Genomic DNA, 72,089 nt, shown 5'->3' with positions numbered 1-72,089 from the left:
AGAGCGGCAGGTCTGCTGCTCCGCCTCCTGCTTCTTCTCTGTGTGTGCTGCTCTTGTGCTTAGTGTGCTGCTCCACTGCTGCTGCTGCTGTGCTGGCAGGCAGCACAGCAGTGGCCTTTTTGTTAGATCAGAGAGTGGGTGTTGTCTCTCTGAGTGTCCTCCTCTTACTTGCTTGGATAGGAGTGGTGGTAGTAGGTAGGCATTAAGATGGACTGACTAGGTGTTACGTGTTCGGGCGCCCAGAGAGAGGCGCCAAAAAGATGGGGTGGCAATTGTTGGGTTGCTCCTAGTATTATTGGTGAATTTTTGAAGAAAATTTTTTTCCATTGGCTAGAATGGGGGTTTGGGGCTGCCCCAGACCCGCCTCTGTGGGGTGGCAGCACCGCCAAAGTGGGTCCAGGGCCATGGCAAAAATGCCCTCAGTCCCTCCCAGCAATCCCCGTAGAGATAGGAGTGATGGTTCTGTTGTTTTTCTGAGGTGTTCTGAGTGAGTGTGGATTCTGTGATAGCAAATGAGAGTGGATTCATGGTGTCTCATTGGAAATCTCATTAGCTATCATAGAATCTACACTCAGAACACCTCAGAAAAACAACAGAACCGAACCATCACTCCTATCTCTACGGGGATTGCTGGGAGGGACTGAGGGCATTTTTGCCATGGCCCCGGACCCACTTTGGGGGTGCTGCCACCCCACAGAGGTAGGTCTGGGGCAGCCCTAAACCCCCATTCTAGCCAATGGAAAAAAAAAATTCTTCAAAAATTCACCAATAATACTAGGAGCCACCAATTGCCTTGGGATTTTTGGGGTGGAGGACACCCATGGGTGGCTACCACCCACCCCAGCTTTTTTGCCCCTAAGGGCTCCACATTGTGAGTTATGGGCAAAAATTAATTTTTTAAAAAAAAATTGTAAAAAATCAGAGGAAGTTCCAATCGACTTGAAATTTGGGTGGCAGGTAGAACACAATGTCCCCTTCAAAACCAGCCACTTTTTGTGATCCGAACCGGTTCGGTTCGGATCCGAACCGGTTCGAAACCGAACCGGACCGGGGGGGTGGTCCGGCAAAACCAAAACCGAACCACCCCGGTCCGGTCCAGACCCGGTTCGGACCCGAACCGAACCGGGAGAACCGATTTTATGCACATCCCTAGAACAGGTATTTAACTTGGGAGTACTTCTGGACCTAGGCCTCATTCTGGTTTCTCAAGTTGAGGCTATTGGCAGGAGCGCTATCAACTTTGGTTGATACAACAGCTGCATCCATTCTCGAAGATAATGATCTCAGAATTGTGGTGCATTTTCTGGTAACCTTTAGGATTGACTACTGCAATGCACTCTATGTGGGGCTGCCTTTTTATGCAGTTCATAAATTTCAGTTGGTTCAAAATGCAGTGGCTAGATTGCTCTCTGGGGGTGTCTCGGATATACCATATTATGCCTGTTTTAAAGAAATTGCATTGGCTGCCAATAGATTTCCAGGCTAAATACAAAGAGCTGGTAATCTATATATCTATTTCTCTAAGGCGTACCTGTTGCTAATCTCATGTGTGGCAGCTCTCACAAGATTTCATGAGCAAGGGGAGGGGGAGAGGAAGGCGAGCTGCCAGAGAGAGAAAGTGGTGGTCAGGCCAGCCAGCGAGCGGATGGTGAGAGGAAGCTATGGCTAGCATGCCAAGTGGGAAGAGGAAGTGGCCAGCAGGCTGGCCAGCCACTGGGTGGGGAGAACAAACTGGGGCTGAAGGGAGGGGGGAGAATGAACTGAGGCTGAAGGTGGTGGTGGGGAGAATGGCTGAAGAGATGGTGGGAATGGCTGAAGGGATGGTGGGAGAGACAGGGAGAACTAGGGGCCAAGTCAGCTAGTTAACTTTAAAGCACAAAATTGCTTAGGACCGGATTACCTGGGAGAGCACCTCCTTCTGCATGATCCCCACCACACATTAAGATCATTGAAAGAGGTCCATCTCCATATACTGCCAGCTCGTCTGGTGGTGACTCGGGAGTGGGCCTTCTCTGTAGTCACTCCTGGCTATGGAATGTGCTCCCTATAGACATTCATGGTGTAACATCTTTTCCCGACTTCAAATGAGCCCTTAAGACACTTTTTTTTAAAGTCAGGCTTTTAGTAATCTCTGAATGTTTTTAAATTTTTATTGCTGTTTAGATTTTTTTAAATTGCTGTAATTTCTGAATGTTTAAAAATTTTTAATTTGTTTCTGCTGAGCCTTTGGAGTCAGGTGGTGTATTGCATGAATGAATGAATGACGTTTATATGGCAAGGAATGCTGGAAAACAGAGGTTCAGAAAACTGAGATTTCGCTATGAACCTAATGTGACAATTATTCTCTAAACTGGATGAGCTTGCAGTGCATTCAGGTTTGCAGTGCATGAACATGCAAATGTTAAAAATCCCAAGAAGATCCATTTCAGCTGTATGACAAATCTTTCCCACACAACACTGTTGTAGATATATTTCTTCCTGCTTTCTAATATCTCCTAATTATCCCTCCTTCAGTTCCTGACTATAAACTACAGAGAAAATTTGATATTGGTGACAACTATATGCTGTAATACTGGCCTCTGGGCTAAGCTCATCCCTTGTTTAAGAGCCCCTGCAATCTACAACAAACACTCAAGTTAAATTCACAACTGGTGCAAGTCAGAAAGCACTATATACAGTTTGCACTAGTTTATTATCGGTGGGTATGTAAAATGAATTAATTACATCTGAAGGATACAAGAGATGGTTGAAGCAAAACATTATAAAATTTAAGGTGAAAAAATGCTTCACATCAGAAAGTGTGGCTCAGGGGTTTGAGCTATGCTATGTAATTGGAGGAACCATAACTTAGTGGTAAAGTGCATGTTCTGCATACCAAGTCCTCAAATTAACTGCCAGATGGACCAGTGATCTGATTCAGGATGAGGCAGCTTCATACTTTTTTAATCTCCATATCCCCCTGTGAACAGTAGAATTTCCTTCTGTATCACAAATTAGGGATGTGCACAAAACCGGTTCTCCCAGTTCAGTTTGAATTCAAACTGGGTTCAAACCAGGAGGTGGGTCGGTTTTGGTTTTGCTCAAACCACCTCCCAGGTTCTGTTTGAATTTGAACTGTTTTCAACCTGGTTCGAACCTCAAAAAGTAGGTAGGGTGGTAGGCACCCTTGGGTGCAAACTACCACCCAAACCTCAAATCAATTGGACACTCCTATGATTTTCTATGAATTTTTAAAATATTTTCCATTGTTGCCCATAACTCCCTCTGTGGAGTACTTAGGGGCAAAAAGCTGGGGTGGGTGAGGCACCCATGGTTGTACCCCACCCACAAATTCCCAAGGCAATTGGTTGCTCCTAGTATTAATGGTGAATTTTCTTGGGGGGGGATTCCCCATTGGATATAATGGAGATTGGGGGCAGCCCTGAACCCCTCCTCTGTGGGGTGGCAGCACCCAAAAGTGAGTCTGGGGCCATGGCAGAAATGGCCTCAATCCCTCCCAGACATCCCCAGATTGATAAGAGTGATTGGTTGGGGTTTTTAAAAATGATTTTCTAAGGCATTAAAAATAATATCTCATTGGAAAGCATGGAATGTGTGTCACTGGGTGAAAGGTTAAGCCATCAATCCCAATGATACATTATTAGAAAATCATATTTTAAAAAAAACACCACTCCTATCAATCTGGAGATGTCTGGGGGGAATTGAGACCATTTCTGCCATTGCCCCAGACCCACTATTGGGTGCTGCCACCCCACACAGGCGGGGTTCAGGGCTGCCCCAAATCTTCATTATTGTTGGAAATTCTCTGTGGTGAGAGAATCCCTTTCTCAATATAGCAGAGTGCACAGAGGCACAACACAGCAGATTTAGTTAGGCATGCGTATGTACTGAGAGTAAAGTAACTTGGAACCAATTCATAGTTTCAAATCAATATAAAAGGCATTTATTAAGGAACTCCATTCTAGATAGGAAAGTGAGGAGTTAGGATCTCTACTCTATCTATCTAACTGGATGCAGATGGATTCTGCATCCTCTCTGCACATTTGGTGCAGGGAGAGGAACTTGCCATGTTGCAAGGTATGTCATGATGCCTTCTCCCCAGAATTTCTGTGGGAGGTGTGCATCAGCAAGCATGCATCTTACCATGTCCAGTAGAGTCCTGTTCTTTCTTTCTGCGATTCCATTTTGGGACGGGCAGTAAGGTACCGTAGTTTGATGCACGATTCCATGTTCTCTCACGAACTGCTGTGTGGCGTTGGACATATATTCTCCTCCATTGTCTGTGCGTAGGATCTTTGGCTTCCAGCCAAATTTGTTGCTTGCCATCAGCACATATTCTTTTAATTTCTCCAGCATTTGCGATTTTTCCTTTAGTAGAAACACACACGTGTATCGTGAGAAATCATCTGTTATAGTTAGGAAATACTTTTTATTACCTATGGTTGCTGGTAGTGGTCCAGATATGTCGCTGTGGATCAATTCCAAGGGTTTTTCCATCTTCCTTTCACTCTGCTTTGGATATGGCTTGTTTACTGCTTTGAACTTGAGACAAGAAACACAGTTAGTTACAGTGTCACATGGTACAAAATCAATGCCATTAGCTAATCCCTGTTCCTTCATGTTCTGGATTGATTCAAAACTTCTGTGTCCTAGTCGTCTATGCCACAGTTGGGAGCAGTTTTCATGCAGGCACGACTTGGCAAGGTTAACTTCATTAGGTTTAGAATGGGCTGGTCTTTCTCTGTCTGTCTTTGATTGCTCTTCCACATGATAAAGACCTTTGAAATTAGAGCCTACAAGGCAAACTTCTCCATTCTGGGTAACAACACATTGTCCATCTTTAATATACAGTTCACAGCCTTGCCTTTCTAGCTTGGAAATTGAAATCAAGGAGCTTGAGAAGTCAGGGATATACAAAACATCTTTAAGAAAAAATGGCTTAACAGATCCATCCAGCAATTTGCAATACAAAATTCCTTCGCCTTTCTTCTTGGCTTTAATTGTAGTATTATTGCCCAAATAAACAGTCTCTTCAAGAATATCAAACAGTTCAGTATAGAAACTTAGATTTTTAGAGATATGTACAGATGACCCAGAATCCAAAATGAACTTTTCATCACCTTGCATTAGATTAACATTATAATTTCTGTTTAAATATCTTCCTGCATTAAAATTGGAATATCTTTCTGTATTAAAATGATCCACATTTCTTTCAGTAGAATCAGTCCTTCTTGTCTGATTAGAACCCTTTGTTTGATCAAAAGCCTTTGTCTGATTCTTGGGACAGTTCGCCACCCTGTGGCCAAATTCGTTACATAGAAAACATCTAAAGGCATTAGTCCCAGTTGACCTGCTGGTGGTCATGTGACCTCTCCCTCTGGGCTGAGTTTCTTTGGCGGCAACATAATCAGATCTCTTTGTATGTAAATGTGGGGGGCCCATGCGGTTTCCTCTTGCAGCATTCCCTCTCCATCTCGGGTTACGTCTGGAATGATCAATTGTTGCTTTAAGAGCAAAGTTACTTGCCAATTCACTCTCATAGCGTGAGTTCAAAATCTTTCTTCTGTTTGCCTCCGAACACAATGTTTCCACAGCCTTTTCAAAGCTAGATTGGTGTGGGTTTCCAGTTGGCCGATTATACTGCTATAGCTGGGAGGCATGCTCAGGAACAGAGCTTCCAGCCTCTGACTCTCTGAAAATCGTTCTCCTGCCTCTCTAAATTGAAAAAAGAAATCTTCCAAAATTCCCACAAAAGTAGAAAAGCAGTCCCCCTCTTTATATTGGAGATCTTGCATTTTCTTTCGTAAATTAAAGCTGTATGCCCACCCTTTTTTCATATGCAAGGAATCTAGCTTGATTAGCATTTCCTTTGAGGTTCCAAGTTCACAAATAGAATAAAGGTAATTTTTACTCACAGAAGCTGTAATCAAAGCTTGCGCTTGAGCATCTTGGTGCAACCATTTCTCTTTGAGAGTTTTCTCAGCATTTGTGGATCCATCTGGCGGGGGGGGGGGTCTCCTCAATAACGTTTTGGAGTCCTTATGCTTTCAGTGCAATCCTCAGTCGAGTCTTCCATTCCAAATAGTTGTCTGCATCCAGGATAGTAAGCCTGAGTTTTCCCTCTAGGTAAGTGGCCATTCTCACCGGCTCCAAAAGGCAGTTGCTGTAGATTAGCAATTCAAAGTGTCCACGCTAGATCTCAATGGATCTCCTGGAACAAACCTAACTCTCTAGTTGCAGCACACGCAGCTCAAAATACTGGGCTCCCACAACCTGTTGGAAATTCTCTGTGGTGAAAGAATCCCTTTCTCAATATAGCAGAGTGCACAGAGGCACAACACAGCGGATTTAGTTAGGCATGCGTATGTGCTGAGAGTAAAGTAACTTGGAGCCAATTCATAGTTTAAAATCAATATAAAAGGCATTTATTAAGGAACTCCATTCTAGATAGGAAAGTGAGGAGTTAGGATCTCTAATCTATCTATCTAACTGGATGCAGATGGATTCTGCATCCTCTCTGCACATTTGGTGCAGGGAGAGGAACTTGCCATGTTGCAAGGTAGGCGGGCAGGTAGCAAGAGATAGAAGGAGGAAGGAAGTTGAATCCTCTGAGATTAGCAATCTACATTTCAAAGGAATAGCATCAGAGCAGTGGAGAAGTGATGACAAATGTCTTGACCCTCTAGCCCTCTGACTTACTAGTCTGTCCTCCACTGTCTGAGGCAAAGAGACATCGCAAAGTCCTTTAACTTTCCAACAATTATATCCTATGGGAAAATTTTTCTTTCTTTCCAAAATTCACCAGTAATACTAGGGGCACCCATCAATTGCTACCCCAGCTTTTTTGCCCCTATCCAGGCACCCTAACACCACCCAGGTCAGTCCACTTTACCTATCCAAGCATCTAAGATTGGCACCAACCGTAGTGTTGACAATAATCTGAAAAGCCACTGCCTACCAGCACAGCACACACAGAGAGAGAAGAAGCAGACCTGCTTTGCTGCTCCTGCAGGATGGATGCCCAAAAAAACCCACCACCCCAGTGCCTGTCCATTGAGGCCACCACAGACAGAAGCAGACCTGCTCTCACTCTGCTGCTCTCCTCTTGCATCATGGATGCACACACTACAGCTGAAAAAGCCAAGAAGGGGTCCAGGCAGGCCAGGGGACCAATCCAAACAAAACCAAGCACAGACTAGACTAGCTACTACTACTAGCTACTGCTGCACCAACATCACACCACAGCATAGCACACAGCCAGTAGCTGCTGCCCACACAAGCCAACAAGACCTAACTAGATGGCGCACAGCAGTAGTAGCCAACCCGTGTGACGACGCAACTACAGAGCATTGAGCAACACACCTGCTGGTTCACTAGTTCTCTAGTCCAGTGTCTTCTCTTTGTGTATGCAGTGCATGCCTTTTGCCTTGCTTGCTTGCGAAAAGGCATGCCTCTGTGTCTGGTCCACCACATCTTTGCTCTAGGACACAGAGGCCCAAGGCAGGTGGTGGCACCAGTGTGAGTGCATGCATGTTTGTGTTTGTTTGGCCAGGTGTTGTCTGTGCTGCTAGCTAGCTAGGAGAGGGGAAGGGAGGGGGATGTTTCAGAAGGGATTGAAGGGAGAGGAGGTCCAGCTCAGAGTAGGTCGGATGCCACATATATGCACACGTGATGTGTGCTGCGGTGGGAGACCAGTTCTCATCAGCTTGCCAGACCAGGTTGGGGCAGGTGGGTGTGGAGGGGAGGATGGAAGGGTGATGAAGAGGATGGAGGGAAGGATGAGGACGAGGTAGATAGGTGAGGAAGGGAGGGTCAGAGGCGGGAGGGAGAGGAAAAAACATGCAGACACAGACAGATACTACACTACAGCAGCAAGCATCCATCACACACACGGACAGTACTAGCATCCATCCACACAGACACAACAGAAACAGCCTACACACATGGCAGATGGCAGGGCAGGAGGAAGAGGGCACCTGGCCCAAGGGGCACAAAATCAACAAGACACACCAGGAATGAAATGAACAGCAATATCAGCAAACAATAATAACTCTTCAATACTAATACGAAGAAGGAGAAGGAGAAGGAGGTGGAGAAATAATCAAGCAGAACCAGCAGAACAATTTTTTTAAAAAACCCAAAATCCAAGCAAGTGAAGCCAGGCAGCCATGGGGGGGGGGGTTGAGTGGGGGTGAGTGGGGGCAATCTATCTGGGAGGGGGGATGGCAGGAGGAAGGGGCAGCAGGCCCAAGGGGCACAGAGAGAGGGGGTGAGTCATGGGAATCTAGCTGGGAGGGGGATGTGTCAGGTGGAAAGGGCAGCAGGCCCAAGGGGCACAGAGAGGGGGGATGAGTGGGGCGAAATCTGGATGGGAGGGGGATATGGCTGGGCAGGAGTAAGGGGGCACCTGGCACAAGGGGCACAAAATCAACAACAACCACACCAGGAATGAAATGAACAGCAATACCAGCAAACAATAATAACTCAATAATGATGATAATAATAATAATAATAATAATAATAATAATAATAATAATAATAAGAAGAAGAAGAAGAAGAAGAAGAAGAAGAAGAAGAAGAAATCAAGCAGAACCAGCAGCACAGATTTTTTTTTTTTAAAAAAAACCCAAAATCCAAACAAGTGAAGCCAGGCAGCTGCCGGGGGGGGCAGTGGGGGTGAGTGGGGGCAATCTAGCTGGGAGGGGGGCAGGAGTAAGGGGGCAGCAGGCCCAAGGGGCACAGAGAGAGGCGGTGAGTGGGAGGGAATCTGGATGTGAGGGGAAATGGCAGGGCAGGAGGAAGGGGGCACCAGGCAGGCCCAAGGGGCACAAAATCAACAACAACAACAAAAACCCAGGAATGAACAACAGCAATAAACTAAGTACACCAGATCAGAGCAAACAACCTCTTCAATAATAAAAAAAATCAAGCAAAACCAACCCAGCAGCATACAGCAGTGATTTTTTAAAAAAACCAAAATCCAAAGCCACCAGGCAGGCACAGAGGAGGGGGGATCTGGATGGGAGGGGGGATCTGGATGGGAGGAGGAAGGGGACACCAGGCAGGCCCAGAAGGGGAACTCAAAAAACAATAAATAAATCTACACAGCAATAAACAACAAGTAAGAGCAAACAATAATCAATAAAAAATAAACCCAGCAGAACAAAAATCAATCAAATGCAAAGCACAATCAGAGAGGTAGGGGGTTCCAGAGTGCCAGATGGCAGGAGGAGGTCAGGGGGGACCAGGCCGGGCTGCAGGGCCTAGGCCCTGGGTCAGCCAGGGACTGGCCTGGGAAGGATGGGATCCAGGCAGGGATGGGATGGGAGGGAGGCAGGCAGGAGGAACAACAAGAATTAAAAGAACACACTAAACAGAAAACAAAATCAAAGCAAAAGTAAATCAGCAGGAAAAGAGATGAACAAGAAGAGAGGCAGGGTAAAATGAAATCAATGCAGATGGGTGGGGTGGGGTGGGGTGTGTGTGTGTGTAAGGGCCAAGGCCTAGGGCCCTGGCCAAATAATAAAGGAATGAATGAGAGAGAGAGAGAGAGAGAGAGAGAGAGCAATAAGATGGTAACAGAAAGTATAAAAACTAAATCACAGAGGAGGACAGGACACACACAGGGCAGAAATAAGGCAAGAGGGACAAAAGAAAGAGCAGGACAGAGGACACAGTGAAGGACTCTCACACACCTGTAGCTCAAGCTCACAAGAAGAGAGCACACACAGTCCAGATGATCCCACAACTGCAGCCAAAGAGAATTTTCCAGGCCAAAGGCTTGGCTTAAATAGGTTTGAAACTCCCTCCTTGGGGAGCCCCCAACTTTGCACTCCCCCCACCCCGGACAACAGGGTGCCAGCTCACAAACAGTGGCACAGTCAACAGCCTACCAGAGTGCAAGACTCATTCTGGCCAATCAAAGGATCAATAGCCCAGCCAATGCAAAGTCTGCAAAACAGGCTCACAAAATGGAGGCCAGAAGGAGCAAAAGAAAACAATGATACTAAAAATGGAGGACAGACACAGTACATCGAAAAACAGACGCTTGGCACTCCATATAGCTTTTGAACCGGTTCAAATTCATTCGAGCCGGTTTGATTCAAACTGGCTCGAGTTTGGTTCGAAATCGGACCAGAAGAGCAAAACCATAACCCTGTCTGGTCTGAGTTAAAACCTGGCCTCCATTTTGTGAGCCGAGTTCAAACCAGTTTAAACTCGAACTGGTCTGCACATCTCTATCACAAATTTCTTTTGAAACTCCCCTCATCTTCAAATTCTGCTGACCTGAAGAACAATGGCAAAATAAGTTCTTTGGGTGGGGGGGGAGAGACACGAATAGGGGAAATGTGGGGTGGGATGAGTCAGTGGAGGGCTTAGGTCAGCCCTTGTTTAAAACAGCTTTTTCAGAGCTGCTGCTCAAGAAACACCAGTTCAGAGCACCCTTGGACAGTCCCATTGGCGACTATTAGCAGTAGAGTGAACTCCTATATTAAAACTATTACAAACCACAGGCTCTGGAGCAGTGTTCCCTCTAACAGGAAGTCCCAGATGTTGTTGACCACAAATCCATGAATCACCAGCCAAAGGCCATTGCAATTGGGGATGCTGGGAGTTGTAGTGAACAACTTCTGAGAATCCCTATTAAAGGGAACACTGCTCTGGAGCTTTATCCTCATGCACCGATTTTCTTCCCGCCAAACCCCTGGCCATTTTGTTGTTATTTTACTTAACCGGAAAAAGGTTAAGTAAAGTTGTCTTACTTAGCCTGAAAAAAGGGCTCTGAATTACACAAAATCTTGCTCACTTTTTGACATTTCAGTTGATCATGAGAAAGATATTAACAGGGGCAGCCCTTTCATGAGGCATGGTGAGACAGTCACCGCACATGACAGATTATTGTGACACCAGAAGGATGGGAAGATGCCTCCCCACCATCACCATCAGAGCAGAAAATTGAGATTGATCTGACCCTACAATGTTTCCCCAGGGAATGTCTCACACACTCCATGCAAAACTTGCAAGAAGCATGAGGAGAGAAGAGGAAGCTGCAGTTTCCTTCCCTCTTTCCTGCTCGCTAAGCACTTTCCCTTTTTCCTGCTCCTTAAGCACTTTCAAAGCTTGCAAGAGTTGGTTTTGAAAGGGGACTGCCCTCCATCACAATCTAGGGATGTGCAAAAAATGCTAATTCAAACCGGTTCAAATTCGAACCGGTTCAGTTTGAAGGTTCGAACTCAAACCAGACAGGGCATTGAATTGGCAATGCCAGTCCAAGTTTGAACCTAACAGAGAGGCTCTACATATGATCTGTGTGCAGAGCCCAACCGGGCTCTCCCCACACATCAGCAGGCTGAACAGGTGCTGAGCAGGAGCTGGTGTCTAGTCTACCACCCACCCTAGTTTTGTGCCCCTAGGTGCTCTGCATAAGAAATAATGGGTCGGTTCGAGTCTCCATTATACCGTATGGGGAAAATGCAAAACATTGACAAATCTTCAAAAAAATCATTAAAAATCACAGGAGTGTCCAATTGCTTTGGGGTTCAGTGGGTGGTAGGCAACCCTTGGTGCCTACCATCCACCCTGGTTCTGTGCCCCTAGGTGCTCTTCATAGGGAATAATGGGCTGGTTTGAGTCCCCAGTATACACTATGTAGAACCTCTTAGAACTGGTTCGAGTTGGGTTCGAATTCGAACCGAACTGGGGAGGGGTTTTTTTGAGCAAAACCAAAATCGAATCTACCCACCCTGGTTTGAATTTGAACCAAACAGGCCAAGCCAGTTTTGTGCACACCCCAACACACAATCCTGGAGCAAGTCAGCACTTTGTGACTCACCTCAGGCACCACAATACTTTGGGCTGCCCCTGGTAGTTACCTCTTTCCCCCCTTAATGGACCAGCACAGCTACCCTATTATTTTAGTAAATATGCTGTGCTTTTTAAGCACGTCCAGAACTTTAGTTAGATTGCTTGCTGAAAGGACATTTTCCTTTTAAAAAGCCAAGATTTACTTTCCATTAGAACAGGTGTCATTTGCAAGGACAAATCAGAGCCCAGATAAGGCATATTAGAAATTTATTGCACACAGTAGGCCATAGACTATGCTAAACCAAGTGAAGAATTTAACCTTGAAAATTATAAATCCCAGTACGTGTGATATTAATTTATATCCACAAAGTGCAACTGTGTAAAACACTTTTTCTAGACAAAAGATTGATGTTACATGACTTTTGTTTAAGAAAATTCCATACCAGCCTCTCTGGAAAGTTCAAAAGAGTGGAAGTGTGCAGAATCTGTGACCTACCAAAGTGAATGAAGTCTGCCAGAGGTTTGACAATCCTCTTGTTTTGTGCTGTCCCAGACAAGAAGTACCACCCTTATTGAGTCCCTGGTAAACCAGCATACATGACTTGGGTAGCCGTGATCACCTTGGTGGGTCTCAAGTTGGATGGGCTTGAAATAGTCATTTAAAATGTAAGTGAATTAAATTACAGTGTCTTACAAGGATCTCCCATAGGCTGGTTTGTAGGAGTTAGGTTTGGTTTGTGCCAACACTTAGCAATGTATTGAAATTACACATCATGCTATCTATCTATCTATCTATCTATCTATCTATCTATCTATCTATCTATCCATATCCCCCCGCACCATACGTGAACATACAAGGCCTTTAACCACATGTGGTCCATGAGGGGCTTTGCAGTTTGGTGAAAGCTGCCAGCAACACGTGGCAACTAAAGGAGAGCCCAGTTTATGCCAGAAATCTGGGTAATACATACAGGTCTGCATACTGCGTTCTGCACAGGCATCTTCTTCTCCATCTCCACATCTATCTACATAAATATAGGTAAACACACACATGTTTTCTAGTGAATTCAACCTACATTCTGCAAACATAGATGCCTATTTCTAGCTGCTATTGAAAATGCCTGTCAAGTTGAATCAGTATATGAAGAAACAATTGACCTATTCTGACATTATCAGACACAGCAGTACTCATGGATATAGTGTCAAAAAAGGGTCAGAAGCCCCACCCCAGCACTGTCATTCACTCCCTCCAGCCAGCCACTCATTGTTACAGCTCTGTAAAATTGTGTGAAGAGGGAAGTGCCTGAACTGTGATGCCTGAGGCTTCCATAAGTGGCAGTCTCAGGAGATTAAGGCTGCATCTCATGGCAGCATCATAGTTACAGCACTTTCCCCTTCACACAAACAATGCCATAACCGTGACTTGTGAGTGGCTGGCAGTGATAATGCTGATTATAACCTTTAAAGTCCTGAATGGCTTAGGTCTAGGTTACCTGAGGGAACACCTTACTCTACAGGATCCCCACTGCTCACTGAGGTCATCAGGAGGGGTCCGACTTTGGGTGCCACTAGTCCATCTGGAGGCAACCTGGGATAGGGCTTTCTCTGTTGTCGCCCCTAGGTTGTGGAATGCGCTCCCCATGGATAGAAGAGGATTGTCTTTGTTAGAGGCCTTCAACAGAGCTGTAAAGACCCATCTTTTTAGCCTGGCTTTTAAGAATATCTAATTTTATTGTATTGTAGTTTTAATTGTAATTTTAATCTGTTTTAAATTGGTTTTTGATTTTAATTGTTAATTGATTTTAATTGGGGGTTTTAATGTAAACCACCCTGAGCCACCATTGGAAAGGAGGTATATAAATAAAATAATGGATGGATGGATGGATGGATGGATGGATGGATGGATGCAGTTCCTCCCTGCCCACCCACTACCCAATACTCTCCCCACTTGTACCCCTTCCACCACCCTCCCCACCTGTACATGTGAGGAAGAAACATTAGAATGTGTCTAATTGCATGACTGATTTACTGTATCAGCACTGTAAATCAACCAAGCAATCAGGTGGTGGCATCCAAATGTTTTGTCCTCATGTAAATGTGTGAACAGCCAGAGACAGGGTGAACTGCATACACTCACTCCTCTGCCTGTGATGAGCTGATGTATCATCTGCTACTGCATTATATATATGCCAAATTTCAGTCTTTAAGTCATATGGAAATACCCTAATTACTTTGATACCCCCATGAGCAACACACACACACACACACACACACACACCATAAATGTCATCACTAATGATAATGGATTAATGATATTTTGAGCATTTTTAAGATAATTAGAATAATCCACATTAAAATCATAATCACTGCACTGAAACTGATTAAAGTGTTACAATGAAAATATCTATTAATTTTTCTCCAAATGACAACAATTAATGTGATGTTAACTCTAGAAGTATAGATCTCTATTAAAAATGGCAACTTTGCAATGTGCTCCTTTTAGCAGTTAATGTCCCATCATTTTCAATTTAAAAAAAAAGTTAATGAAATAATTTGTTTAAAATGAAGTTAATTTTCTGCAAAGTCAAGTTTGTAAAAACATAACTTTCTCAAAAACTGAAAGAGGTTTACCCCAGAGATTTCCTGGCTTACAGATCTTACTCTGTCTTTGGCAGCTATAAGCAAAAGGCGAGTATCATATCTCAGCTGGGTCATCTCCCATCTCTTTGAACAGTCAGGGTTGGAACTGTTTCCTGACCCAAGACCATTTTCACAGAGAGATTTCCCCTTTTACTATGCCTAATCCCCCCCTGACCACACCTAAACCAACCCACACTATGCCTCTTTGGTCAACAAGTAGGAAGAGATTGAGCAAGCCACTCTCTTTCTCTCTTATATTGCCTGACCCACTAACCCTTGTACAGGATACCCTTGTATATTTATTTTATTATTTACATTTGTATACGGCCCTTGGTCCTGGGACCTGAGAGAGAGAGAGAGAGAGAGAGAGAGAGAGAGAGAGAGAGAGAGAGGTGTGTGTGGGTGTGTGTGTGTGTGTGTGTGTGTGTGTGTGTGTGTGTGTGTGTGAAAAACAATAATAAAAACAGATACTCAAATCAGACAATAGCCATAAAATCAGTCTAAAAGGGCAATCAGTTGTCAGACATTCACTGACCAAGTATGAGTAAAAAAGGCAGTCTTCGTACATTTATGAAGAATTAGGAGGGAGGAGCTAGTATGGATAAACTGAGAACAAGTTTCACAAACCAAGGGAGTCTTGCCCCACATGCATGAACTTCAGGAGGTGTCAGCACGCAGAGCAAGGCCCTCAGCTGATCTAGTCAGATGGCTCAATTCCCTTCCCCTGCACGCTACCTGCGCCACCCAAGAAATGTACCTAAGGGTTGTAAAACACCTGTGAGCCATTTGGTGACCATAAGTTTAGGTATGTTTTAGAGACTAATTGTCATTCTGCAAAATCCTCTGTTGGAGGAGCAACAGGCCTAATCCACACAGATAGATGGTGCTTCTGAAGAGTTTGATGAAGTCACTTCTGCTGCTTATGAAGCAGAGAGGGTGGGGTTTCTAAAACCTTCCCTTCCCCTGGAAGTTCTCTGTGCCAAACAGAAAAAATATACGAGGGTTGAATATGCCACAGGCACATATTTCCAGGTGGCACAGAGTGATTTCGGGTGAAGGGTCTTTGAAATCCCTCCCACACCAATGCAAGCACTGGTGCAGGATTTGTCTGAAATTCTTCAGAAAAACTGATGTTATACCGGTGCTTCCCCCATAGCACTGGTGCTTCCCCCATAGCACTGGTGCTATGTCAGTCTGGATGTCAGACATTGTCCTTATTTTATTATAAGCCTGGAATTCCTCCTAGAACATCTAAGTGGTGGTACCCATTTCTCTTCCTCCCTCAAAATTTACCTTTTATGTGAAGAATTTAGCTTAACTTCTTAGTCTTCAACCCTACATAAAAACTATTGCAAATGCATTTGTGCATATGATTTACCTTTCACCCTTGCCTCTGTTTTCTGCTCTTTCTGTTATCTTCCCTCTGTTGAAATGAAGATCGTAAGCTCCTTGAGGAAGGAATCTGCCTTTTGCTTATGCTACTTTGAAAAGTACTATATACATAAATAGTGCTACCTTATTATTTTTTAAATCTAATAATTCTTTAAAAAAATTAAAGTATGAGAATCAGTTGAACAAAAGACAGATTAACCATGGTAAATTAAAGCAATTCAAAGAATGATGAAAGACAAGGAGGTCATTCACACAATCAAAAACTGTGTTCTGCCTGAGTTTGGGAGCTGTGTGTGCTCCCAATTTTCGGTTGTGTGGAGGCAAAGTAGGAGGAAAACCTGGGAAGAAGTGTTTGTGTGGAAACAAGGATGGAGGAAAACCTGGGTAGAAGTGATAGTGTGGAAGCAAGGTAGGAGAAAAAGCTACCCGGGGAGCTTTCTCTCCTACCTTGCTTCCAAACATTCAAAAATTGGGAGCACACACGAGCAGTGTGGAGAGCCTTACCAGGATCTGCAGGGAGAGCAGGCCCGGTGGTTCTCATTGTGAGAATAGCCTCACAGAGCCTCTTCTCATGAGCAGTAAGAAGGGGTCTGTAGCAGGCTGTGGGGAAGGTGGGTTAGACATACCTTGCCTGTAGATGACAGCTCATCCTGTGCTGAGTGTGCTCCCCGCACACCCAGATGATTCCTCCTGCACCCAAGCAGGTTCCCCCCATGCCCTGGAAATACCATGATGCACTGCACAAGTGCACGGTGCATCATAGGGATCCCTCTCCCCTCCCTGGGCTCCCTGCAGTCTGGCAGCTGCCAAAAAATGGGGTCACGGGATTGCTTCCTCCCTTAACCTCATTTTAAAGGGTAACTAGTTAGGCAGGTTTGCTGCGATGATGCCACTAGGATCGGCCCAATCCTGGCAGTTCACATGCATGTGCAAAACTGGGCTTGGCTTCCTTAGCCCGGTTTTGCACACTCATCTGAATAGTCTCACAGCCTCCAAACCCCAGTAGAACACAGTTTTTGATTGTGTGAATGACCTCAAGCAAGGGCGTAACTATAATAGGGCAAGGAGAGACAGTTGTCTGGGGGCCCACTGCCTTGGCCCCCCCCCCGAGGCAAGTCACATGACTGACTCACCCAGACGCGCACCTGAACTTCCTTCAGTTCCTTCATCATCCAAAATTGATGTGAGTGTTAAGACCTGGAGCTACCAGAACAGCATGTCTTTCTCTAGTACCATTAAATGACTTGCATCATCCACAATTTACAAAACCTTTTAAAAAATAATTTAGGATAATGTTCTATTGTGGCACATAGGAGATAGATAGATAGATAGATAGATAGATAGATAGATAGATAGATAGATAGATAGATAGTCAGTCTCTGGGCCCACTCCAGCCTTGCTATGCCCCTGACCTCAAGATGTTAGATACATAGCAAGTGAAGAGTTAATTGCTTCCCACAGCTCAAGCCATTAGATTTGTTGTTAACAGGAGGTATTCATGATAATTAAACTTAATAATTAAGAAAAACAGAAAAGCCAGGGATGGACTACTGAGCGGGGTTTGTACGGTCTTCTTCTAATTTCTCAGTGATATCTTGCATTTTCTTCACTTGTATGGTGCAAACCTTGGTTAATCACTTATGTATTAAACTGATAAACAGGTATTGATACTGCTAATGTTTTCAGGATATTAATTAAGTCACTGAAACACAAGCAATTGGGGTTGAAAATTAACTGAGCGGACATCAAAAAATATGTGAGCATATGCACATGCACATGCCTTAGAGGGAACACTGGTGTGCATGTGTGTTTCTGAATGGATTGTGTGTACATGTGTGTCACTGGCAGCACAAAAAACTAGGGGTGTGCATAAAACAGGCTGGCCTGATTCGAGTCTGAACCAGACTTGAACTGAGCCGGGCCAGTTCAGTTCTGCCCCCCTCGAAACCCCCCCCCCCGGGTTCAGTTTGGCACAGGGGGGTTCGTGATTTTTTTTTTACATTAAAAAATTGTACCTACCCCTCCAGGGGGCTTCTCCGAGGTCTTGGGGGGTCATGACCCAGGCCATTCAGGGGCCCATTGCGCATGTGCAGCGGCCTCCAAAATGACTGCCATGACAGGCGAAAGGCCCGGAAAGGGCCGAAGACTGCCCAAACTGGGTGATTTAAGCCATAATGGAGGGCAGCAGGGGGAGGAGGAACCTCCAGGGACACCCCCCATGGTCTCGGAAAAGTCCACTGGAAGGGGTAAGTACAAAAAACCACAATTTTTAAAAAAATGAAACCTCCGCCCCCTCCCCGAATGGCCAGGGTTGGGTGGGTGTTGGTCCGATGTCAAACCAGTGTGGATTCAAACCTGTTTGTACATATCTACAAAATACTGGTCACTCTGTCTTCATCAGTAACTTTTAATTACGTCTGTTGATTCTTAATCCTATTTTATCATATACCATGAGCTTGCATGCGTTGGGGGGGAAAGCACAAAATGTGTCCACATAAATGGTCCTTTAGCGTCACAGAAGAGTTTCCAATCACATGGAGAGATTCTTATGCCAGTAGCTGTACACACACAAGCTGTTTGCAGACTCACAGCTGAATGCACGGATGCTGGCAGCAGAAATAGCACAGGAGACTCCATGGGCATGAACATACACACACACACACACACACACACACACACACACACCTTCATTCATTTTAACATGAATAGGACTATGTTTGAATAGCAGGCATGCAAATCATCACAGTTCTACAGTTATCAAGTGATGAAGATGCTACTCTTGAAATGTTACGAGGACAGGTCACTCTTCATTGTGCTTTCTACTATGGATAAATTGGTTTTCAAATAAATAATTATCTGAGATAGCTTCTCAATTTTATCCTGTTGGAACAATCCTCCTCTCCCCATCCAGTGATGTCTCGAATCTAACAGGTGCAAATAATCTTGAAAATAATCTCTGAGAAAGCTTCCTAGAACATGATTGTCTTGCACAAGTGAAAAATAGTGAAAGAGAACAAACGCAAGATATTTGAATCCCGAAAGACTCCACAGAAGTGCCATGTTTTCTTTTTGTTATCTTAATGCAGTCTTCACCAGCCCATATGAATCTGCTGCTAGGGCCCTCAGAGCAGCCACTCAAGCCCTCCTTTCAGTCCCACCATTGACTCAGATTGGGTTGATGGGGATCAAGGATAGGGTCTTTCCACTAGTGGCCCCCCTGCCTTTGGAATGCCCTCTCACCTGAAGCCTCTTCCAGAGGGGCTTCATCATCAGTCTTCCTCTTTGATTTGGGTTTGTTTTTGTTTTGTTTTGTTGTTGTTGTTTTGCTGTAATTGGGTTTCCAGTTTTAAGTAGTTTTTAAAAATCCTGACTGCTATTTTATCTTTTCTGTTGCCATTATCTGCTGCTAGCTTTTATTGCATTTTATCATGTTTTGTTATGTTTTATTGTGTTTTTAATGACCTCTTTTTGTTTTATTCTGATGTGTTGTAAGCAGCCCTGAGCAGCAGTGTGCTAGAGAGGTAGGACAGAAATAGTGTAAATGAATAAATAGAAAGAATATTAACAATTCTCCTTATGTCTAAATGTGTCCAGGGGCGTAACTATAGGGGGGACAGGGGGGGCACGTGCCCCTGGCGCCACCCCGGCGGGTCACGTGGGGGGCGCCAAAAAGTGGCTCCCCCCACCGCCCCCCCCCTGGATCGCCCGCTGAGTGTGGTGGCGGGCATGTGGGCGGCAATTTGACAGCGGGTCACCCGCCGAGTGGCGGCGGTGGCGGGTCGCCCGCCGCGCCGAGTGCGGCGGTGGCTGGTGTGGTGGCTGGCCTGGCAGCGATGGGATGGCCTCCTCAGTGTAGCTGTAGCAGCCGAGTGGCGGCGCGGAGTGCAGGCAGCTACGCCGAGCCTGCCTTCTGGCCCGGCGTCGCTTCTGCGCAGGCATGTTCCCAACTGCGCAGGCGCGCCAGGCGCACATGCACAGAAGCGACGCTGGGCCAGAAGGCAGGCTCGGCGTCGCTGCCTGCACTCCGCGCCGCCGCTTGGCCGCTACAGCTACACTGAGGAGGCCATCCCATCGGCGCCAGGCCAGCCACCACACCAGCCACTGCCGCACTCGGCGTGGCAAGTGACCCCGACCCCCTGCCGCCACTCGGCGGGCAACCCGCCGCCACTTGGCAGGCGACCTGCTGCCGCGGCCCGCCACATCACCGCCGCGGCCCGCCACATCGCCGCCGCATGCCGCCACCAAATTGCCGCCACCGCCGGCAATCTGCTGCCTGGGGGGCGCCGGCGCCAACCCAGGTATGTGAGGGCCGGGGGGGCAGCAGGGGGTGCCATTTCAGGGCGCTTGCCCTGGGCGCCGTTTCCCCCCGATACGCCACTGAATGTGTCATATTTATTTGAACCAAGAAATCACCAGCATTATATAACATATATCCTTCAGGTCTTTTGCCTTATAATGCATAGACTTTGCTGGTAAATGTATTTTCTATTTAGTACTAATGATGCCGGGAGGCTGAGTTCCAATATCGCTTTCTCTTAAGCACTGACAAGTTTCTGTGCATATCCCATGGTCCTCTTCCAAACACACATTAAATCCAGTGAAGAGACATAATGGGATTTGGATCAATCAGCAGTAATGGACTTATGTATAATTCAGTTTATCTGAATTACCTGAGCCTTGTTATGCCATTTAGCAGGACTGTTATTCTACTGACATTTCTCAGCAATCTAATTCAAAGATCAGGAAATTCTGAATGGAAGCATGCATTTTTCTGGAAGAGTGATAAGCAAATGTTATGCCAGGAAAAAAGTATATATGTGGCTTGGTTATAAAATAGTTCTCAAAAAAAATTCTCAAAAAAGAACAAAACTGACAGACAACTGAAAATTCATAAGGGCTCCAAGATAGAAGATTTATAGCAAAGGGGTGTTGCTGCAAGGAACCAAATTTATGTAGCATCAGAAAATTTATTGCAGCAATACTGGAAAGGAATGCTGAAGGTGGAACATTATTCTTTTTAACGCTCAGGAAGGCCTTATATTGCTTCTTTGACAACGCTACCTTATCAGCCAAGGATATGACCTATACTGTTCATAACAATCAACCAGAATGTTTTTAGCAGTAATCCTGATCAAACCAATCTTTTAATCTCCTGTGTTGCTGATTTCTTAATATAACGGTACTTTTGTGAACCAACAAACTAGACTGCAAAACCTGTATCAGAGAATTATAATGGGCAATTCTGAAATTAGCTGCATCATCAGACAGAATACTTTTTTTGAGTTCTTTCATCTGATCCAACTTGAGGATAGCTTCCAGCTTGGAATTTAGTTGGTTTAGCAAGGAACCAAATTTATGTAGCATCAGAAAATTCATTGCAGCAATACTGGAAGGAAATGCTAAAGGTGGAGCAATAAAACACATTGGGAAAGGGAAGGATATAGACTAGAGTTAAAAATAAGCAATGTTCCACAGCCACACAGGTTGTTGATGGCACAGCATTAAGGAGGGTTGGGTCGTACAAGATCTACTGCTTTGGCCAACTAATTTTACATGTAATCCAACCAGTTCTGTTTATAGATTCATGATGAGTAGTCATAAAATAATTCTGTTTCTCAAACTGGAATATATTTGGAGAAAAAGAGATCTCCAATAATTCAAGGTATTATGGAGTACCCATGTACCCATTCCGCCACCCACCATGAGAATGCATGTGCACATATGTACTGCAAATACATATACAAGCCAAATCCCTGCCCTAAAGTGTTTCCAATCTAAATTTCAAGAGTGGAGGGGACAACAGAGGAAGTGTGGAAAGGGAGAGGCAGGGATAACAAACAGGGAAAGAGGAAGAATCAGAAGGACAAGGTGACATGGCACTGATACCAAAAATGCAGTCACAGCTACTTAGGCTTTGTTTCAGTTAGGAGTGAAGAATATGTGGCTAAACCAAAGCCTTCACATAAAAGGTGGATTTGTGGAGGAATCTGAAAAAGAGAAAGAGGTGGCACCATGGAGCTCTTTTTGCAGTGTCCAAGCATCTTTTCTCTGGGCCTTTCACAAACTTGTAACCAGGGCTCCCCCCTCCCTCAAAAAGCCCTGTCTGTTTTGAACAGCTGGGAGATTCATTTGTGTCCTTTTGCTTCTATTAGCTGCCTCTGTTTAAACTCCTTGTACAGTATGTCTGGTAGAATAATTGTAGTTTGTAGCTAGACATAGTGGTATTGCAAGTGTGTACATTAATTACGCACACCCATGACATATGCCATTTAGACACTGCTCCCGTCTCTGGGATCAAGCTGGAGACCAAAAGCCAAACTCATTTTCACATGTGTTCTGGGGCCTGGAAATCTTACCAGCAGTGCTGGCTCCTACTTTTCCCTAATTATGCTGCTGCTTATCCCTCCCTTCAGTCCACTGTCACACTATTGGTTCTCCCTGCCTATATATAGGAAATGCCAGCTAAGGAATTCTAAAACCTTACTTCTTTCTTTCCTAAAAGTTTTATTTTGTTTTATTCTTATCAAATAGAACAGGTATTTAAAAGAGAAACAACAAAATAACTACCAGAGAAGGTCGGCTGCTTCTCTCCCCACCAGCGATAGGTCCTAGAATTTCCAGATGAGTGCCCAAGGTCAGCATCTCACTGTTCAGAAAGTTCTTCTGTTTGACCACTTCTGATGGACTCTATGAGATTTTGCAAGATCTGGACACCCCACATAGATACAGGTAAATAGGGTTGCATGAATGTCCTCACAATGTAAATAAGGAATGTCCTCACAATGTAAATAGGGTTGCATGAATGTCCTCACAAACTATCTACAATTTAGCTTCAATTATTTTTCTCATGCTAATAGGCTTGCAAACAAGCAAATGAGTATATAAGGCACAGCTGCTGCTAAGACCCCATTGTAAGCTAACCCAGGATGTCATGCTGGTCCAATGCTTGTGGTTTGCCATTACTAGCAACAGCCACTATCTTCCAGTGCAGTACAGGGTTGACATGCCAAGTAGGAGTGTGCACGGAACTGTCTGGCTCGGTTCGGTTCGAGGCTGGATTGGCCTCGAACTGAATCGGCCCAGTTCAGTCTGCCCCCCTCATCAATCCCCTGCCTCCGGTCCAGTCCGGTCCTGGACCGGTCTGCGAACTTTTTAAAAAAAAATTTTTTAAAGTCAATTAAGTACCTGTAGCCCCTTTGGGGGGCTTGCTGAAGCTGCGGGGGGGGGGGGTGTTTGTCCAAGCAGGTTCCCTCTCCCTCCACCAGCCTTCATCATCAATGCCGTGGCTGGGTAAGTAATGCCTTTTCAGCCCTTTCGGGCCTCTGTAAGATCAAGCAGCCGCCATTTTGGCGGCTGCCGTGCATGCGCAAATGCCCTCTGGCAGCCGCTTGATCTTATGAAGGCCAAAAGGGCCGAAAAGGCATTACTTACCCAGCCGCGGCGGTGATGACAAAGGCCGGCGGGGGAGAGGGAACTTGTGCGGATCTCCCTGCGGCTTCAGCAAGGCCCCCCGAAGGGGCTATAGGTACTTAATTGACTTTTTAAAAATAAAATAAAAATTAAGTTTGAGGACCTGCCAGACCGGACCCGGCGGTCTGATTCCGGTCTGACAGAAACAGGGGTGGTGGTTCAGTTTGACCACGAACCCCCGGACCGCTGGACTGAACCGCCGGACCACCGGACTGGTCCGCACATTCCTAATGCCAAGCTGTTTCAGCCACAAAATTGAACCTAGAATGAACATAAGTCACCCCGCATTGATTTCTTCAGAGAGGCATAAGGGCTGTCACCCAGGCAGCAGAAGGCCCCCTCCCTCAGGGGCCCAAGGACATCCTCCCCCACCCTTGTTCATTTGTAGCTATGCCCCTGGCTCTGTACCTAACTGCCCCATCTGGCAAGTCAAGCAGGGTTACAAGTTCCCAAGAACTAGAGTGACTCCAATCATTCAAGCTGGGACTTCCTGTTCAGGAACTTTAGAACAGGGTAAAGCATCTTCTCCCCACTTCCATTCTTGGGCCTTGCATTCTGGGAGAAAGCCCCTGCATAAGGTACAGCAAGGGAACTTGGGTCTACTTGCTTAGGAGAGCAGAGAGCCTTTTGCTCAGCCCCAACACAGCATCCTTCCAGTGGCTGTTGCCATCTGCCTTATGTTTCTTTTTAGATTGTGAGACCTTTGGGGAAAGGAGGCCATCTTATTTATGTATTTATTTTTCTATGTAAACTGCTTTGAGAACTTTGGTTGAAGAGTGGTATATATATATTCTTAAGAACATAAGAACAGCCCTTCTGGACAGCGCAAGAGCCATCTAGTTCAGCATCCGGTTTCACACAGTGGCCCATCAGATGCCACTGGGAGCTGGCCTTGTGGTAGCAAGCATGACTTGTCTCCTTAGCTAAGCAGGGTCCGCCCTGGTTGCATTTGAATGGGAGACCACATGTGAGCACTGTAAGATATTCCCCGCAGGGGATGGAGCCACTCTGGAAAGAGCAGAAGGTTTCAAGTTCCCTCCCTGGCTTCTCCAAGATTGGGCTGAGAGAGATTCCTGCCTGCAACCTTGGAGAAGCCATTGCCAGTCTGTGAAGACAATACTGAGCTAGATAGACCAATGGTCTGACTCAGTATATGGCAGCTTCCTATGTTCCTATGAGGGTATGCCTTACTAGTAGTAGTAGTAAGTAGTAGTAGTAGTAGGTTGCTCACTTGGTAGTCCTTTTTTTCTGGAACTGTCACACTTTGGTTGTCATGTTTTATGGATGATCCTGATAACACTGTTGACATATCATTATATTTTAGTACTTTTTAGTTTTTACTAGACCTAATCTGTGGTAATATTTTTGCAATGAAACCCAACTGTCGCACCAAGATAGAGAAGCAAAGTGCGATTGAAAGTTTTCAGGGCATCTGTGCCTTTAATCAAAAGCTTTCTACTTCCAGGTTCAGCCCATTTTTTGAGTTCCTGTTGAGCAGAACTGAAGGATTCATGATGAATTTTCCCTGATTAGCTCTCCAATAGCCTCTCTTCATTGGCCTTTATTGACAGTTTCTGTTCCTGTGAGGGACAGAATTTTAATAATTGATTTAATTATTGATTTCTTCCTATTATTACTCTCTTTGCATTTGTATAGTGCTATTTTGCTATATAAAAATAAAATAAAAATGAGGAAGAAAACCGTAGCTATAGCACTGTGCTAAGTGCTGCCTGGGACCACTATTTTAATCTCATTTCCAGCTAATTTTGGAATAGCAATGCCTCTCAGCACTAAAGGGCTGCAGTGTGGACACAAGGCTGTGCAACTATCTATGTCAGGAAGTTAAAAAAAAAATAGAATGCCAGAATTACTTAAAAGGAGAAAGCTGAAAGTAAATTAGCCCTCTGATTCCTTTATAAACTAAAGGCAAGCAAGAACTTTTCATATTTTCACCACCATATTTTTGACTTTATGTTTCAAGGAAGGAAAGAAGGGGTTATTTTCTTTTGCATGTGACTTTTAGTTTTTAAAAAGAATCTGCATTTCCATCCATGCCTGCATTTTAAAGCTCTCCTGCTTTAAGTTCTCATGTGGCTAGAGGTCCCCCTTCCCCTTTCTTCTATATCTGCTCATGGCTCAGAGGATTAGGGCTTTATTTATTTATTTAGCTCCCATAAACGAAGATGTTGCTTGCTGATCCTCTCTTTCTAAAAAAAATTATTAGTGTATAAAGAATTGGATACTGCCCCCCCCTTCTTTAATTGGTTGTTAAAAGGTCAGACTCTGCAGCTGCTGGCTTTTGCCCCCCACCCCACCCCCACCCCTGCCTTCTCCACCAGAGACACAGTGGTGTAAACACACAACCACAACCTAGTCGTAAAAGTGATTCATGGAGGAGCAAATTAGCCTACTTTACACTACTTAGCCTAATTGAACCTATGGGGTCTAGAATGAACAATTCTAAAGGCTTACTGTGACTTTAATGAAGTCCTTTTAGCTGTTGCAAAAGCTAAACTGGCTCCTGTGTAAGACAAGCAGGGCAAACATGGGCATCTGCAGGAGGTAAGGGGGCCAGTAGCCCAGCCCCCCCCCCGCCTAGATTTGTGTGTGTGCATGTGCGTTGCACAAAGTATAAACTGTGTGTATATACACATAATTTCCCCACCCCACCCCATCGAAGAATTCCTACAGGTGCACATGATGGCACAACTCTCTAGCTCTGTCCCCATGCCTCTAGTAAAGACTGCCAAAGGAAGGCCAAAATTGTCCAGGCCAGGGCAAACTTGATGGGTTTTTCAGGGGCTCCTGGTTGTTTATCCTTTTAGAGATAAGGTTGACTACTTACTTAAGGGTTTTGAAGGGGGCTGCAAAAGCTAAAGGTTACCCTTAGCCTAACTAATGCCATTTTGCTTCTGTGAAATATTGCTATCAGGGAATAAAAGATAGAGAGCTGAATTGGGAAAGGGGACTTTTGTGTGCTGCGGTTTCAGGGCTAGAAACCACAAATAGAAGGGGATTTTTGTCACAGGAGGTATTTTAGTACTGAAACCACAAACAGGTGGTTCGCCAAACAGATGCTTACAAAATGCTTAAGCTTTGAAACCGCAAGAAGGAGGGAGACGGAAAGTTAGGGGACTTCCCCATGAGGTGTGTGTATGATAATATCTGGACAAACAACTTGTTTGAAATAGCCAATAGCCTTGCTTTGCAAGAAGGGGAGCTGGGTGGGCTTATTTGTTTGTCAAAAAGTATAAGAAGTGTTTGCAACTGCTTGTAAGGTGTGTCATCTCTCTCTTGGCATTGAGGTGGACACCCGGTAGCTTTGCTGGGCCGAATAAAGATACTGAAATATCTCCTTTCTGGCTTCTTATTAATTGGCTTATTAACAATAGGAGTCCAGAGTCACTACCCTACCAGGCTAGCTGGTAGGCCTTTGGCCTTCCCTGGAATTTGACCTCAACAGTTTCACTGATGGTTTTTGAATTCTCTGCCAGTTGCCACAGCACAGCAGCATGTATGGGCCAATAACTTTTGCTCGGTTGTTGGCATGGAGGAGGTGGTCAGGCTGTAGATTTATAAGGAGCTGGCCTTGGGGCCCTTCAGGGACCTGCCCCTTCCCATTTTACACATATTCCCTTTGGGTGTTGTCTCTAAGAAGACCCCAGGTGAGTTCCATTTTATATATCACCTGTCTTTCCCCAAAGGGTCTTCTATTAATGATGGGATACTGACCGAGCTTTGCTCAGTGTGGTATACATCATTTGAAGAGGATGTGTGCATTGTTTGCTCTTAGGGTCTGGCTGCTCTCCTGGCCAAATGCAACAAGAGTCAGTATTTTTCCTTCTGCCTGTCCACCTCCTTGATTTCAATTTGTTAGGGTTTGCTTCTACTTCTTCTTCTTCTTCTTCTTCTTTTTCTTCTTCTTCTTCTTCTTCTTCAATTTTTATTAGATTTTACAATAACTTTTACATTCAATTACATTCATTTCCTAACTCTGCACATAAATACATGTTGACTTCCAGCTCACCTATTTGCACGGTTCACAATAACTATACATGTAAGCCACTGCTATAATAGTTCAAAATATACAAACTGCATTCGATATTACTCGATTTTACCTAACCCAACCTGCTGCTACTATATTTCAAACCCTGCTGAAAAGTCCATATTGGAAAAATAATTATTTAAATAAAGCAAAAAAAGTTCCCAATCTTATTTAAAGCATTCAAAATTATCATCTCTTATAAGGGTTGTAAGCTTTACATTCTCTGCATATTCAAAAAATTTTTATCAGCCAGTCTTCTTTCGATGGCATTTTAGTGTCAGTCTTTCCACTTTTGCACATAAACTATCCTGGCCACTGTTTGCTTTTGAGGGAATCTATTATATTGTTCATGCCCTTCCAGTGGGTTTTTCAGTGTCTTGTTTGGCCTTTGAGGCATTCAGGTCTATGCTGGAATAGGCTCTTAGGAGAAAGACTGGGCTTCAGACCACTGCCCACTGCTTAGATGGCTTTCTCTTTGTTGGTTCATGCCATTCTGACCACTATGCCTATCTCTTGAACCATTTTCAGCAGGTTTGCAGGGACCTCAGTATTCCATTGGCTGCTGAAAAGATGGAGGGTCCCACTACTAAACTCACGTTTAGGTATCGAATTGAACACATTTCAAGGCTATTCCTGGGTCCCTATCGATAAACTTAATATGCTGCATCAAAAAATTAAGGAATGTCTGTCTTCTTCTGAAGTCACCTTGTCGCAGTTGCAGGTAGTTCTGGGGCACCTTAACTTTGCATGCATAGTAGTCGCCCTGGGGTGGGCCTTCCTAGTTCGCCTGTGCAACACTATGGTGGGCTTGATAGAGCCTCATCACAGGTTGTGAGTGTCTGCTTCCATGCGAGTGGACTTTAAGATGTGGTTTACATTTTTTGATACCTTCAATGGTGTGTCCTTCTGGCATCAAGAGCACCTACTAGAGGTGAGCCTGCAGGTGCATTCTGATCTGGCCAGAGGCCTTGGCTTCAGAGTGTACTTCCAGGACTGCTGGTGTGCCCAGTGATGGCCAGAGGAATGGGTGGCTTTGGGTATCATTTGAGTTCTTCTCCACTGTAGTGGCAGTCCACATTTGGGCTGATGTATTTAAGGATTCAGTGGTCAAATTCTGGTGCGATGATTAGGCCATGGTTTATGTTATTAATTCACAGTCTTCATGGTCAGCTAGGGCTATGATCCTTGTCAGGGCCTTTGTGTTGCCATGTATGGGCCACAACATTTCGTTTTTGGCCAGGCATGTGCCAGGCCTCCAAATTGTCACAGCAGATGCTCTTTTGCATTTCCAGGATGAGCATTTCTGCCCACTAGCTCCCTTTGCCAGATGGGACCCAGAGCAGATGCCACATTGGCTGTGGAACCTTGGCAGTTAGAGGCTCAGAGGAGTCTTTGGGCTTCCTTGGCTCCCAGCACCAGAGCCTCTTATTCTAAGGAGTATAAGGTCTTTCATATGTTCTGCACTCAGAAGGGTTTGCCTGTTAGTCCACTCCCCACTAAGCAGTATTTAATTAATCTGTATTCAATGGGCCTGGTGGCTGTCTGGCACCTTGTCGGGCCACATTTAAGCTTTGGCCTTTCACTCCAAGGCTCAGGGTTTTGCAGATCAGGCAAAATCCTGGCAAGGAGGATAGGGCTTAACAAAAGATTAAGAGATGTAGAGAGGTTTGGGTGGGGCATCTATACCGCACCCCCATATTTTATTTTCCTGCACTGAATTGTTCAGGGGTTATAGAGTTCATCTATCTCCTCTGGGGTCAGATATATTATGGGTGATTTTTGAAAGGGATTGGCAGTGTTTTTGTAGGGTTGGTGGGTGACCAGAGGGCCAAGCTAGGCTAACTCGCTGCCGTGGCAGCTACATTGTAAATTTGTGTTTCAAGTTTTATTGATGAGCATCTTAGGGTACATGTTTGACATCAAGAAGAATCCTTGTAAGTCCCTGGACTCTGTACAGCGCGGAGAGCTGTGGTAAGGTAGGACACAGACGCTGTACAGTACTGAGCGCTGGTAAGGTACTGTACGGTTCTTCTAATCTGCTGAAACACCACCAGCTCAAAATGCTGTATAGCTTGTTGCTGGTGGAGCAGAGGCAGTTATCTGGCCTTAGGTAATCTAAGGACAGCATCAGCTCTAGGCAGGATGCTGTCTGGAGCCAGGGTGTTTTCACCCTTGGTGTTATAAGTCAGGCTTGCCCACAGTGGAGAGTCTTTAGCGATGGCACTATAGTGGGTGGAGAGTCAATCCCCTTTTGAATCTTCTTTCAATCAATAATGTTGTGGACCTGTGAAGGAATAGTTGTCTATCCCACTGCTTTGCTACCACATGTGGAGGATCTGCCCTGCTGCTAACATGAGACACAGATCTCCCCACACATTACAAGTTTAACTGCTGCCAACAAGTAGCCCTTTGTGCTCTAGGCTGAGTCTACCACAACAGCCTTCTGTTTCAAAAACAAACTTTGGTAAGGTGGTAAGGCTGATAGGCCTGGGATAGAGTAAACAGAAGCTACAATTTTCCTTCATTGAACTCCAGGCTTCTATTTCTGACCTAGAGCAATAGTACTGAAGCTTTGGATGAGTGAAGGCGGGAGTGGAGGGGAGATCTCTATTGTTTATTCTGTCAAGAGAATTCCCAGCTGCAATTCTAGGGAAAATAGATGTATATAATTTCACAGGGGGATAATTTCACAAGGGGATGTGAATAATTTCACAGTATGAAGGAGTAGTCTATTTCATATCTTGTCAAATGAATGGCTGTCTGTCCGGCTACACGTCCCTGTCTCCTTTACCCAGCCTGGCTAGGCTTATCAGGTCGGGCCTCAGAGTAGGGCCAGGGAGAGGGTTGAGCATCGCCCTGTGCCTCCTTCATCCCAGGCTGCTTGCTCCTTGTGTCTGCCCCTCTCCGGGCGGCCCCGGACACTCCACCAGCCCACCTCTCATCCCCAGCCAGCTCCTTATATGCCTGCTCACAGGCTATGCATCTCCTGCCCCCAATTATGGAGCCAACGCCCCTCTTTATTACCTGTAATTGACTACACTATTCAGCTGTTGCCAATGCCTCTCCCCCTTCTTCCTCCTCCTGCTCAGACCCCCTCCCTTCAGGAGGCATGCTGCTGATGTTATTCTTGCACACCTCCCCTTCAGCCTTACCAGGGCTCTGCTCCTTCTCCAGTGGAGCTGAGTTCCTGCCCATTGGCAGTCTTTCCTCTGTCTCTCCCCGGCTGCCACCTGTCGCTGTCGCCTTGGGCCCTCTCACCACTCCATCCTCAGAGGTAAGGACAGCCAGCCTAGCTGGACACTGTCCTTTGTGGCTTTACCTGATGATTCCACACATTTCTTTAAAGTGATCCCTATATGATCAAACTTTGAGGTCTTCATGTTTCTTTTGTTTCTTTCTCAAAGTATGGACAAAATCCAGCCAAAGTTGACCTTACTAAGCACGCTTAGGACATGAGCACTTCACTCAAGCATATATGTTAAACTACCTTGCATTGAAATCTACAGCTCTGACATGCAATTAACCAAGGCTGGGGCCATATTCTATCCTCTATAATAAAGAGCTTGGTTGTAATCCCGTGTCCCTGCCCGTGTCTTTCTCGGGCGTTCTGGGCATGCGCGGAGCGCATGCTCAGAGCGCCCGAGAAAGATACGGCTGCAGGGACACGGGTGGCCATGTTGGCTCCCGGAGGGAGCAGGGAAAAGGGAGAAGGGAGCAGGGAAAAACGGGGCAGGGAAAGGCGGCGGCGGCAGGACCGGCCTGACCGCGGGGGGGGGGGGACGGCGGACCGGCCTGACCGCAGGGGGGGAACGGCAGCAGGACCGTCCCCGATGCAGAAACAGCCGCGGGGAGAGAAGAGGCGGCGGCGGGTCTTGCCCAGCCGCCGAAAAAAGAAGGGAGAGGAAGAAGCCGGCCAAGGCGGTGGCAGAGCCGCCACGGCCGCTGGACGTGGTGAGGAGGCAGTGGGGGAAGCAGAAAAGGGGAGGCTGGCGGTGGCGGGGGGCCCTTGCCCGGCCGGGGAGACCGGCCGCGGCATGGAGACTGACAGCGGCGGGAGGGGGAATGGCGGTGCGGGGCCCAGAGCACACAACTCCCCTAGCGCCCGTTATTTTAACGGGCCTGAAAAAACTAGTTTTTAAATAAAGACTTAGTTGCACAAAACAAGGCTGCACTGTACCTTTAAAAGCTCGCAAACAATTTTAAAAGCTCTTGAATGTTTTCATTGAAAAATACAATACCGGTTTTAAATGTTTGATGCAATGTGGGGTGTGTTTTTGTTTGTTTGTTTGTTTGTTTGTTTGTTTGTTTGTTTGTTTGTTTTTAAAGGAACATGATTCACAGGTGGAACAGCATGATGTGGACAGTGATCTCTGGCAGATATCTCATCCCTCCTATATAGATATAGATATCACTCCTATGTGCTCCTACACAAGGCAATTTCTGTAGAAGTGAGTGATCTAGTGTTTTGGCATTCTAACAGGCTCATGATCCTGGAATTCAGTGGCAGTTCATGGTCTCTTGAGGAACCAGTCTGCCTGTACTGCAAGTGACTGTCAGGAGTTATCCAGTATTTGCAAAACATGTGAGAAACCTCCCTGAGTACAAGCCAGGTATCTTTTTATTATTGTTTCTCTGGGAACAGCAAATCTGTAGTCCGGTTATGAACCTGGGTCATTTCAAATGACAACTTATTCCTTTATTTCCATCACAGTGAGGAGGCAGAGTGAAAATTATAGAGCATACAAGTCACCATGACAACAGAAAGAATCTGCAGCATCTGAGTTTGATGCTTTGCCTTTTGAAGCTTTTTTTTAAGAATCCCAAGATTCTTTTTAGCATGTGGACATCTCCTAAAACCGTTCTGAATTTTAGTTTAATGAAATATTACTACTCTTCTTTGTATCCCATTCTTCCTCCAAGGAGTTCAGGAAGAGGTAAATGGTTCTCTCTCCCTTCTCTGTTATCTCAGTTAGGCTGAGATATAGTGACTAGGCCAGTCAGCTAGTGAACTTCCTGGCTAGTGGGAATTTGAACCTAGGTCTCCCCAGTCCTAGTCTGATGTGCTAACCCCTTCACCATCTCTTCTGTGTTTAATGTGCATTTCAAAAACTCTTCTCCTTATCTCATTTAATGATTCACATTTAATTGTATTAAATGTTTAATTAACTGTTTATTAAATGTTTAATTTTATAAGCATGCATCTTGGTGTCATGGCCTTTAGTATATCCAAGAAAAGAGCAATAAGTTATCTTGTCTTCAATTGCAAGGCAGATGAAGAAGAGAACCTGAATCCCTGATGAATCTAAGTTGGGAAAAGCCTTTCATTGTGATTTATGCATAATCATACTTAATTCTGTTTCTTTAGACATACAAAGACATAGTCATTGTAGCTCAAGAACAGGTCCCTGCCCCAAAAGCTTCACAATCTGATTGTGATTTAATTTAATCTCATTATGGATGAATCTAAATGAGGCCAGAATTACCAATAAGAACAAGAAGAACAGTCTTGCTGGAGCAAGGGTCCATCTAATCCCGGAACCAGTATCCAACAGTGGTTAGCCAGCTGTCCCTGGGAATTTCATTAGCAGGAAATGGATATTCACCCCTTGTTCTCTGAATCTGGTATATACTGACCCTGCAGAGGTAAGTTCCATTCAGCTATCATGGCTAACAGTGATTGGTAGACCTGGGGCCAGCAGAAGGTTTACTAGTTAGGCATGATCCTAATGTCTGTCTACAGTAGCAGAGAGTGGTGTCTCATAGCCTTTATGTGCCTAAGGCAGGGTGCCAAATACCACCCCTATTGTGTGCCCCCCCTTTAAAAAGCAGGGGGCAGAAGGGCACCTTGCCACTTTGCTGGTGTCCTAATAATCTGCTGCCTGAGGCGATAGGCTCACCTCACCACATGGAAGGGCTACCTCTGCTAGCAGATTTAACATATTGGAGCAAGACCCCTGTTCAAGTCTATTCCTGGTGTATGTGAATAAGCAAAGCATACTACTTGTATGCAGGAATTCTGCATTAAGGTTTTAGTTAAGGTCTGGTTACAGTTGCCACCAGCTTGTCTGGTGGCGACTCAGGACCAGGCTTTCTCTGTGGCTGCCCCAGGGCTTTGGAATATGCTCCCTGCTGAAATAAGAGCATCTCCTTCTCTGTGTGTTTTCAGGAAGACCCTCAAGGCTCTCCTGTTCTTGCAAGCTTTTAATTAGAATTAATTTTAATAATTTTAATAATGTTATGTTGTTTTTATTGTGTTTTATGTATTTTAATCTATGATTTTTAAATATTAAAATTTGTACACTGCCCAGAGATGTACATATGAGGCAGTATAAAAACATGATGAATGAATGAATGAATGAATAGTTAAAATGTATGGCAATATCTTTAAGGGCACTTCCTTTATGTGAGTAAAGAGGGCATTCACCCAGGGTACTTGCCTGATCCGATATTATAAATGCTTCTGGATCAGCCTTTCTCAGTTGTCATGGTGTTTACATGGCTGCTGGATAACAAACTATGCATGTAAAAACTCTGTTCCCTGCCTTCTCTCCGCCCCCCCCCCACCTGTAGGGTTTTCCCTCAGACCTTGGCCCCCGTGGCTCCTGCTTCTCACCATGCTTCTTTCTGTAAAGCTGCATAGGATACAGATTCACAACACGATATATTTCCCCCCTGGAGAATATTCATTTCCCCCAAGAATCCTAACAGTCAAGTGAATTAGGGAGGGATCAATAAGAAGAAGTATTGTTTCTAGGACATACTGAGGCTCTACACACAATCCATGCATAGAGCCTAACCAGGCTCAATGGGGAGAGCGGGCTCACCCCACAGACGAGCAGGGAGTTCGCCCTGGGCGGCCAGATCGGCCACCCACACGACTACCGGCGCCATCACGGAGCCAGTAAGGGTGGTGGGGATCAGGGTCTGCCCATCTCCCAGAAGTCCCAGGATGCCCCATGCAAGTGTGCGGTGCATTCTGGGGAGACCCCCAAGGTGGGGAGACTTGTTGGAGCTTCCCGGTTGGGGATCTCTTCATGAGTCACTGTGGCACAGAGCCACACTGTGGCAACTCACAATCGCCAAAATGGGGTTAGCAGAGCGCTCTCACGACCGCTCAAAAGCAGGCTGGACTCCCTTAGCCCGCTTTCGAGCAGTCATGTGAATAGCCTCAGTAATTGATAAGCAGTGTTTTCCACACACACACCCATTACACTGAGCATAACTTCGGCTGAGCCAATGACTGTGCCTTCATAATGGGTTTCCTACTAAGACAATTGATGTTGCATTGACCAGTTGTTTCAAATAATACATGATTGTACCATTTATTAATATTTTTAATTGTAATTGTAGGTCAATCTCTTTCTAATACAGTATTCTCACAACTAAATTTCTGAAATGGTAATAGAATATGAATGAAATATTAATGAACCATCCAAACAACATCTTTTAAAATGTCACCATGTCTCACGAGATGGTGTATCACACATCCCTGTTTTTGTTGTGCTCACTTTTTAAAAAATCTAGTTCATTTCAGAAAAGCAGAGTTCAAAGCCTGCAAAAACAAGAAGCCCTGGTTTAATAAACAACTCTTTGAACCTTCCTCGCTGAGATGGAACACATTTCTAGAACAGCTACAAAGCACTGTTGTTCCAACTATTTCATACACTTGACTTGAGCAAAATGTTCAGTTTTGAAAATCAATAATGAGCTTGAACAAACTCAAACAGATGAGTGTGTTCCAGCAGTACTGTCTCAGAGAACTCTGTGGATGCTTATGAGTTTCATAATGTACTTCCTGGATTATGTAGTTGGTATCCCATTTATAATCCCAGTAGATTGGTCCTTAGCTCTTGATCACATTATACAGGATGCAAGTTGAAATCCCAGCTCAGCCAAAGGCTTAATATGTGGCCTTTGGCAAGGCAAAATCTCTCAGCCTCAATTATCCATTTATACTATATGAGGATAATAGTGGCCTACATCACAAGGGTTGCCAGGATAAATGAGAAAAGGAAATATTCACCCTGTTCTGATATATACACCAGCAAAGAGCCCATCAGCACAATGACCTCCAATAAAAGTCCTTCTTCTCTGCCTTCTTCATTCTTGTAACCTGCTGCTTGCCATTTGTTCTCAATGCCTGTCCCATTTTTCTGATCATTGGCTAATCTGCTCTGATGTCACAAATAAATTTGCAAGCAAAGTTCATGGTGCTATTCTATTTTTGGTGCCATTCGTGATAATTAGCTTAGCTGTTCTGATGTCACAGGAGGGCTGGTGTGTCTTGCACTAGGCAGCTGAGTGCTAACGGGGACTTTGGTGAACTTAGACCTTGAACTCATCACTAGACTCCTTTGGAAATAAAAATGCATATCATGTGTGCACAAGCTCAAATGGAGTTAACATTTGAGAAATAAACCAGTGTAAAGGGGAAACAATCAATTTTCCTCCTTTACTTTTCAAATTCATGGATATTCCCCCTTATTTGACATTTGACTCCAAGGCCACATTCGCAGGTAACCAGAGGTCCCTTTACCTCCGGTTTCACAAACCATACATCTGAATGTGGGCAAACACAGTTAAAGCTAAAAGTAGTTTTGCAGTTTCCCTCCTCAAACTCTATTTTATACTTTTGTTTTTTTCTTGGATTCACCACCATTAACTCCATTCTGCGGCACCCGTGTTAAGTCCAAATACTGGCACTGCAGTTCCCGCCTTAAGTAACCAGAGTTAAGGGAGGAAGCTCTTCCCTCACTCCAGTGCTATTAGCTGCCGGGTCAGTCCTTCATTACAGAAGAAAGCCCAGTAGCCAGCTTGCCCTCCTTTCTGCAGTCAGCGAGACTGGAGCTAGGTCGTTCTCCATTTTGTCTGCATGCAGACGGGAGAGCAGGAAGCAGAACTGTAGTTCCATGTTATGTCCCCCAAAGGCAGCCCAAGTGTTAGTTGCAGGCACAGGAGTTGGTAGCAATTTTGTATTTATATTTGGACTAAGCTGAAAAAGAAAGTATTTCCTTAAAAACGCTCCCCTTTTGGCAATTTCAGGATGTGGCTTCAAACAGAAACAAAAATGCAGACATTGCCCTCATTCTGAATGGCCTTCATAATGTAATATGACCAAAACTGATTTCTATTTGACATTGATGCAAAACCAATTCAGAGTGAAGACAAGAGGCACTGTCCTCATTCTGAATTGGTTGCATGGTGTCTTCTAGCTAATCAGATCTGGCCTATATGGCCCTGTATGATAAGCCACCTGGGGACCATTTGTAAGTGGCTTTGACCACTTTGGAAGAATAGCAGCATATAAATATAATTAATAAAAACTATGGAATTGTTCAGATATTACAAAAATGGTTTCTTAAGTACATGGAAGGGAAGTAAAATCAAACCCACTGTTCTTGCACATTCAGCATAACTTCTGGAAGAAACTATGCTCAAATGGGGCCCTGCTTTTTGTTGAAGTGTGCAGAAAACTGGTTTGCCTGGTTTGGTTCGAGTCCAAACCAGACTCGAACTGAACTGGGCATGTTTGGTTTTGTAGCACCAAAAACCACCACCCCGAACCAGCTCAAATTCAAAAATTCAAGCTAGCTTGGGGGTTCTATTTTTTTTTAATTACCTCACCACTGTGGGTCCGGCAGCCTCGGGGGGTGCTGGTGCAGCCATGGTGGGGTGTCTCTGCAGTCTCCCTCTCCCCTTGCTGGACCAGAAATTGTCACCAATTTCACTCCGCACACACTCCCTCTTGGTCCCTCTATCAAACAGCAACAAAAAAGGTTCCTCGCCTGTGATTGGTTGGAGAAAAACCGAGAGCAAGCTGTAGAAACGCACACAGGAAAAGACTGCAGGGATTGTGGAGACAAGCTGACCCCATGTGGACTGTCCCATTTAATCCCTGAATTGTGGTAGCAAGCATGACTTGTCCCCTTAGCTAAGCAGGGCCCACCCTGGTTGCATATGAATGGGAGACTTGATGTGTGAGCACTGCAAGATATCCCCTCAGGGGATGAAGCCGCTCTGGGAAGAGCAGAAGGTTCCAAGTTCCCTCCCTGGCTTCTCCAAGATAGGGCTGAGAGAGATTACTGCCTGCAGCCTTGGAGAAGCTGCTGCCAGTCTGTGAAGACAATACTGAGCTAGATAGACCAATGGTCAGACTTAGTATATGGCAGTTTCCTATGTTCCTAAACATTTGTGAATCTGCTGCGAAGCAGACTCGCTCTTCAGATACCCCGGGGCATAAAGGCATGTGTGAATAACTCCTGGGTAATGCTGGGAGATACTCCTGCCTGAAACCTTGGAGAGCTGCTGCCAGGCAGTGTAGACAATACTGAGCTAGATGGACAAATGGTCTACGCAATATAAGGCAGCATCCTAGGTTTCTATATCCTTTCTTTTATCCCTCTGTTTCTTCCACTCAGACTTTCTTCTGGTTCATTTTTCTGCCCAATGTCTGTTCTGCCCCCTTTCTCCTGCTTCCTTTGGCTATCTTGCCCCTTTTGTGAGCCATCTCAGCATACCGAATTGATCTGCCTCTCGCTGTCTCTCCTGTACTCCCTTGCTGTCTATAGGCCCTGTGTGATTATTCTATCCTTTCATTTAAGCTGAACTGTTTCTTATTGCTAGCTCATTCACTCTTAGATATTAGCACGTTCAAGTACATTCCATTACAGCACAACAGCTCTTTCAGTTGCTGGGAAGCTCATGGGCACCAAGCAACAGCCACAGGCTTAGGATCTTATAGTGATGTACAAAACATTTCAAGCTTGAAACATTTCAAGCTTGAAATGGGCCATTTTGAGTGTTTCAAACTTGAAACAAAACACTCTTAAAATAAAAGGCCTTTTTCAAGCTCAAAAGGAATGATCCCATTTCGATTCAAAACATTTTGAGTATTTTGAGCACCATTTTGGCAGGCTGTTTTTCCCATGCTCATTGGTTTCTGATTGACTTGTAATCTCCTTGCTTCTTGGTTGGCTTGTTAGCATCCAAATCAAGTGTTGTCATGGGCAACTGTGCCTGCATTGGCTGGGGGAGGGGGAGGGAGGGGAACACTTTTGGAGGGAATTTCAGATTCAGAATGTATTCAATGGGACTGGGAGACAGAGAGAGGGAGTCCTTATACCTCTCTTGAAGAGGAGAATACATCAGGACAGGAGGAAGGGAGGTTTGAGTTTGTTGTTTTCTTTTCTCAACACTGATTATAATATGCTTGCTGTGTTATTGCTGCTATAGCTATCTGGTTTTGCTGGATCTCATATTGACAAAGGGTGAACTTGGGTACCTACCTGCCTTGAGTTGTGGTTTATTTTGTTTGTGAGATAGTGTTGTGGTGAGAAATGGACAGTGGTGTGTGTGTGTAATATTTCTTGGCGATTGCTGTGATGAGCTCCATGTTTGGCCTTGAGACTAACTTGTGCTTCACTCACTGCAATCTTCATTGCAAAGTGTACTCAATCAAAATGTGGCTGAAGCTGCTCTAGTTCAGCGTATGGCTATGCTTGCAGCTAAGGGTGCTGCTGAGCAGCTGTTCCATAAGGAGTCCTAATTGTGTGTGAGAGAGCACCTTGTGCCAATGACGTTACTGCAGCACAGCCACTGTGGCTGGCAGTGGATTCTGAGTCAGTTATTCTTTTTTTGGTCCATTGTTGGACTGTGTTTGAAATGTGTGTTCTATATTGGGAGGGGTAGATTCCCCTTTATTGTTTGCTTCTGTTCTACAATGTTTTTGATTGCAAAATATGTGCATTCTGCTTGTTCCAGCCATAGGGAATAATGAAGAACTCAAAACACCCCATTGTTCCTCATGGGTAGCTCCTAGGGACACCAAAGTAGGTTGTCTGGTTGTCTGGTAGGGCATAATGGGCGCTACCTATCACCCAACCCACAAAGGAAATGGGCAATTTTAAACAAATGTTTAACCTTTCCCCCAATCCCCATAGGATCCTATGGGGTTTTGGGAGGGGGGAGTTAAAACAATTTTTTTAAATTCACCAGCTTGCCCATTTCTTTTGTGAGTTGGGTGGTAGGTAATATCCATCACACCGTACTACCCTACCCATTCAGGTGTCCCTAGGACCTACCAATGGGGTGATTAGAGTTCCCCATTGTTCCCTATGTCTGGAACACTTGGAACGTTTTGACTCTGCCGGCTCCGCCACTGTTTTGTTGAAACATTTCAAGCCTGAAGTGCTTTGTTTCGAGCTTGAAACAGAATGCAAAATCCATTTCATGCACACCTCTAGGATCTTATATAAACAAGATAAGATTAGGATCTTATATAAACAAGATATTTATTTAAACAAATTTAAAAATTATGCAAAGCAGTTGCCTGGCTTCATGAGCTTTCTCTCCATGCATGTCCGTGTGCATGTATATATGTTTATGTATACCACTAAGAAATATAATGAAATAGAGAGAGCTTTATCAGAGACCTATTTTGATATGTCCATTTCTTTTTTATGCTTTCATTAAAACCAGCTTTTTAAAAAAACTTGGGTGCAATGAAAACAGAGGGATATGGAGTGAAATTCAGCTTTCTCTGGAACTTTTTTATCTTCATTCATTTGATTCATCCTCTTTAGTTATTAATTTCCTAATTTTCTCTGATTTTGCCAAGTTCAGTAGTACCGAAAGCAAAGGTCGGATTATGCTGAATTGAACTGAAGAGACCATGGCAACTCACAGATAAGTAGCAAGGAAGGGAAGCAGCAAAAAGCTTCAGCCTCTTTAACAAGGCTTGCTGCAATCCACATTGAACTGACCTGGGCTACGGTATAATGTGATCAGAGCTCTGCAGTTATTTATGCTGAGTTTCTCCTGCACATTAGTCATCATCCATATTCCATCTACAGCCACTCTTCTTCACTGGTTCAAGTGCTTTTATTCATCACTTGAGGGCATTGTTGGCTGATCTTAGAGAGTGTGGTGGGGCCTAGCAAAAGGCAACCTCTTGGGTTTTTAGTTTTATTTATTATGCATTTCTTGTTTTGATTAAATTTCTATTCCATGTTTTTTCTTCAGAAAGAGACTTAACATAAACTGTAAAAGATCAACACAGAAAATTCAAGTGCAGCCTAAATCACTATAAACACACATTAAAAATCAAATTCACAAAACTTTAAATCACAGTAGGTTATTTAAATGAGAGAACCAGCATAGTGTAGTGGTTGGAATGTTGGATTAGGACTAGGAAGACCTGAGTTCGAATCCCCATTCAACCATGAAACTCACTGGGTGACTCTGGGCCAGCCTACTTCACAGGGTTGTTGTGAAGATAAACATAACCATGTACACCACTCTGAGCTCCTCAGAAGAAAAGCGGATATGTAAAAATTAAAAAAAAAATATGTAAAAATTAAAATAAAATAAATAAAAATTGATCATAAGTCATTATGATGGTAAAAAGTCATTGTGTCTGGAGGTAATGAGAGTTGTAGTCCAACAACATCTGGGGACCCAAGGTTAAGAATCCCTGTTCTAGAGGAATACTGGGAAGGCCTCTCATAAGGCTTTGTGGTAATAGAATTCCATGACCACTATGCAAGGTCCTAACCTTTTTGGGCTTTCTAGGCTGCATCCACCACCCTGAATAATGAATTCAGCATGAGTTGATTCCGCGTGCACTAAAAGAATATCTATCCCTACTTTAAAAAGACTATTTGGCCATTCACACAATCAAAAACTAGGTAGGACAAGTATCCTACCCAGGTTTGGGAGCAGGGATGTAGGGAGACTCCCAGCAGCCTGGAGACAAAGTTGTTTTGGGGGCTCCCTGTGCACCCTAGTGCCGAAGCCACACCACCTACTTTCCAGCCCCTGTGCCGACAGTGGGTGAGAGGGCTTCTCAGCACTCTGGCTTCTCTCCGGCTGGTGCGTGGGCCTCCCCATTCCCTTGCTGGCATGCTGGCTTCTCTTGTGCCTGCGTGTGGGCCTCCCCATTGAATAGAGGGAGCATTGCGTGCCATGATGTCACATCATGCAATGCTCTCCCTACTCAATGGGGAGGCCCACGGGCAGGCGTGAGAGAAGCTGGCATGCCAGTCAGGGAATCAGGAGGTCCATGTGCTAGCTGGGGAGGGAGGAGAGATCCACATGTCGGCCAGGGAGGGGGGAGAGGTCTACGCACCAGCTGGGGAGTGGGGAGAGGCCAGGGAGGGGGGATAAGCCTGCCCACCCACTGCCACCATGACCACCACCAAGGGTAAATGGGAAATGGTGGTGTGGGCTGCATGGGGGCGGCAGTGTGGAGTGCACGGGGTGGGGTGGCAGGGACCTTGTGGGCCCCTTGACCCTCTGGGCCCAGGGACATTTGAACCCCCTCATCCAATGGACGCTATACCCATGTTTGGGAGCTGTGCATGCTCCCACTTTTTGCTTGTGTACATGCAGACAACTAGACAGAAGTGTAAATGACTGAGGTTGTTCTCATGACCAGCCCTTTCTGGGTAGGGGTTATCTTCAGTACAGACGTTCGTCTGGAGCACAGAAACCTTTCCTTCCCAGTTGCTTCCCAAGTGGATAGTTCAGGTTATAAACCCACTTCAAAAGTTAGGTAGGAGAGAAACTGCATTTTCCATTTGGCCGCCTGTGCTGCCGTCACTGTTTGAAGTGCTCCTGGGGTCGGTGATCATAGTGTCCTGTGGAAAGTGTGGCCAAGAAGAGGAGCCATGCTGCATTGGTGAGGGCTGCTGCTTCACTGCCCGCACAGTGCATTGTGGGATGTGGAAGGATTTCCTCCTCCCGATCCCATTTCAGGAGTCCTCCACCACCATGCTGTTCATGTGGGTACGCAAGCAGGAGAGCTCCAAAGAGGCTTCAATAGTGTGAGAGAAGGTAGGTAGGATCCTGCCTTCTCCCCAGCCCTCCCCATTTGAACAACCGCATTGTGTGTGAGGCAGGGGCTGGGTAGGACAGCACCATCCTACCCACCTTTCATACCCAGCATTTTACCAAAGTAGAAGGAAAAGCTGTCCTACCTCACACACAATCACTCCCCCCACTCCTACCTAGTTGTTTACACACATAAAAATGAAAACTGGAAGCATACTCAGCTTCAGTACTGGGGTAGGAACTTGTCCTACACAGTTTTCGATTATGTGAATGGCCTCCGTATCTATGATCCTATTCGTATACTTACCCAGGCTGCTGGTTTTCTTTGAGGGGTACACTCCCTTTACCTCCTTCATTCACATAACAGAATCAGTGTGATTCTTCAGTCTCCAAAGCTGACAGGGAATGCTCCTGCAGATCAATTTAACAACATACATACAGGCCTTTGTGGGGCAGGGGCAGTCTCACATAATACATTATATGCATGGTAAGGGGTGTGTGCTGAAGGGATTTGGATCTCCACTGGCCTAGGAAGTGTATGCAATAGGCCTAGATCTCAAAGTCTTGCTTGACAATTAATTGCATATTTGTTACATTGCACTTCTGAAGGAATGGGTTTGGGGAAGGTAGTGTAAATACCAATTCTCTGCATTGCACTCTATCACATGTGTCACAGAGCCTTTATATGAGAAAGGGGGCCATGGTTCATTTTGTCCAACTTCTTCCCTGATGTCCTGACCCTAAATCCTGGATCATTTAATAGTAACCAATTTGTGCTCTGTTTTACTAATGAGATGGTGCTGTGTTCTCAGTATCCATTTTCATGAAATAGTCCTGTAGGATACTTTAGATGGCCTTTCACCTTCTTGATCTGTTGAGATGCAGATAATTCCTTTTCATTTGATTATTAAAGACTATCCATTGCTCTGGAGGCACTAAATTTAAAAAAACAAACAAACACACACACATAGCACAAGGTGAACATTATGCCTGGATCATATCCTTAATGCTATCTCTCCAATTTTTAAAATCAAATCTCTGTCATGAATAAGAACACTGCAATAGACAAATTAATAGGTGGTAGAGAATGGATGAAGACAGAACCTCAATTAAAATGGAAAACACATTCATACGAGCAGGCTACTATCATTACATCCCAAGCAAAGGATGTCTAATCTACAGGAGAAACTCGGAAAATTAGAATATCGTGCAAAAGTCCATTAATTTCAGTAATGCAAATTAAAAGGTGAAACTGATATATGAGACAGACGCATTACATGCAAAGCGAGATAAGTCAATCCTTAATTTGTTATAATTGTGATGATCATGGCGTACAGCTCATGAAAACCCCAAATCCACAATCTCAGAAAATTAGAATATTACATGGAACCAAGAAGACAAGAATTAAAGAATAGAACAATATCGGACCTCTGAAAAGTATAAGCATGCATATGTATTCAGTACTTGGTTTGGGCCCCTTTTGCAGCAATTACTGCCTCAATGCAGCGTGGCATGGATGCTATCAGCCTGTGGCTGATATTATGGAAGACCAGGATGCTTCATTAGCGGCCTTCAGCAATTCTGCATTGTTTGGTCTCATGTCTCTCATCCTTCTCTTGGCAATGCCCCATAGATTCTCTATGGGGTCAGGTCAGGCGAGTTTGCTGGCCAATCAAGCACAGTATACTGTATACTTTTCAGAGGTCCGGTATTGTTCTTTTCTTCAATCCTTGTCTTCTTGGTTCCATGTAATATTCTAATTTTCTGAGATTGTGGATTTGGGGTTTTCATGAGCTGTACACCATGATCATCACAATTATAACAAATTAAGGCTTGACTTATCTCGCTTTGCATGTAATGCGTCTGTCTCATATATCAGTTTCACCTTTTAATTTGCATTACTGAAATTAATGGACTTTTGCACGATATTCTAATTTTCCGAGTTTCACCTGTAAAGGGGTGATGGAGTTGCTTTCTGCTATAATGGAAATAATTATATACTGTACATAAAATATATACAAAATTGTGTTAAGAACCAGCTATGTTTCATTAAAAAGTTGGAAGACAATGAGTCAGACAGTGACCCCCCAAAGTTTGAAAGTGATGATGGACATCTCAATACTAGAATACTAAGAATTCATTATTATTCAGAATTCCAGGAATTCCACATTTATTGGCCATAATCCTGAATTCCTTGTGGAAGATAAGGTAGGTCCTTCTATCACACTATCTCACAGTGATTCTTGCCCTGCAGCACCAATATAAAATAAAGTGTGGTTTTTGATCACCATCCTTAGTCCTGAATTCAATATGCCGAAGGCATCCAAACAGTGTCCCACCCGAGAATCTCCAAGCTTAGTTTTGACAAAAGAGTTCGTATCATAATCAAATAATAGCCCTATTAATGCATCATGTTTGATGCACATGCAGTCTATATGTGCACATAGTTGCACATGTTCAGCACATGTATAGTAGGGTACTTCCACTCTGCATGCTGCATTTGTTCACTTTTAAATAGAACACTTTTTATTTATTTATTTTATTTTATTTATTAAAACATTTTTATACCGCCCAAAACTTACGTCTGCAGAGGCATATCTAGGGGAAATAGCACCTAGGGCAAGCACTGAAATTGTGCCCACTGTCCAAACATCTGACACCCATCTTTCAGATAACTTTACCATAATATCAGCTGAAAAATACAAGTCAAGCTCGTTAATCTTTTAGTCTTTCAAAAACTATTTAGAAGTGGACGTAGCCAGACCAAAAAATGCTGGAAAACTACAAATTTCAGTATGCTGGGGCTCATGAAATACCCAAAGGAGGTGTACTTGGAAAACTAAACAGAAGTGCCTGTCTAATTCTCTACTATGCATTGTAGCATCACTATTACATAAGTTTTAAAAATCAATGGAGAATTTGACTTTTCCCAGATACACTCAAAATAATTAAAGGATATATAGAGTAAACTGTGTCACTGCTTGGAATATATTCTAGTCTTTCAGAAAGACAGTTAAAATGAGAGAAAGAGAGCAAGAAACTTCCAGTGAGCCTTAATACTAAAGATTTCACACTGATTCAAAGACAAACTCACCATTAATAGCCATATACTTAAGACATCACATTTAACTCACTTATCACAAGAAGCAAAGTAAGAGCAAATGAATACAATCCTAGCTCATAAGCGTCAGCTCATTATTCACAAGCCCTGATTCTCTGTACATAGTGCCAATTTGAATATGTGTGCAGTGACATATTATATTAAATATTAATTTATTTTAACTTGTAGCCCCTTAGGGGGCTTCCTAAAGGTTGGGGGGGGTCTGTAAAGGTTCCCCTCCCCCTGCTGGCCTCTAGGGCCTCGCAGGGACCATTTGAGCATGTGCGGTGGCCATTTTTTAAAATATTTTTTTAAAATGGCCACTGAAAACAAATGGCCACCGTGCATGCTCAAATGGCCTCTGCGAGGCCTGGCATGGCCTAGGGCTTCACAGAGGCCATTTTAGCATGCGCAGTGGCCATTTTGTTTTTGACGGCCATTAAAAAAAAATAAAGAAATGGCACCCCCCTTCAAGTTGCGCCCGGGGCACAAGCCCTGCCCGCCCCACCCTAGATACGCCCCTGTCTCTGGGCGGTTCACAACAGAATAAAAACAAAGTAAAACATTCATTAAGACAAAAATGGAGGGGGGGGAACACATTACAACAATTTTAAAAATTTAAAATTTAAAAACAGCATTAAAACCATTAAAACAACATTAATTAAAAGCCTGGGTGAAGAGATGTGTTTTCAAAGACTTTTTAAAAGCTGTCAGAGATGGGGAGGATCTTATTTCACTAGGGAGCACATTCCAAAGCCTCGGGGCAGCAGTGGAGAAGGCCCGTCCCTGAGTGGCCACCAGACGAGCCAGTGGCAGCTGCAGACGGACCTCTCCAGCAGATCTCAGTGGGCAGTGGGGCTCATGCCAAAGAAGGCATTCTCTTAAATACCCAGGGCCCAAACTTTTTAGGGCTTTATAGGTTATGACTAATACCTTGTATTTTGCCCAGAAACATATCGGCAACCAGTGTAGCTCCTTCAATACAGGAGTAATATGGTCTCTCCTGGATGACCCAGAGACCAGCCTGGCTGCCACATTCTGGACCAACTGTAGTTTCTGGACTACGTACAAGGGCAGCCCCACATAGAGTGCATTACAGTAATCTAGTCTGGAGGTTACCAGCAGATGTACCACTGTTTCGAGGTCGTTCATCTCAAGAAACGGATGCAGCTGGCATATCAGCCGAAGCTGATAGAAGGCACTTCTGGCCACCGCCTCAACCTGGGAGACCAGGCAGAGGCTCGGATCCAGAAGCACCCCTAGACTACGTACCTGTTCCTTCTGGGGAAGTGTGACCCCATCCAGAACAGGCAGATCAACATCACCTCTCGACTCGAGTTCTGACCTTGCACAATGAGTACCTCCGTCTTAGCTGGATTCAGTCTCAGTTTGTTAGCCCTCGTCCAGCCCATCACCGACTCCAGGCAGGCATTTAGGGAGGTTATGCCCTCTCCCGATGATGCTGACATGGAGAAATAGATTTGGGTGTCATCAGCATACTGATAGCACCCTGCACCAAATCTCCTGATGATCTCTCCCAGCGGTTTCATGTAGATGTTAAACAACATTGGACACAATATGGAGCCCTGGGGCACACCATACAAGAGTTCAGATTTTGAAGAACAGCAGTTTCCAAGGGACACCATCTGGAACCTGCCCGAGAGGTAGGAGAGGAACCACTGCAAAGCAGTGCCTCCAACTCCCAACCCCGTCAGACACTCCAGAAGGATACTATGGTCGATAGTATCAAAAGCCACCGAGAGGTCCAGAAGGACCAACAGAGTCACACTTCCTCTGTCAGTTACCAATTGGAAATCATCCATCAGGCCAACCAAGGCAGTCTCAACCCCATAGCCAGCCCAAAAGCCAGTTTGAAATGGGTCAAGATAATCAGTTTCATCCAAGACTGTCTGAAGCTGGGAGGCCACCACCCTCTCAATTACCTTGCCCAGCCACGGAAGGTTGGAGATAGGCCTGTAGTTGTTCAAGTCCAAGGGATCCAGGGTAGGCTTCTTCAGAAGCAGTCTAATAATTGCCTCCTTAAGACAAGAAGGCATCCTACCTTCCCTCAGAGATGCATTTATAATCTCTACCAGGCCTTCTACAACAACTTCCCTGCCAGATAATATAAGCCATGTCGGACAAGGGTCAAGAGAACAGGTGGTAGGCCGCACCATTCCAATCAGCTTGTCCACATCCTCAGGAGTCACAAACTGGAACTGATCCAACCTAATCACACAAGAGGAGTTGCTGGACACCTCCAAATGAGACACTGAGGTAATTGTGGAGACAGAGTCTAAGTTGTCCCGAATATGAGAATTTCCCCCCACAAAGAATTCATTAAACACATCACAGCGGGTAATTGATGGTTCAAGATTCTGATTTAAGGGAGGAGGGGCACTCACTAGCCCTCTCACAACCCTGAACAATTCCGCCGGACGTTAACCTGCAGATGCAATACGGGCAGAAAAGAATCGCTTCTTTGCTGCATGTATCGCCTGAGCATAGATCTTCAAATAAGCTCTGTGTTGCAATTTGTCAGATTCAAGCCGAGTCTTTCTCCACTTGCGCTCCAGTCGTCTACCTCACCGCTTCAGCCCCCCTAGTTCTTCTGTATACCAAGGGGCCAATTTTGAAGCAGGTCGAAGAGGATGCTTAGGAGCAATCATGCCTACTGCCCCAGTGAGTTTGCTGTTCCAATTCTCCACCAGGGCATCAACAGGATCACCAGGAGACCTGACACTAAATCCCTCCAAGGCTTCTTTAAATCCTATAGGATCCAATAACCTTCTCGGTCGGATCATCCTAATAAGTCCCTCGCCCCTGCGGAGGTGGGAAGTGATTGTGAGTCCAACCTTAACCAGATGGTGATTCGTCCATGACAATGGGGAAATCACAGGATTCCCCACCCACGGAACACCACCCTGATCAGAGTGAAAGACCAAATCAAACATGTGACCAGCAATGTGCGTCGGCCCCGAGACCACTTGGGATAGGCCCATAGTCATCATGGCTACTATGACCTCCTGAGCCGCCCCGGACGAATTGGTCGCAAAGCGGACATTGAAGTCCCCCAGCACCACAAGCCTGGGGGACTCCAACACCAAGTCCGAGACCAAGTCCATCAGCTCAGTTAGGGACTCCGTTGAGCAGTGGAGCGATCGGTACACCAACAGAAGTCCCAGTCTATTCCTGGTCCCCAGACTTAAGTACACACATTCGATATGGTCCGACACCCTAACAGGGATCCTGGTAAGGGGAAGGTTATTCTTATAGACCACAGCCACTCCACCTCCCTGCCCACGGTCCCTCACCCGCTCCTCAACAGAGTAGCCTGGAGGAAGAAGCCGGGACCACACTGGGCCCCCAGCCTCCCCCAGACAGGTCTCTGTAATACATACCAGGTCATCACCTTCATCCAGAATCAAAACATGGATGGTTTCTGATTTATTCTGGACCAACCTGGCATTACAGAGGAGCAAAGTGAGGTTCCAAGGATGATCGGCACTGCTCCCCAAGGTCAAAGAGCTGGCAGGACAGCCAGAAGGGGAAACAGCTATTAGATTTCCAAGTCCCCTTCCCCTGTAACGGCCCACTGACCTGCCAACGCTGCTACTTCTGTTCCCCACCATGACCGGAATGGCCGCCCCACAGTCAATGGACACGCTCCCTCTCTCCCCATCTCCAGTTAAGCCCAGACACATTCTAAGATTATCTCACCCAGGACAAATTAAAACAAAAGCTCCACTATTAAATGCACCCCCTATACAAATACCTAGGCCAAGAGACCTGGCCCTTGCCCTTGCTGTCCCCCGAAGTGGCTCTCCCAAAGGGGCGACCCCACTGGTGGCAGGCCCGCCGCCACTGGCAGAAGCCTACAGAAGCTGAGCAGGCAGCTCTAGGCAGATGGAATGCAGGAAACTGCCAAGTCATTCTCCTCCCCGGCCCCAATCCTGCAAGGACTCACCTCAGCACAGCAGCCAGTCCTGGGGGGGGGGGCAGATAACAGACAGGGGGGCAGCAGGAGAAGCAAACAGGCAGGCACCCAGTCTCTCACCCTGGGGTCTACCTAGGAGCAGGTGTTGTCTCTCCTCTTCTCTCTCCTGCAAGCTTCTGGGTGGCTGAAGTCACTGGCAGAAGCCTATATAGCCCTGAGCAGGCAGCTCTAGGCAGAGCGAATGAACACATGTAAACTTCATACAAAAACATGTATAAGTGTACAGACACCTGTATGCATGGACAAAGTAATGTCTGAACAGGACTATTGCCAAAGTAGTATTCATCAGATAGCTCAAGGTCTGTGTCTCTAAATTAGGGATGTGCACAAGAAAAAAGAGCAGATTGTTATATGCTCCCCACTGCCCCATGCAGCTTCCTGCTGAGGAGGCATGCATTCCAGGAATGGTGGGATGGCGGCACACATCCTAAGTTGCCACCACACACATGGCATCCATGCATGCGCAGGTGCCATTTGCGTGATCAGCATGGTGTTGTTGTTGATTATGCAAATGGCACCCGCACATGTGCGGACACCACTTGTGTGCTGGCACCACACAGGGATTCTTGGAATGGAAGAAAGCTGCATGGGGAGGCAGAGGGCAGGTAAGGACCTGCTATCCTCTTTCTTAAAGCTCCGGGCGCTGCACTTGAACTGTGCTTGAACCGCAGTTCATGCACATCCCTGCTCTAAATTACTTTAGTAAAAAACTGCAGGCAGAACCAAACAGACTCACTCTTGGCTACTTAGTGTTTCCCAAATTTCTGGCAGCTGAGGGATGCTTTTTCTTCTGAACTAAAACTATATTTTACTCTTTTACTTTTTACTCTTACATCCCCAAAGCTTTACTTTTTATAGGGTGTACTGGCTTTTCCACATCTCAGGAAAACACACTCTAAAAAGAGCTTGCGAATAAGTATAAGATGAAATTACAGAGCATCCAGACCAGTGTTCCCTCTAACAGAGATACCCAGATGTTGTTGACTACAACTCCCATAATCCCCAAACAAAAGCCATTGCAGCTGGAGATTCAGGGAGTTGTAGTCAACAACATCTGGGAATCCCTCTTAGAAGGAAGACTGATCCAGACACTCCCGCAGATTCTCGTTGCCTTTTTTTCTGGGATCTGACAAGGAGGTCACATCGGAAGCAGGCTCCTTGGTGATTTCTGCTGTGCCACCTGCTGGCCAGTGCTTGCTTTCCATGATTTAACTCACATTCTCAGGGAAAATAGTTTGAAAATTGGGTGGGTTAATCGTGGAAAGCAAAAGCTGGCCAACAGGTGGCACAGTGGAAATCGCAGCAGGAGCTGGCTTCCCATGTGACCTCCATGTCAGATCTGGAAGAAACGATGACGATAATTGGTAGCCATGTTCGCATACTGTCCAGGCCTGCTCAACTTAGGCCCCCCCAGCTGTTTTTTGACTACAGCTCCCATAATCCCCAGCCACAGTGGCCAATAGCTAGGGATTATGGGAGTTGTAGGCCAACATTTGCAGGAGGGCTGAAGTTGAGCAGCTCTGGTGTATACTCTTGCCTTATACTTATTTGCAAGCTCTTTTCAAAGAACGTTTTACTGCCACCTGTAAAAGTGCTACTAGTAAGAATGACCTGCCCTCAGCGGAGCCCTCCACCATGCTTCATGTTTCTGTGTGTAATTCTTTGGCAGTGCCCAAACTTAATTTTACTGAGCCTGTACAAGGCCCCTCTTCCTTGTTTTACCTCCCCCCATGAAAGAGCAATTCTGTTTTTTAAAAAACTGGAAGACTAGCTGCCTTTAGCTTCCTTAGGCATCTTTTCCGATATGTTTGTGGTGACATGGAAGTATGGCATATGTGTATTTTAAATATGCGTGACTGACAGACACCCTTTAACCCTTTCCTGTCCCTGGGATTTAGTGTCAGCTCTCTGCACTCTGGAGTCCAGAAGCCTAGCTCATTTGCTCCCATATGTTTGGGGGCCCACCTATCAGCAGTATAGGTGCCTGCTGTTCCTGGAGTCTCAATGGCCCTCTTTATTAGGTTAGGTTTACCAACTGAGTGAAACTATTCCTAGACATTTCCCCTGAACATTTTTCACAATACCAAGCCATTAAAATCTTCACGGTTGTTTTAATTAGGCACCTAGAGATTGGTGCCAATTCCTGAAGACTCCAGACCAATCCTGGAAGGTTGGCAACATGAAATAAGCTTGCATAAACATTCTCAAGCAAGATCTACTCCTACCTCATGGTAATGGGCTGGAAACCTAGGCTGGGTCTCCCTGGCCTTGGTATAATGGGTGACACAAGGAGGAAAATTACTCCAAGTGGTCCAATAGAAATTAAAGTTAAGCAATTCCTAATTTGTCCTTTTAATTTCATTGGGACTACTCTAAGTAATTTTCCTCATCATTTCAGCCAATGTGCCTCCATAAGCTTGAGCCTTACTTTTCTGCATGTGCTTCCTGACGGGAAGAGAGTTAATTCTGCTTGATCACATCCAATCAGAATTGGCCACCCCAAGCAAAGCCTAACTGGAAGGAGGCAAGGACAAATCAGCAAGTAAACTCTGCTGTAGATGGGTAAGGTAAAGTGTGTCATCGAGTCGATGTTGACTCCTGGAGACCACAAAGCCCTCTGGTTGTCTCTGGCAGAATAAAGGAGGGGTTTACCATTGCCATCTCCCGTGCAGTATGAGATAGTGCCTTTCAGCATCTTCCTGTATCGCTGCTGCCCGATATAGGTGTTCCCCATTGTCTGGGAAACAACATACCAGCAGGGATTTGAACCGGCCACCTCTGGCTTTGTAGTCAAGCCATTTCCCCGCTGCACCATGAGGTGGCTCTTGTAGATGGGTACTTAACAATTATTTAATGTAATTATTTCTACAAGTGCTACACTTGCCATTCTCTTGTACAGCACTAGAGGGCCCCAGCTCAGTTTGGGTATTACTAGTTTAAAGGGTTTAATGGAGCAACATCCAGCCCTCCAGAGGAAAACTCTTTGAGAAGTGTTTGCAAGAAAAGGATGCAAAAATTCATTGCCCCTGTATATATAGGCATGTGATATAGCAGCTGTAGGCAGTGAGTGTGAACACCCTGCCTCACCTCTTGCTGTGAGCAAAATTCCATCCATCTTTTTTTGCCCTCCCTGCCTCTTCTATGTTGCTGCCACCACCCATCTTCCTGCTTCCCCCCACTCTTGTTGGCCCCACCCCCCTCACTGACCCAGATGCCATCCCTTCACCTCCAGCCTAACTTTCTGGGTGCACTGCCACTGCTTGCTATTTGCACACCAAAGAGGCAGTGTGGTGTGTGCTTCCTGCAGCAGCACCTTCGTCACTGCCCCCTCCACTGTGTTGCTGGACCAGCACCAGCTCTCCCTCTCTCCCCTCCAACACAAAACATGACTGCTTCGCTGGCTCAGCAACAACGATGAGGAGGGGCCAGCCAATGGAGCAGCAGCTGCTGCTGCTGCTGCTGCTGCTGCTGGATGCACACTCCCTGCTGCCTTGCTGGCATGCAAACAGCACATCAGAAGCTAACGCCAGTGGTGAGAGGGAAGGGGCCAATTTCTGGGCTAGTGAGGCAGGGGGTAGGTAGGTGAGGAGGCTGGTGAGGTCAGAAAGGGGCGGGGTTGGTGAAGGTGTGGGGCGGTGTCAGGGTTGCTTGTTGCTGTTCATCTCAAGCAGCAAAAGGAACAAGCTGGCACTGCAAGGCAAACATATGCAATAAAAAGAGACAGAGGACTCCTGAACAAATGTAGAGTACATGCACCAGGGATTTGAGGGAAGGGCTTCCAAATCAGATGGATCTGAGACACGGAGTCTCTTCTTTAGAATTCGGGCTCTGCAAAGAGGTCTAGCAAACACATTCATTGTCAAGCAGCAAATCAGATCATTTAAATTTAGGATGCCATAGATTCTACTGGGCCACTTGAAAATCCACAGACTGTCAATCTTCAGTGTACAACCACGGGTGGTGTCTTTCTCTTTCCGCCTCTTTCTTTCTCTCTCTTACCTGACAATTTAAAAATCATAGAACTATCAAAAGCCAGCAGCCTGATTAATAACAGGAAAATTATTACATATTAACCACACCCTCTGTGCCACCATTATTCAGATTTACCTTACCGTCTTTGCTCATATTTCTTCTTATTCTATTTCTAAAACACGGGCTAGGAAATAAGTTCTTTCCTGGGAAGAGCAGAAATGAGACACTTTAGCAATTACCCACCATACTTATGTATTAGAGGGCCAAGCCCTTATTCAAAAGCTGCCAAATTATGCACATCCATCAGACAGATCTTTAATTACTATTACAGCAAACCACTTGACACATCTTTAATTAAATCTCTGTCACTCTGGTGATGTACAGTCCTAATCACCCAGCACTCTAAAGATGATGTATAATAAAGGTAGTTTCCTTGATAACATGCGGCTGGCCAGTTACAGACTAAGAACAAGGACAATTATGCAATTTCAGGCACATGCCTTGAAGAAGAATGACTGTCAAGACTAGTCTGCTAATCTTGTGGCCCATGCATGAGGCAAGTTATTCAACCTCATTTAGGCTGAAATTTAGGTGTGTTTTAGCAACAAAAACTTGAAAACAGAAGAAAGCACAATAGGGGTTTTGTCTGGGCATAACAGGGAAAGAGCCTACTAACCTTTCACAAACAGTGTGTTCTCAGGCCTTGGATACCACTTCAGAAACAGAAACAGGGGTATGTGTTGGAGATGGAGTTCCAGTGCATTGACCTTTTGCACCAACCATCCTAATGACCACTAGGGGCATTGGGAGTAGTTAGTGAGGGTCTCCTTACCTGTCCCTGCTTGCCTCTAATGTATGACCCCTGCCCTGACTCTTCAGGTACTTCCTGTAGTGAGTCAGTCCTCTTCCTTTCCTCCTAGAGAGAAGATGGAAACATCTCTCTCTCTCTCTCCCTCTCCCTACCTTAGTAGTAATGAATACTTAGTATTCATTATGTAGCCGATAGACAGAATGTACTTCACCAATAAATCAACTTAGTATTTAGATTGTACAACAATCTCCATGCATGTTCTTTAAATAGTTGCCACAACTAAACTCTGCTCTGTAACTGGAGTGGGTAGCTTCTTTTGTTGACGCTTTGCTAAATAATTACAAAATTCCAACAGTTTGTGCTACAACTTCAGCCATTAGCAGACAGTTTGAAGTCTGTGGATTGAATGGGCCTGGTATAAATCCTAGAAGCCTGGCCTTCTTGCTATTGCCTGGCCAATGGAGCTGTACTGTCTGTTTGCTGCACTTCAGTCTCCAGCTGAAGTCACTGACTTCTGGGACCCTGACTAGAGACCCTCAAGGACTAGTTGTAGGTATGGCTGCCCATGGCAGCCATCCCTGCCATGAGATGTGGTGGTAGCCACTAACTTGGATGGCTTTAAAAGGGGCTTAGACAAATTCATGGAGGACAGGCCTATCAGTGGCTACTAGTCTGGTGGCTATTGGCTTCCACCAGCCTCAGAGGCAACATGAGTCTAATTACCAGTTGCAGGAGAAAAACAACAAGAGAGAGGGCATGCCATCTTGCCTGTGGGTTTCCCAGAGGCATCTGGTGGGCCACTGTATGAAACAGGATGCTGGACTGGATAGGCCTTGGGCCTTATCCATTCGGGCTTATGTTCTTATGGCAGTGGCTTGGCCTTGACAGGTGTAAACATCTAGAAGCTGAAGTTAACATTTGCCTTTCATTCAATTCCTCCCATAAATTTTCTTCTCAGAAATCATGGAGTCTATTTTGTATGTCTTTTCTGCAACAAAAGTATTTTGGTTAGAGAAAAATACAACTGCCATTTTAACAATCAAACATTTTGGGACTGCTCCAACATGGGGGATCTATATATGGAACATCTGCTGCTGCTGCTGCTGCTGCTGCTGCTACTACTACTACTACTATGAATATTTATATATTATTGTGATGAAATGACATTGGAGGGGCTGATGCTCTGTACTTTTATGCAAATGTGTTTGGAACCTTGCTGAGCTATCAGTCAAAATAATCCATTGGTGGTGGTTGGAGTATTAAAAAAAGTCATTTGAGAGTTAGTTGTGGCTTTGGGTCTGGTTAAGGACAGTCTCAAAGTGGGGATGTTCTGTGACACAAAGAATAAAACAGCTTGAAATAAGGGCTAGGTTTCTGTGAAACTACCGGGTTTGGACTTTCAATTAAAGCTTAAAGAGTACCTTGCAACAAAGTAAATAGTAACCTTATAACATCAACAAGTACAATACTCTGCAGCCTTGTAGAGATAAACAGAACTCCAGAAACATCCATTAGAAATAAGAATTATTCTTATGTGTTTTGAACCTCTGGTCTCTGTGTGTTCTGTCACTCATACTGGTCAAAGCTTTGTACGTAGTCCAGAAATTTCAGTCGGTACAGAATGTGGCGGCCACATTGGTCTCTGCATCATCTCAGAGACGCCGTATTACTCCTATGTTGAAAGAGCTACACTGACTGCTTATACGTTTCCAGGCAAAATACAAAATACAGGTGCTGGTTATTACCTATAAAGCCTTAAACAGCTTAGGCCCTGGGTATTTAAGAGAACATCTTGTTTGCCATGAACTAGGAGTGTGCACAGAACCAGCTGGTCCGGTTGGGTTCAAGTCCAAACCAGACCAGGCAAGTTTGGTCTGGCACCCCCTCGACCCCCCCCCGGTCCATTTCAGGTGGGGGTTCAGAAACCTATTTTTATTTTAAAACTTACCCCCTCTGGGGGTGTTCTCTAAGGTGGCGGGGGAGGGTCTGCGGAGGTTCCCCCTCTTCCAGCTGGCCTCCCTTTGGACCAAAACTGGCCCGTTGGGCTGCTCTTCCCCCCCCCAGCATTGAGGCCATTTTGGAGGCCGCCACGCCGGCACAATGGGCCTCTGCGTTCTTTCTTCCTGAAACTAGAAGAGAATCACCACTTTGAAAGGTACCTCTCTGCTTACTTCACTAATACATTAATGACCACTACTCTGGAACCACCCCTCTGTATCCACTGTCCTACTTTGGGAGCTGCATATGTAGCCAATGTTCTACTAAGATATAATTCAACTAAAATTGATATGATCATTAATTAGTTCTTTTGGTACTGTAGATAAGCAATAATTTCAGTGTCTCAGATGTTTGTTTAATGCTGAAATGTGTGTTCAGAACATGTGGCCCTTTGCTGAGTGTACCCATTATAATGGGCAATGCTGGATTTATTTATTTTATTTAGGATTTATACATCCACCTCTCAGCTCACACAGGAGCCCTCAAGGCCACTCAACCCCTCAAAACAACACACAAAACATAGACTGTGGCCACCTTCAGACATAGCGGCAAATTGCGGGTCCAACAGACCTGTGTTTGCCTCCATTTCCCCAGAGTGCTCCCAGATGACCATCCTTTGCTGTCTGGGAGACTACAAAGGGGGAGTAACTGGCAGTGCAAGCTTCCTTCAACACAAGGACAGCCGCAGCAGACAATTATGCTTGAGAGGGGGAGAAGCTTCCTCCCCTTAACTCTGGTTTGTGCAAGGTGCACAAACCAGAAAACATGTTGAAGGCATCAGACGCTCGGTTTTGTGAGTGAAACTTCATTTCAACCAAGGGTTCACTCCCAGGTTTGGGGGATGAATCGGAACTGTGGTTCCATGGTACATCATTAAGACACTCAATGAACAACAGAAGACTAAAGCCCTCTTTAGACATCATCAGCACAAGTAGTGCTCATGCTTACAGTGAGGAAAGAGGAAAGGATGTCCCATCCCACCATGATCACTCACCTCCTTTTGGGGATGCACACACTCATGGTACCATTTGTCTGAAAGGGGAGGCACTGTACTTATGTTCACTGGAAATTCCATGTGCTGCAGCCTCGATTCATTGAATACCCTCCTGGAAGAAATTTGGAGTACCCTTCCCTTCTGTATTTTGTCTAAAAGGTAAGTCATCTGATTTATGGACCTTAAAAAATAAATACATCAAGGTGTTTTATCACTGGGTTAGTTCTGCTATTAATATGGATTCACAGTGGTTTTATTGCCTGCTGTTTTATATTGCTTTTTAGGAGTTTTACTGATTTTTAGTGTTTTGCCACTTTTTGTATGTGCAATAGGAGAGGTGGAATAGAACTGTTTTAAATAAGCAAGTAAGGAAGTAAGTAGAACTGCACTGACGATCTCTCATATTTCAGTAAGACTGCCTAACAAATGATAACTGAAATCTTAATTGCTGTCATTCACAGTGATGAGTATTTTCTAGCAAGCTGACTCCAAAGCGTGATTTTGAAACTGCTTAGGAGCATTCTCTGGATTCTACATTTTGACTGTATTTCTGGTCTTTTGTCAATGCTCCTTTGTCAAGGGAAATAGCTAGCTATTTCTGCACAGTTCAGAGCTGTCTAAAAGCTATGTGAAATTAATTAGATAACTTTCTGTGGATATATTAATGTCACCAGGAACACAGAAAGGATCATCTGGTGATGTGTTTTATTGAAGACCTTCAATTAAAAGGCAAACAAACAAATATCTTCCATTTCCTTGAAAGAAAAATCAGTAAATATTTCATTATACCCAACCAACACACACACTACCATCTAAGTCACTTAGAATTGCAAGAATTGCCAGATGCAAGACTATACACAGTTTGCTCCAGTACTGACAGTCAGCATCACCTGGGCGCTTTCCAGATTAGACCCTGCAATGGGATCACAACATATCTCCGAAATGTGCTTCCACACTTCCTGTGTTGTGACACCACAGTCCCTACGCTGACAGCAGGGTGCTGTTCACATTTCTGATGTCTTGTTTCTGATTTAACCCCAGCTAACTGAGCAAAGAGGCACCTTTTAAAAGTGGTGATCTGCTTTATTTAGCAGGGCAAGAGCAACTGGCCCTATCCAACCCCAGCACAGCATCCCTCCAATGGCTGTTGTTGGTGTCTTTCTTATGCTTCTTACTGTGAGCCCTTTGGGGACAGGGAGGATTTAATTAATTAATTAATTTCTGTATGTAAACCTCTTTGGGAACTTTGGTTGAAAAGCAATATATAAATATTCATTGTATTCATATTTGTATTTAATCGCTGCGATTTATTGCTATAACTTTGTATGTCCTGTGTAAAAAGGTTGCTGTATTTTCCGGTGAGATTGCTCCCCCTGCTGGGTGCTTTGCTATTTATGTTTTGAATGTGATTTGCCTGAACTGAAGCATTTTGCCGCTGTTGAGCAGGTAATCTGGAAAGCACCCAGAAGCAGAGCCAGTTACGGGAATACTACTAATCTATGAACTTGATGCATAGGAGAAAGTAAAATTCCATCCAAAACAGGTTGCATACTATGGATGTGTACAGATCGATTTTTTTGATCTGATTTGTAACCAAATGAAATCGCCCCCGATTCATTTTGGTCCAAATCTGGCCAGTTCACAAATCCACAAATGTTTTATCCACAAATCTCCCGAAACAGGTAGATTTGGGTTCAAATCATTTTGTACCTGAATTGATTAATACAGACAGCAGGTGCAGGCAGTGATTCTCTCAGCAGCAGGAAGGGGGTGGAAAAAATTCTCTTCTCTTTTTCTCAGTCAGGAAAGCAGGAACAAAAAGCAGAGAATCCACTCAAGGCAGCAGGCAGTCAAGGTAAAGCAAAGCTCCTCTCTCTCTCTCTCTCTCTCTCTCTCTCTCTCTCTCCATGAGGCAGAAAGGCAGAATGGTGGCTGGCTGCCTCCTTAAGTACATTTGAAAATCCCGCCTTCGAACTCCCCCCACTCTTGTCCCTTCTTTGACCCTTCCCCTAGCCAATGCAGGGTCAGTCACCCCGGCAATACAAGATTTGAATGGAAACACTGTAAGTCACCAATCTGAACCTTGGGAGGGTGGAATTTTTTTTAAAAATTCCTGACACAAAATGGAGACAGCAAGAGAGATTGCAACAAAACGGAGGTCTGAATCTATGAATTTTTTTGATCCAAATCCGGGCAATTTGTTTTAGACCCAGATTTGGCCAGCTAGCACAGGGGTGATTGGTTGTGTTCACAAATTGCCTGAAACAGGTAGATTTGGGTACAAATAGTTTTGTACATGAATCGATTCACCCATCTCTATTGCATACCTGTTCCTGGCTTTCCAGAACCCCCAACCAACAGTATCTCCTTTTTGCCTAGATTAAGCTTCTGTTTGTGCACCTCATCCAATTCAAGACTGCCACTAGATACCAGTTCAGGACTACTACAGCCTCCCCATTAGGACCCAGCATAGTCCAAACTGCAACTGGTGTAGTGGTTAGAGTGCTGGACTAGGACTGGAGAGACCTGAGTTCAAATTCCCATTCAGCCATGAAACTAGCTGGGTGACTCTGGGGCAGTCACTTCTCTCTCAGCCTAACCTACTTCACAGGGTTGTTGTGAAAGAGAAACTCAAGTATGTAGTACACCGCTCTGGGCTCCTTGGAGGAAGAGTGGGATATAAATGTAATCATCATCATCATCATCATCATCATCATCATCATCCCCCAGTGAGGTACTACCTTTGGGTGGTTGTGGGGCTTGTGTGCTCTGAGGAAGGTGAGAGCTATGCCAGAGGTCCAACCATACTGGACAGGTCTCACCAGAGGAGCCAGACAAAGAGTGCCTCTCCCATCAACAATATGGTGAGATGTAACTTTAATAAATCTATACCGGATCGGTCGTCGCCTGGGTCAAGAAGGACTGTGCCATGTGCTGGAGTCCCTGAACATCTGGTGGCAAGTGGGCAACAGGATCTTCAGTTGGGCAACCAGGGCTGAAGACAGCAAAGTTACTGGAAGAAATGTCGCTTAACCGAAAAAAATATATGAAAAATGCCAACAAGGAAATAATGATCTGCTATTACAAGTCTAGTCCAACTAGAAGAGGTTATTTAAAAAGAATGTACCAAATTTGGAAAGAGAAGCATCCAGATACAGAAATAACAGAACAAAGGCTAGCAGACCAGAGAAGATTCATAATAAGAAATAAAGTATTCACAGGAGTTGAGCTGGAAGAACTGCAAAGAGCAACACAGGCTCAAGATATGGAAGAAGAATTACCACCAACTGAAGCAGTTGCTCAGGCGCAGGTGGAGGAGGTGTTGGAAATAGAGGATACCACTGTTGCTGAACTGTTTCAAAATCAAAACCAGGCAACCTCCCCTTTGCCTTCACCTCAAAAACCCAAATGCCATTTAACAGAAAAGCAACAAGAACTAAAGCAAAAAATAACTGAGCACATGAATCAAACAACCACCAGGGTTCGACTTGCAGCTCTAAAAACAGTTGCCAAAAAACAACTTGCTCAGGCATTAAAAGATGTCAATGCTGCACTTGCAGAAATAACAACCAATAATTTGCAAGAAACAAACCAGCTAATGTACAGTGCAGCAACGATAACAACACAAGAGCTCAGATATAAGATCAATGGACCTGTCAAAAAAGAAAGTAGTAAATCACCTAAATGGAAGATTAGGTTAGAAAATAAAATCTCCAGGCTTAGATCAGATGCTAGTAAATTGAAAGATATGAAAGACAAGAAGCTGAAGAATGAAAATACCAAACAGTAACACCAAACAGAATGAAAACACCAAACAATAATAGCAGATGAAGTGATGCAACACTTACTAACTAACAAACAGCTTCCAGTTGAACAGAAAGGAAATTGTCCGAACACCAGAGGCACAAAAGACCAGCTGCTGATTGACAAAATGATTTTAGAAAATTGTAAGAGTAGAAAAACCAATCTAAGTGTTGCATGGATTGACTACAAGAAAGCCTTCGATTCATTGCCTCATACATGGATACTAAAATGTTTAGAAACAACTGGTGTCAGCAAAAACATTCAGATATTTATTAAAAAAGCAATGAGCATGTGGAGTACACAGTTAACAATCAATGGTGAGACACTTGGACAGGTTAGCATTAGAAGAGGCATTTTCCAAGGAGACTCACTATCCCCTCTGTTGTTTGTAATCGCCATGACCCCACTTTCACAAATACTAAACAAAACAGGCCTCGGATACCAAACATCTAAAACATCAAGTCAAATAAACCATCTGCTGTACATGGACGATCTGAAGTTGTATGGAAAGTCCCAGTCAGAAATCGAATCACTGCTAAACACCGTCCTTATATTCAGTAGCGATATAGCAATGGAGTTTGGACTAGACAAGTGTTCTGCATTAATAATGAACAGAGGGAAAATAACAAAAACAGAAGGAAAAGAACTGCCCAATGGAAGCAAGATCAAGAACCTGGAAGAGAAAGAACCTTACAAATACTTGGGCATTCTCCAGGCTGATAACATCGCACACACTGAAGTTAAAAGAAAAATTGGAAGTGAATACATCAGGAGAGTTAGAAAAATCCTCAAGTCCAAACTCAATAGCGGGAACACCATACAAGCCATAAACACCTGGGCTATACCTGTTATCAAATACACTGCAGAAATAATAGACTGGACCCAGGCAGAGCTAGAGACGCTAGATCGTAAGACCAGGAAAATCATGACCATCAATCATGCTCTGCACCCCCGCAGGGATGTCGATAGGCTATACTACCCTCGCAGCTCAGGTGGAAGAGGAATGCTGCAAGTCCATCAAACAGTAGAGGAGGAGAAAAGAGGCCTTGAAGAATATATCAAGGACAGTGAAGAAGATGCACTTCAAATGGTCAGTAATAATGGTCAATAATAATGCAGGCCTACAAGAAAGAACAAGTTAAGAACCCAGCAGAACAATGGAGAAATAAGCCCCTGGATTATCAACATTTGCACAATATAAGTGGAAAATCAGACATCACCAAGACCTGGCAATGGCTTAAGAATGGCAACTTGAAGAAAGAAACAGAGGGTTTAATACTGGCTGCACAAGAACAGGCACTAAGAACAAATGCAATAAGAGCAAAAGTCAAAAAATCAACCACAAACAGCAAGTGCCGCCTTTGTAAAGAAGCAGATGAAACCGTGGACCACCTGATCAGCTGTTGTAAAAAGATCGCACAGACTGACTACAAACAAAGACATGACAAAGTAGCAGTGATGATACACTGGAAAATCTGCAAAAAAATACAAGCTACCTGTAGCCAAAAATTGGTGGGACCATAAAATTGAAAAAGTTGAAGAAAATAAAGATGTAAAAATATTATGGGACTTCCGACTACAAACAGACAAACATCTGCCACACAATACACCAGATATAACTGTAGTCGAGAAGAAAGAAAAACAAGTGAAAATAATCGACATAGCAATACCAGGGGATAGCAGAATAGAAGAAAAAGAAATAGAAAAAATCACCAAATACAAAGATCTACAAATTGAAATTGAAAGGCTGTGGCAGAAAAAGACCAAAATAATCCCAGTGGTCACTGGCGCCCTGGGTGCAGTTCCAAAAGACCTTGAAGAGCACCTCAACACCATAGGGGCCACAGAAATCATCATCAGCCAATTACAAAAAGCAACTTTACTGGGAACAGCCTATATTCTGTGACGATATCTATAACAACAGCAACAACATTGACAATAAAATTCAGCCATCCCAGGTCCTTGGGAAGGACTCGATGTCTGGATAAAACAAACCAGTCAATAACACCTGCCTGAATGTGTAAATAAATAATAATAATAACCAGTATGGAGACACATGCCAGTGGTTGTTGGGGTTTGTGATTAACTTAGCAAAGCATCAAGAAACCTACCACTCCAGTTACAGAGTGCAGAGTTTAGTTGTTGCAGCTTTTTAGAGTAACACACATGGAGATCACTGTAGATTCTAAGTTACTTAGATTAGTTTATTGGTGAAGTACATTTGAGCTAGGAAAGACCTATCCTATCTATCAGCTACATGATAATAGGGAGGGAGAGAAAGATATTTCCAGCTTCTCTAGGAGGAAAGGAAGAGGACTGACTCACTACAGGAAGTACCTGAGGAGTCAAGGCAGGGGTCATAGAGCAGAGGAAAGCAGGGACAGGTACGGAGACCCTCACTAGCTACCTCTACTCGCAATGCCCCTAGTGGTCCTTAGGATAGTTGGTGCAAAAGGTTGATGCACTGGGACTCCATCTCCAACAGTGGTCAGGTTCTAGAGCTGGCAGATGATATTCTGAAGGGCCAGAAGCAGATGGTGTGGCCTGAGATAAGCTGGGGGTCAGCATGGGCAAATCAAGTATGGTCTAATGGGCTAGAAGGCTGATTCCAGAGTAGACAGTTAGATCTGAGAGATAGAGGCATATGCTTTGGTCCTGGATAGACTGGTTCTGGAGCAGACAAAGGGCAAAGCAGGGGACAACATTGTCTGTCTGGCATCCTCTCCTTGAAAGGAGAAGCTAGGGAAAAGTGGTTATGTGATGGGCACATAGGTAAGCGGCCCTATATAAGAATTTCCCAGTGCTTTGGGGAAACTACTCTCCTTGAAAGGAGAAGCTAGGAAAAAGCGGTTATGTGATGGGCACATGGGTAAGCGGCCCTATATAAGAATTTCCCAGTGCTTTGGGGAAACTACTCTCCTTGAAAGGAGAAGCTAGGAAAAAGCGGTTATGTGATGGGCACATGGGTAAGCGGCCCTATATAAGAATTTCCCAGTGCTTTGGGGAAACTACTCTCAAAAGAAAGAGGATATAGGAGTCTGGGCTGGGGAGGACAGAATTGCTCAATTTAGAGTTGCTGAATTCTTTATGTGAGGTGCAAAGGCTTGGATAATGGGCCACTCAGCATCCTGAGTGGTAACCCCTGGCTACTGTTATTCAGGTGGATGCTCATTTAATTCTGTGGAAGTTAACCTGGAAATATTACTGTTTATGGGAATGCATAGCCTCCGCTTTGTTCCCCCCCCCCCCGGCCCGGCCGCCCTTTAGTGAAGTGAAGATTAACAGAGAGATACTTCCTACACAATGACACTAACACATTAGAAGGATTATGTCTTGCTAGTACTGTTGCATTTTATTGTGTGGTAATTACTGTTATTTCACTGTATTGACTTGTAACTAGCAGTTGCTATGTTTTCTTCAGAACTGAATGATGTACACATTGAAAAAACACCCAGTGTACTGTCATATGGCATAAACCTTTCCAAACTAATTAGCATTGATGTCCTTTCCACAAATAAAATGGCGACAAAGAGCACAGCTTAAATGTTATTTTAAAAGTCAGCAGTAGCAATACATAAGGTTCCCTGGTGTGTGATTTTCAGCTAATCCCTATGGCACACAACAAAGAGGGGCTGACTTTTGGAGATAAAGCTTTTGATTGTTAGTTAACCCACCCTTATCAGCAATAATATGCACTGCCCTTCTCTCACTTCGTCCTCTTTTCTGTTTCTGGAGATGCATAGCCCCTGCTTTCTGGTTCTGAAACAATACTTCAGTCTTTATGTCTGACACATTTTAACAGCAGAACAAAGGGCCCTCCCATTAGGAGTATGCAGCCTCTGCCAGTCCTAATTTGGGGGAAGGGGAGAGAGGTAAGAGGAAAAACAAGATTCAAAGGCCTGCTCTTGGAAACTTCTAAGTTTAAACTGCAAATCTTAAATGTCTAATGAGGCCATTCACACAATCAAAGACTCTTTTCTACCCAGGTTTGGGAGCTGTGTGTGTTCCCAGTTCTCTGTTGTGTGGAAGCAAGGTAGGAAGAAAACCTGGGTAGAAGTGACTGTGTGGAAGCAAAGTATGAGGGGAAACTACCCTGGTTTTCTTCCTACCTTGCTTCCACAAACCGAAAATTGGAAGCTCCCAAACATGGGTAGAATACAGGTTTTGATTGTGTGAATGACCTCTAAGAATCTTGCTGGCTGTCACTTTTTTTTCTTCCTAACAGCTATAGGTCACACCTTCCTTTTTAAAGCAAATAAGTTTGTTCATTTGGCATGCATACATAGAACAAGGACCCCTTTAATTACTCAGCATGACTTAACATTTGAGGGCCTGTCTGTCGGGTGACAGACACTTATGTGTGGAATGCACATAAGTCTAAGCAAGGGCTGCTTGAAATAAGACTTGGTGCTCAACAACAACGGATATTTATATATCACTTTTTACCAAAAGTTCCCAAAGTGGTTTCCATAGAGAGAGAGAGAGAAATAAACAAAGATGGATCTCTGTCCTTAAAGGGCTCACAATCTAAAAAAAACCATGACAAACATCAGCAACAGTCACTGAAGCAATGCTGTGCTGGGGCTGGATAGGGCCAGTTGCTCTCCCCTTGCTCAATAAAAAGAATCACCATTTTAAAAGGTGCCTCTTTGCTCAGTTAGCAGGTGACTGCTCAGTTAGCAAGGGACTCAAAATGGAATCTTGGTTGACCAAAGTTATACAACTATACATTGAGTTCTGCACAGTGAGAAACCCATCAACCAAGGCTAGGTTATAGCCAGAGTGACAAGTGTGCTTTCTGATCGCCTGTGTCACAGGTTAGTGATTTCTGGGCTAGGGTAATAATAAACAAATTTTGGAAGTCAGTCAAATGATGAACTGCAGTCCAATTGAGAGAAAAGACAGTTCTGTTTTGGAAAAGCTAGTACCTCTTTTAGCAGTACTTTATGGATTTCATTGTATGTTCTATTTCCTTGATTTCTTACATATTCTTTAGAGAGAGAAACACAGCATCTGCTTTTAAATCACACAAATTCTGCATTTATTTCATGACTCACTGGTGAAAGACTTTTGGCTACAGAAGTGTAGTATATTGGATGCTGAGTACATGAGGAAAGTATATTTACAAAAGCACACTGATTTCTTAACCTATAAAAAACCAATTTAGAAAGCTCTTTCCTTTGTACTCCATAAGTCGCTCCATATGAAATGAGCAGAAACTGAAGAATAAATAGTCTTAAAAACGTAAGGTGAATGGATTTACTGATAACAAATACAAATGCCAAGACCCTGGAAATTGTGGGGAAATTGTGGGGAAATTCTGTGTACAATTCTGGTCACCACATCTAAAAAAGGTCATTGTTGAACTGGAAAAGGTGCAGAAGAGGGCAACCAAGATTATCAGGGGCCTAGAGCCCCTTTCTTATGAGGCAAGACTACAACACCTGGGGCTTTTTTGTTTAGAAAAAAGATGACTGCGGGGAGACATGATAGAGGTCTATAAAATCATGCATGGTGTGGAGAAAGTGGACGGAGAGAAATTCTTCTCCCTCTCAAATAACACTAGAACCAGAGGTCATCCCATGAAATTGATTGCCAGGAAATCCAACGAACAGAAGTACTTTTTCACACAACACATAATCCACTTGTGGAATTCTCTGCCATGTGGTGACAGCCAACAAGCTGGATGGCTTTAAGAAGGGTTTGGATAACTTCACGGAGGAGAGGTCTATCAATGGCTACAAGTCGGAGGGCTGTGGGCCACCTCCAGCCTCAAAGGCAGGATGCCTCTGAGTATCAGTTGCAGGGGAGTGACAGCAGGGCGGAGGGCACGCCCTCAACTCCTGCCTGTGGCTTCCGGCGGCATCTGGTGGGCCACTGTGCGAAACAGGATACTGGACTAGATGGGCCTTGGCATGATCCAGCAGGGCTGTTCTTATGTTCTTAAAGGGATCACTGTTGTATATAAAACATTATTCTTGTCTGATTAGTCAAGGACTCCTTTCCTTAGTTAAAACATGTAGTACAGTTTTCAAAGGAAATGAAGAGATAATTGATATGCAGACAAGAGACGAGAGGACTTCAAGAAGTGCAAGTGAAAAGCTTATTGAAATTAATTGCTGTTGATAATTCAACACATTAATTATAGGGTTTTTTTAACTCTCCTCTAGGGAAACTCATTTCAACACTGTCATGAGGTGCTGTCTCCTATACTGTTTCTGGTGTGCCTCAGCTGAGGGAATCACTACAACAGTGGAAGAGACTCATTAGGCTTTGTCAGTACAACATATCCAGGACACTTTCCAGATTAGACCTTGCAACGGGGTCATGGCATATCTCTGAAGTGTGCTTCCACACTTCCTGTGGTGTGACACCACAGTCCCTACACTGACAGCAGGGTGCCGTTCACATTTCCGATGCCTTGTTTTGGATTTAATCGCTGTGATTTATTGATGAAACACTGTATGTCCAGCGTAAAGGCTGCTGTTTTTTTGGATTGTTAGTTTTTGCGAGACTGCTCCCCCTGCTGGGCACTTTGCTATTTACGTTTTCAATGCGATTTGCCTGAATGGAAGCATTTTTGCCACTGTTGAGTGGCTAATTTGGAAAGCGCCCTGTTGATTAAAAAAACAGAGGTCAAGGCCTGTCCTGTTAATGAAAAGAGAACAATTGATGCAGCTGTCCCTATTTCATTGTGGGTTGGCAATTGCAGGACTCAGATTTAGTAAATGGGATTGATAATTCCTAATCTAAACTTTCCAAATTAATTTTTTAAAAATATTAAAGTCAGATATATACTTAAATATGATGGCCGACATCCAGCACAGCATAACATGGGTGGTGCTGATCCACCTATGCTGCTGCAGACTCACAGTGAAGTGCCAGTAGCCTTGCACTTTTGCACAAGAGTACAAGTAGCATGCCTATACCCTGGAAAGAGATTGGAAACACACTGCTGATGGTCAAACATTTAGAGCAGGGATTCTCAAACTTGGGTCCTCAGGTGTTATTGGACTTCAGCTCCCATAATCCCCAGCCTCAGTGGCCTTTGGTTGGGGATTATGGGAGTTGAAGTCCAATAACACCTGAGGACCCAGTTTGAGAATCACTGATTTAGAGCATAGACACACTACTTAAAGTATTTGCTTTCTTGTGCAAAAGAGCAAGACTGACAGTGAGGCTGTTCTCATGGGCAGCCTAACCCAGGCTAGGGACACACAGCCCAAGTTAGGCTGCACGTAAGAACCGCCAAGATCTGTGTGGATCCCAGCAGTTCCTTGGTGGATCTTAGTGGTACCTAAGGATGTGCTTGCGCCCTTAACCACATCAAACTGCTTGTGTGTCAGCACTAGTTGCTTGCAGCAGGTACTGAGACATTGTGGGGCTCATGGCCGGCACTGGGGAGGGGACCCCACAAAGCACCACACACGGTGGGATTTCTGGAGGCTGGGACAAGGCACCTTGACTCCCACACCTCTGCACTGCCAGAAGCAGAGGCAGGATTGTCTGTGGGGAAGGTAAGTCCCTGTAGCCTTCCCCACTGCCTGCCCTCAAGCCCTCTCAAGTCTACAGCAGTGCATGCGGATTGGCACTGCCCATGTTACCCTGAGCAGGATGTTAGCCAGTATAATGTATTTTGTCTGCTATCTCTTTCTAGATCTTTTCTTTTTCTTTTGCCCTGAAAAGCATTGTTTACAACAACTAGAACTCATTGAGCTCAGGTGCCAATTTGATGGTGGGGTGGCGTTACATTCCATTGCAACCACTTCTAAAAGCTCTTGCCATAAAGTGCAGGTAGTTGATACCTCCTCCAGCAGCAAAGGCTGGTTTTTCATGGCTTTTGTGGATTTCCCTTTACTTCCTCTCCCTGATGGTCTGCCTGCTGATCTCCGACTGCTCTCAACCAAGAGCAGTTTCCCCTTAATTCTCTATCTGCTCCAATTGGCATCACTTGCGCGGAGAATTCTGTTTTTCTCCAGCTGTGCAAAAACCCAATTTCAAGCTTATGAAACAGAGGGAAAGCACGGCCTTCATTTTGGGGTGGAAAATCATCAATCACAACTCTGAAGCAAGCAAAGGAAATACTGCACTGCCAGGGTCAGAGTCCTATGCAAATGAAAGAGGTGTGAGTAATGATCTGGCAATTTTAGGCTAGGCAGGAAAGGCACATGAATGGAGGATGAATGGATTTGTAAAAAGAAGAGCTGGAATGAAAGTTATCAATGAGAACTTTGGAGAATTTATGCTCACATGAAACTCTGAATGGAAGACCTAATATGTATGGGTTTGATACACAATAGCCCCTTTTAAACGTTAGGAATTGGCAAAGAGTTTTCCATTTGGACCTGTATTGCAAGAAAAACCTCACCTATTTTAAAATAGATTTTGCACTTACAATCAGTGCTGTTTGAATAGAAAGGAAGCTTTTGCGAAATGGACGACTAACACCAAAAAAGAGGCCTGGGAGCTTGTCTGTCTGAATGGACTAAAGCATCTCATTAACGAACAATCACTCTCTCCAAAAGCCAAGCGAAAAATATGAGTTGAGCAGAAAGGCCAGAGGAGCAACTGATCACCCATTCATAACCATAAAGGATGGTGCTTTTAAAACTTCCAGGAGAGAATATTATATGTTTTTTAAAAATGTTGTCAATCTGTCCATTTTAAAATGCTTTTGTTTACAGTTTTATGATAGTGGCTGACATACTGTGTGACACCCCACAGTTCCAGGAGCAGGGCACATGTGCAGCTTTTCGGCCACTGAACTGCCCATGCTCTCTGCTCAAGGTTCTGGTTTCTGTGCCTCCTACGGAGTTTAATTGCTGCTGTGCTGCCACTGCCATGGCATGGGTTGTTCAGTGGCTCAGGAGTTGCATGTGTGCCCAGTTCTTGGAGCTGTATGGTGCTGTGCAGTCAGTCTGTATTTTCATACAAATTGCACATATAGTGTACATGCAATAATATTCTAAAATCCATTTTTTAAAAAATCCATAAAAATGAAAATCCATTTATATCTCTCTATAGTTTGGGAGTGGACCATGACTCTCTCTATTTTTTATGATGCTAAATCTTTGTTTATGGCTAGCACTGCTGTGAAAGGATCCTTTTTTATGTTATACTCAGTGAAAGGACACTTCTAAAAAATTGGGAGTTCAAGTGTTTGCAGTTGCTATAGTAATGCCCAATGAAGTGTGTTCCTGATGAGAATGCATGCTATTTAACTCATATTTTTCTGAAGCAAAGTGGTTGCTACTCAATGCATTTCATGTGACAAAGCCCATTTGTTCCCAAGATGACAGTGGCAGCAGTGGCAGGAATATCGGATTATTGAGAAGAGACTTTAACGTCCTACCCTGACACTTCCTCACTTGAGCACACCACAACATACCACTACAGTTCTACACTAGGAATGTGAACAAAATGGATTTGGGGCCCTGTTTCAAGCTTGAAATGAAAAGCAAACGGCCAAAACATTTTGTCAAAAACAGTGGTAGAGCCAGCTCTTTCAACGAAACTCAAACTTTGGGCCATAGTGAACAGTGGGAAAACTCGAAAACCCCATTGTTTCCCATGGGTAGCTCCTAGGGACACCAAGTGGGTTGTGTTGTAGGGCATGATGGGTGCTACCTACCACCCATCATATACATACCAGGATCATATTGGTTTTTGTGGGGAAAGGTTAACATTTTTTTCATGGAGAAAGAAAGGTTGGGCTCGGGGGGACTGGGAAAGATGTAAAATACAAAATGTCAATAAACATTAAATTTAAAAGAATCACCCGCTTGCCCATTTATTTTGTGGGTTGGGTGGTAGGTAGCATGCATGATGCTCTACCACACATGGGGAACAAGGGGGTGTTTCAAGTTTCCCCATTGTTCCAGATGGCCAGAACAAGCTGCATTGACAGAGTGCATGCACACAGGTTTTGCATTAGAGATATGCACAAACCGAGGTTAATACCCCAGTTAGAAGCCAAACCAGTTCCTGCTGCTGCCAAACCAGTTCGGCCATCTGAGTGCCTCACAATCTCTTTGAATACATTTGATTCACTCCTTTTGTGTTTTTCCCCTCCCTTCCCCAGCCAAAGGGGGCACAGTTGCCCATGATAACACTTGATTTCTATGATAACAAGCCAACCATGAATCAAGGAGATCGCAAACCAATCAGAAGCCCATGCCAGAAAACCAATCAGCAAGGGAAAAACAGGCCTCCAAAATGGCACTCCAAAAATGGCACTTGGAATGTTGAAACATATTGATCAAAATGGGGTTGTTCTGCTCTGAGTTCAAAACAGGCCCTTTATTTAAAGGGTTTTCTGTTTTGAACTTGAAACATTCAAAACAGTCCATTTCAAGTAGGGGTGTGCATGAAGCCAAAAAACATGGTTCGGTTCAAATTTGAATCATTTTGAAATCAAACCATATTGCGCTGAACTGGTTTGGACAAACTGACTGGCTGGTCCAGTCTATTGAATTGAACTGGTTCAGCAGTTGGGGGACAATCACTTATAAAGAGGAATCTGGTTAGGGACAGAGTAAAGGGCTGGGGAGACGGCAAGAAAGGTTGTTAAAGTCTCTTGCCTGGCTCCCTGCTGGCCACCACTCAATGCCCCCATCCCCAGCTGAATTGCTGGTCAGATTGCTCTTAAAACACAGGCCGCCCATGTGACAGCGACACAGTTCCGGCCTCCACACATCCACGAGTTGTCATGGGCAACTGTGCTCCCTTTGGTTGGGTGAAGGGAGGAGGGGGAACACAAAAGTAGTGGAATTCAAAGGGATTGGGAGGCACTCAAATGACCAAATTGGTTCAGTGGCAGCAAGAACTGGTTCGGCTTCGAACCGGGGCATGAATCTCAGTTCGTGCACATCTCTAATACGAAACCTGTGTGTATGAGTGTTCATGCACTCTGTGAGTGCAGCTTGTTCTGGCTTGAAACACCCCATTGTTCCCCATGAGTAGCTCCTAGAGACACCAAGGTGGGTTGTGTGGTAGGTTATGGTGCATGCTACTTACCACACAACCCACAAAAGAAATGGGCAAGCGGTTAATTTTAAATACATTTTTAACCTTTCCCCCCAAAAAACCCATATGATCCTGGTATGGATATGATATGTGGTAGGTGTAGCCAGTGTTTTAAGAGGAATCCAGCAAGCAATTTGGCTGGGGATCGGGGCGGCAAGCAGCAATGAGCTAGATAAGAGACACTAACAACCTTTCTCGCCACTCCCC

Source organism: Hemicordylus capensis, chromosome 5, assembly GCF_027244095.1.
Source record: "Hemicordylus capensis ecotype Gifberg chromosome 5, rHemCap1.1.pri, whole genome shotgun sequence".
Classification (NCBI taxonomy): Eukaryota; Metazoa; Chordata; class Lepidosauria; order Squamata; family Cordylidae; genus Hemicordylus; species Hemicordylus capensis.
The sequence above is the reverse complement of the archived record's forward strand: the minus strand, read 5'-3'. Positions refer to the sequence as shown.